The sequence below is a fragment of the Scyliorhinus canicula genome, chromosome 2 (genome assembly GCF_902713615.1).
Source record: "Scyliorhinus canicula chromosome 2, sScyCan1.1, whole genome shotgun sequence".
Taxonomy (NCBI): Eukaryota; Metazoa; Chordata; class Chondrichthyes; order Carcharhiniformes; family Scyliorhinidae; genus Scyliorhinus; species Scyliorhinus canicula.
In genome coordinates this window covers 288,689,433-288,760,958 of record NC_052147.1, presented here as the reverse complement: position 1 = coordinate 288,760,958, position 71,526 = coordinate 288,689,433, and the positions used below count along the sequence as shown (strand labels likewise).

At 52.0% G+C, this 71,526-nt stretch overlaps 1 protein-coding gene across 1 annotated transcript; it reads right to left on the bottom strand.

The window, feature by feature from the left end:
* Positions 1-11,328: 11,328 nt before the first annotated feature.
* On the bottom strand, positions 11,329-61,828 carry retreg2 (reticulophagy regulator family member 2). The gene is made up of 9 exons (XM_038790225.1): positions 61,683-61,828; positions 56,892-56,998; positions 56,573-56,600; positions 44,401-44,530; positions 43,246-43,330; positions 40,553-40,690; positions 27,113-27,204; positions 12,594-12,729; positions 11,329-12,211 (listed from the first exon to the last, which is right to left on the bottom strand). Exons 2-9 carry the CDS (start codon positions 56,893-56,895, stop codon positions 11,616-11,618), a joined length of 1,209 nt encoding a protein of 402 aa, XP_038646153.1. The 5' UTR covers positions 56,896-56,998; positions 61,683-61,828; the 3' UTR covers positions 11,329-11,615.
* Between the last annotated feature and the right edge of the window lie 9,698 nt (positions 61,829-71,526).

Here is a 71,526-nt window from a genome sequence, read left to right as displayed (position 1 = left end):
GGGGGGGGGGGGGGGGTTCCTGTGGCCCTGGCCTCCGTCCTTGCTGCCAGGGGTACAGGTGGCTGGCATATCCCATGCCAGCGGTACGCTCCGCATCCCCTCTCTGGCACCCTCCTGCAGGGGCTGCTGTGGATGTTGCCCTTGGTAGGCTGCATGCTGGTGGGTGGCAGCCAGTTGGGGGATTGGGGAAGAGTTGGTGGGATGGAGGGTGAGGGATGGAGTGGGGATGGGGGGTACTGGAGTGCTGGGATGGTGGGGGCACTCATACAGCCTGTATTACTCTGCACAACCAGGGGCCATAGTGGGTAGTCAGTGTGGGGCGCAGTAATAATTTTTTTTTTAAATTTAGAGTACCCAATTCATTTTCTCCAATTAAGGGGTAATTTAGCGTGTCCAATCCACCTACCCTGCACATCTTTGGGTTGTGGGGGCGAAACCCACGCAAACACGGGGAGAATGTGCAAACTCCACACTGACAGTGACCCAGAGCCGGGATCGAACCTGGGACCTCGGCGCCGTGAGGCAGCAGTGCTAACCACTGTGCCACCGTGCTGCCTGGGCGCAGTAATAATAATAATAATCTTTATTATTGCCACAATAATTCAGAATGTCCAATTCACCTAACAGCACGTCTTTCGGGACTTGTGGGAGGAAACCGGAGCACCCGGAGGAAACCCACGCAGACACGGGGAGAATGTGCAGACTCCACACAGACAGTGACCCAAACCGGGAATCGATCGTGGCAGGCTGCGGCGGCGGTGATCCAGCCAGGGTGCTCCGGTCCCATGGGAGGGGCCACCCTAACCCCACAGCCCATTCCCTGGTCACCTCCCCATTGCCCCCCCCCCCGCCTGCCAGTGGCAGGGCTGGCAGCCAACATCCCTGCCTCCTTCCTCTCCCTATGAGCCAGGGCATCGGTTTCCCAATTTCTAAGTGAAACACGACGTTTGCAATTTCCTTCGGTGGAGGTGGAGCATCGCACGGGCCCCGGAGAATCCCGGCAGAGGCCCGGGAGAATACCCGCGCGGGCCCCGGAGAATATCGGCACGGGCCCCGGAGAATACCGGCAGGGGCCCCGGAGAATCCCGGCAGGGGCCCCGGAGAATACGGCACGGGCCCCGGAGAATCCCAGCACGGGCCCCGGAGAATCCCGGGAGTGGCCCCGGAGAATCCCGGCAGGGGCCCCGGAGAATCCCGGCAGGGGCCCCGGAGAATCCCGGCAGGGGCCCCGGAGAATCCCGGCAGGGGCCCCGGAGAATCCCGGCAGGGGCCCCGGAGAATACCGGCAGGGGCCCGGGAGAATACGGCACAGGCCCCGGAGAATACCGGCACGGGCCCGGAGAATACCGGCACGGGCCCCGGAGAATACCGGCACGGGCCCCGGAGAATATCGGCACGGGCCCCGGAGAATCCCGGGAGTGGCCCCGGAGAATCCCGGCAGAGGCCCCAGAGAATACCCACGTAGGCCCCGCAGCAGTGACAGAGAGAGAGAGAGCAGCAGTGACAGAGAGAGAGAGCAGCAGTGACAGAGAGAGAGAGCAGCAGTGACAGAGAGAGAGAGCAGCAGTGACAGAGAGAGAGAGAGCAGCAGTGACAGAGAGAGAGAGCAGCAGTGACAGAGAGAGAGAGCAGCAGTGACAGAGAGAGAGAGCAGCAGTGACAGAGAGAGAGAGCAGCAGTGACAGAGAGAGAGAGCAGCAGTGACAGAGAGAGCAGCAGTGACAGAGAGAGAGAGCAGCAGCGACAGAGAGAGAGAGCAGCAGTGACAGAGAGAGAGAGAGAGAGCAGCAGCGACAGAGAGAGAGAGCAGCAGTGACAAAGAGAGAGAGAGAGAGAGCAGCAGTGACAGAGAGAGAGAGCAGCAGCGACAGAGAGAGAGAGCAGCAGCGACAGAGAGAGAGAGCAGCAGCGACAGAGAGAGAGAGCAGCAGCGACAGAGAGAGAGAGCAGCAGTGACAGACAGAGAGAGCAGCAGTGACAGACAGAGAGAGAGAGCAGCAGTGACAGAGAGAGAGAGCAGCAGTGACAGAGAGAGAGAGCAGCAGTGACAGAGAGAGAGAGCAGCAGTGACAGAGAGAGAGAGCAGCAGTGACAGACAGAGAGAGCAGCAGTGACAGACAGAGAGAGCAGCAGTGACAGACAGAGAGAGAGAGCAGCAGTGACAGAGAGAGAGAGCAGCAGTGACAGAGAGAGAGAGAGCAGCAGTGACAGAGAGAGAGAGAGCAGCAGTGACAGAGAGAGAGAGAGCAGCAGTGAGAGAGAGAGAGCAGCAGCAGTGACGGACAGAGAGAGAGCAGAGGCCCCAGAGAATACCCACGTAGGCCCCGGAGAATACCGACACGGGCCCCGGAGAATACCCATAGCAGTGACAGAGAGAGAGAGCAGCAGTGACAGAGAGAGAGAGCAGCAGTGACAGAGAGAGAGCAGCAGTGACAGTGAGAGAGAGAGCAGTGACAGAGAGAGAGAGCAGCAGTGACAGTGAGAGAGAGAGATCAGCAGTGACAGAGAGGGAGAGAGCAGCAGTGACAGAGAGAGAGAGCAGCAGTGACAGATAGAGAGAGCAGCAGTGACAGAGAGGGAGAGAGCACAGTAGCAGCAAAGAAAGAGAAAATGAAGTGTCCTGACAGGATAGTGGATAGGTGATTGGCTGGTGAGAACAGATTTTCATCCGTCAAGGGCAGTGGATTAAATTGAAAGCTTGCTGGGCGAGGGAATTTATTGTTCACGTCACTGGGCTGGGAACCCAAGGAGTCTGGGAAATTCTCTACGTCTCTGGGCTGGGAATCCAAGGAGTCTGGGAAATTCTCTACGTCTCTGGGCTGGGAATCCAAGGAGTCTGGGAAATTCTCTACGTCTCTGGGCTGGGAACCCAAGGAGTCTGGGAAATTCTCTACGTCACTGGGCTGGGAACCCAAGGAGTCTGGGAAATTCTCTACGTCTCTGGGCTGGGAACCCAAGGAGTCTGGGAAATTCTCTACGTCTCTGGGCTGGGAACCCAAGGAGTCTGGGAAATTCTCTACGTCTCTGGGCTGGGAATCCAAGGAGTCTGGGAAATTCTCTACGTCTCTGGGCTGGGAACCCAAGGAGTCTGGGAAATTCTCTACGTCACTGGGCTGGGAACCCAAGGAGTCTGGGAAATTCTCTACGTCTCTGGGCTGGGAACCCAAGGAGTCTGGGAAATTCTCTACGTCACTGGGCTGGGAACCCAAGGAGTCTGGGAAATTCTCTGGCAATATGGCAGCTGGGGGAATTTAAATTTCATTAATAAATCTGGACTATGGACTTCCGGTGGCGTTGGAAAGCGGGACGGCCGCATCGGGAAGAGCTCCCGTCGGTGGCCACAATTTGCAGCACTTTCGGGGGTTTCCCCGACCTTTCGATCGCCCCCCCCCCCCCCCCCCCCCCCCAAACTATTGACGGCCTTTGAGACTGTCACGGGCAGCTAGCGGGGCCGGTTTGAAAACCGGCGAAGAACCCCACGCGGGTATCTGGCGGCGGGTGCCGAGGTATCGGGCCCAGCAGGTGTTCGAAGGGCAGTGCAGCGGGGGCGGAGCCAAGCTGGGGCAGGGTCAAGCAGGGCGGAGCCAAGCGGGGGCGGGGCCAAGCGGGGCGGAGCCAAGCGGGGGCCGAGGTGGAAGACCCGAAGCTAGGGGGGGGATGTAAAAGAGATGTCCCATGTCAGAAGGCTCCCACCTAGAGCATGCTAACAAAGTTGAAGTCCAGTCCCAAGGAAAGTCTGCAGGGATATAAAAAAGATGAGAAAGAAGTTTTAAATAAGTTTGGCTAAAGTTTTGTTTTTCTCCCCCCCCCCCTTTGAAAAATTGACTGTTTTTCAAAGGAACAAACGGATTGAATAAGGACAGGAGGGTGAAGGTGGGAAAAGGGGAAAGAAAAAAAAAGGAAAAACAATAGGCCGTTCAAGGATGCGAAAAGCAGCATCGAAGAAGGGAGGAAACGCGGGCTCGCTGCTGAATGTGAAGACGAGCAAAGACAGGATGGCGGAGGCCGAACCGCATGGGTGGGGCAGCACTAACGGTGGAGAGTATGACCGAGGTGATGTCGGTGGAGCTGGAATAACAGTTTGAGAGGCATTTGGAGGCCTTGAGGAAGGAGACGGCGGCCGCATTGAAACCAATGGTGGAGGCGGCAATCGCCCCGGTGAGGGTGGCTGTGGCAAAGACATCGGCCGAGGTGAGAGAGCCGGGCGAGAAGATAAAGGAAGTGGAGGAGGCCGTGACACAGCACAGCGACCAGTTCACCTCGATGAGGGACGAGCTGCCGGGGGGGGTGGGGGGGGTGGGGGGGTTGGGGTGGAGGTCAACAGAGGACTCTGAGCAAAACCTGAGGACTAGAACCGCTCGAGGTGGCACAATCTGAGAATTGTGGGTTTGCCCGAAGGGTCAGAGGGCCCCAAGGCCAACACAATACTTTGCTAAGAAGTTGGCGGACCTGATGGGGGGGGGGGGGGGTGAGAACCCCTCCCGGTACGAGCTGGACCGAGCTCATTGGTCATTAAGGCCAAAGCCCAAAGTGAACTAGCCGCCAGGAGCAGTAATTATCTGCTTCCATAAGTACTGCATGAAGGAGAAGGTGTTAAGCTGGGAGAAGCAGAAGCGCAAGGTGCTGTGGGATGGTGCAGTAGTTCGGATCTACCAGGACTTGACGGTGGAGTTGGCATAAAGACGAGCGGCATTCGGGTGAGTGAAGGTGGCATTGTGGTGTACCCGGCGAAGCTGAGGGTAATGTATGACGCCAAAGACTTTTATTTCGAGACAGCAGAGGCGGCTGAGGCGTTCGCGAGGGCAGAAGGCACTGCCAGTGATGCCCACATCCCGGGAACGATGCTGGCACTGCCAGTGATGCCCACATCCCGGGAACGATGCTGGCACTGCCAGTGATGCCCACATCCCGGGAACGATGCTGGCACTGCCAGTGACGCCCACATCCCGGGAACGATGCTGGCACTGCCAGCGACGCCCACATCCCGGGAACGATGCTGGCACTGCCAGTGATGCCCACATCCCGGGAACGATGCTGGCACTGCCAGTGATGCCCACATCCCGGGAACGATGCTGGCACTGCCAGTGACGCCCACATCCCGGGAACGATGCTGGCACTGCCAGCGACGCCCACATCCCGGGAACGATGCTGGCACTGCCAGTGACGCCCACATCCCGGGAACGATGCTGGCACTGCGACGCCCACATCCCGGGAACGATGCTGGCACTGCCAGCGACGCCCACATCCCGGGAACGATGCTGGCACTGCCAGTGACGCCCACATCCCGGGAACGATGCTGGCACTGCGACGCCCACATCCTGGGAAAGATGCTGGCACTGCCAGTGATGCCCACATCCCGGGAACGATGCTGGCACTGCCAGCGACGCCCACATCCCGGGAACGATGCTGGCACTGCCAGCGACGCCCACATCCCGGGAACGATGCTGGCACTGCCAGCGACGCCCACATCCCGGGAACGATGCTGGCACTGCCAGCGACGCCCACATCCCGGGAACGATGCTGGCACTGCCAGTGACGCCCACATCCCGGGAACGATGCTGGCACTGCGACGCCCACATCCTGGGAAAGATGCTGGCACTGCCAGCGACGCCCACATCCCGGGAACGATGCTGGCACTGCCAGCGACGCCCACATCCCGGGAACGATGCTGGCACTGCCAGCGACGCCCACATCCCGGGAACGATGCTGGCACTGCAACGCCCACATCCTGGGAAAGATGCTGGCACTGCCAGTGATGCCCACATCCCGGGAAATAGTAAAAAATCTAGTGAAGCTAATGGATAAAACTACAAATGAGTAAAACATTAAAATAAAGTGACATCAGCAAAAGTGAAGCAGCTGATTGGTAACTGGGGCCTCCATTTATTTAAGTCTTAATGTTCAGTCCAACCTGAAACATTAAAACTCAGATTCACTCCAAAGATGCTGCCAGACCGGCGGGAGCACACATTACACAAAGGAGCAAGTTGTGCTAAATCTGTACAGATCATTGATTTGGCCACAGCTGGAATGACTAAGTGTGCACAGTCCTGGGCCTCGGAGCGGGGGGGTGGGGGGGTCACGGCCTCGGTGACACCGATACTCTGCCTCGCAGTGACCTGCGAGGGGCGTGCTGCACCGGCCTGGGGCTCGGAGCGGGGGTGGGGGGGGGGGGGGGGGTCACGGCCTCGGTGACACCGATACTCTGTCTCGCAGTGACCTGCGAGGGGCGTGCTGCACAGTCCTGGGCCTCGGAGCGGGGGGGGTGGGGTACGGCCTCGGTGACACTGATACTCTGTCTCGCAGTGGGGCGTGCTGCACAGCCGGAGGTGCGAGTTCAGATATGAACGCGAGGAGTGGAGCTGGAAGAGGGACTGTGGACTGTGATTGGGGAGCTGGAAAATGTATAAATGCTCCAGCTTTCTGTTTACTGATTTGTATTGTAATTTACTTCTCTTTACATTGTTACAGAGTTCAAGTTAATGGTTGGGTTGATTAGCATTCTGTGTTGCGACGGTTATATCTTATTTTAGTGAATTGTATGGGTTGGATTGTTGTTGTATTTTCTTGCTCTGGGACTGGGTGGGAGGGGAAGATATATCTTGGCGGGGGGAGCCACCCGCGCTCGCTAACTAAAGTTGGCTAGTGAATGGAGGTGAGGTGAGAGGAGGGCTGCGGACGTTGAAGCCTGGTTGGCAGGTTTCAATGGGCCTACGAGCCGAGCGAGGGGAGGGGAAGGGATTGATGCTGGGAGATGTTTTTTCAAGAGGAAATGTAGAGGGGTTCGATGTTAATAATGGATAGGGGCGGGTCAGGCTCATGGGGCAGGGCCTGGTGGTAGGGAGGGGGGTGTTGCCACAAACCCTGGGGCAGGCATTGATTTCACTGTTGCTAAAAAAAGATAAGGACCCGACGGAGTGTGGGTCGTATCGGCCCATATCACTTCTGAATGTGGATGAAGTTACTGGGGAAAGCCCCTAGTCGCCACATTCCAGCGCCTGTTCGGGGAGGCTGGTACGGGAATTGAACCGTACTGCTGGCCTGCCTTAGTCTGCTTTAAAAGCCAGCAATTTAGCCCAGTGTGCTAAAGCAGCCCCATCTGAAGGTGATAGGTGAGGATCAGACGGGGCTTGTGAGAGGAAGGCAGCTTTTTTCAAACATTAGGATGGCACCGGCGGAAGGGAGGGAAACAAAGGTGGTTGTGGCATTGGACACCGAGAAGGCATTTGACCGGGTAGAATGGAGGTACCTGATGGCAGTTCTGGAGCGGTTTGGGATTGGACCAAGATTTGAGAACTGGGTAAAGCTACTATATGAAAATGAAATGAAATGAAAATCGCTTATTGTCACGAGTAGGCTTCAATGAAGTTACTGTGAAAAGCCCCTAGTCGCCACATTCCGGCGCCTGTTCGGGGAGGCTGGTACGGGAAGGAGCCGAGGGCGAGTGTCCGCACAAACAGCACCAACTCGAGATACTTCTCTCTCCACCGTGGGACAAGGCAGGGATGTCCTATGTCCCCCCTGCTGTTTGCACTTGCGATTGAGCCGTTGGCCATTGCATTAAGAAGTTCATGGAAAGGAATAGTGCGGGGGGGGGGGATAGAGCATAGGGTGTCCTTATATGCTGACGACTTGCTGCTGTTCTACGTGTCGGAACAGAGTGTGGGGGGAATATTGGAGCTACTGCGAGTATTTGGGTCTTTCTCGGGGTACAAGCTGAACCTGGACAAGAGTGAGTATTTTGTGGTGTCTCGGCAGGGGGTGGGGGAGCTGCCATTCCGTAGGGCAGGGACTCACTTTAGGTATCTGGGGGTGCAGGTTGCCCGGGAGCGGAGGAGGCTTCGCAGGTACATCACTAGTTTGGTGGGGAGAGTGAAAGCTGACCTGGCGAGGTGGGATGGTCTCCCTCTGTCACTGATGGGTCGGGTACAGGCGGTTAAAATAAATGTGTTGCCGCGATTTCTGTTTATTTTTCAATGCCTGCCGGTTTTCCTGCCAAAGCCTTTTTTCAGGGAGACTGAGGGAAGGATTACCTCGTTCATATGGGGAGGGAAGGTGGCCAGAGTGAGGAAGGTGCTGCTACAGAGGGGAAGGCAGGCAGGGGGTTTGGGTCTCCCGAACCTGATGTACTACTACTGGGCGGCGAATGTGGAGAAGGTGCGGAGCTGGGTCAAAGGGGTTGATTCCCAGTGGGTCAGAATGGAGGAGTGTTCGTGCAGGGGGTCGGGACTGAAAGCACTAGTAACAGCGCCGCTCCCGATAGCTCCGGGGAAATACTCAGGGAATCCGGTAATAATGGCTTCATTGAAAATCTGGAGGCAGTTTCGCCAACACTTCAGGTTGGGGGCAGGGTCAAGGGAAATGCCGAATCGGGGGAACCACAGATTTGAGCCAGGGAGGTGGGATGGAAATTTTCGGAAATGGGAAGAGAAGGGGATTAAGACGCTAAAAGATTTGTTTCTTAGGGGTCGGTTTGCAGGATTGAGGGAGCTGGAAGCGAAGTATGGGCTGGAGCAGGGAGAAATGTTTAGATTCATGCAGGTTCGAGATTTTGCCAGAAAGGAGATACAGAGCTTCCCAGAGGAACCGGCCTCCACATTGCTGGAGGAGCTGCTGACGGCAAGGGGAATGGAGAAGGGGGTAGTGTCAGCGGTGAATGGAGCTATGTTGGAAGAGGAGAAGGCACCACTGGAAGGGATCAAAGCAAAGTGAGCGGAAGAATTGGGAGAGGTTATAGAGGAGGGAGTCTGGTGTGAGGTGCTCCGCACACCTCACGAGGGCAAGGATGAGCCGGTTCTTTGAAGGAGTGGGGGGGGGGGGGGGGCGCTAATCACATTCATATGTTTTGGTCCTGTCCAAAAGGTAGAGGATTACAGGAAGGAGGTTTTTAGGGTCATTTCCAAGGTGGTGCATGTGAAACTGGACCCGGGAGGCCATATTCGGGGTGTCGGACCGGCCAGGGTTGGAAACGGGTGCGGAGGCAGATATCGTAGCCTTCGCCTCGTTGATCACCCGAAGGTGGATCCTGCTGGGATGGAGAGCGGCCTCTCCACCCTGTGCCCTGGCATGGCGGGGGGACCTGTTGGAATACGTGACCCTTGAGAAGGTTAAGTTTGAACTGAGGGGAAGGAAGGAGGGGTTCTACAAGTCATGGGCATTATTCATTCTGCACTTTCAAGAACTGGATAACATCGAACATTAGTTGGGGGGGGGGATGGGAGGGAAGGTTTCGGGGGGGGGGGGGGGGGGGGGGGGGGGTCTGTGCTTACCAAGGGTGACTATGGGTAATCACCGATTCCTTTTTGTCATTTGTTTATGTGAACATGTGGCCTGATGTTTGGGGATTTGGTGGGAGGATGGGATCGATGTTATTGTTATGGGGTTTGACATATTTGTTACTGATTTTTTTTTTATTGTTGGTGGGTGTAAATTCGGGAGAAAATGTGAAAAAGGAGAATAAAAATATTTTAAAAAATAAATCTGGACAATAAAGGTCCAGTAATTGTGACCGTGAAACTATCATCGATTGATGCAAAACCCCATCTGGTTCACTCATCTCCTTTTGGGGCAGGAAATCTGTGTCCTTACCCAGCCTGGCCTACACGTGATTGCAGAGCCACAGTGCTCCACTGCCCTCGCTCATGGCCCCATTGCCACTTCAAGGGACAATTATAGTTGGGCAACCGATGCTGGCACTGCCAGTGACGCCCACATCCCGGGAACGATGCTGGCACTGCCAGTGACGCCCACATCCCAGGAACGATGCGGGCACTGCGACGCCCACATCCCAGGAACGATGCTGGCACTGCGACGCCCACATCCCGGGAACGATGCTGGCACTGCCAGTGACGCCCACATCCCGGGAACGATGCTGGCACTGCCAGCGATGCCCACATCCCGGGAACGATGCTGGCACTGCCAGCGACGCCCACATCCCGGGAACGATGCTGGCACTGCCAGCGACGCCCACATCCCGGGAACGATGCTGGCACTGCCAGCGACGCCCACATCCCGGGAACGATGCTGGCACTGCGACGCCCACATCCCGGGAACGATGCTGGCACTGCCAGTGACGCCCACATCCCGGGAACGATGCTGGCACTGCGTGATGCCCACATCCCGGGAACGATGCTGGCACTGCGACGCCCACATCCCGGGAAATAGTAAAAAATCTAGTGAAGCTAATGAATAAAACTACAAATGAGTAAAACATTAAAATAAAGTGACATCAGCAAAAGCGAAGCAGCTGATTGGTAACTGGGGCCTCCATTTATTTAAGTCTTAATGTTCAGTCCAACCTGAAACATTAAAACTCAGATTCACTCCAAAGATGCTGCCAGACCGGCGGGAGCACACATTACACAAAGGAGCAAGTTGTGCTAAATCTGTACAGATCATTGATTTGGCCACAGCTGGAATGACTAAGTGTGCACAGTCCTGGGCCTCGGAGCGGGGGGGTGGGGGGGTCACGGCCTCGGTGACACCGATACTCTGCCTCGCAGTGACCTGCGAGGGGCGTGCTGCACAGTCCTGGGCCTCGGAGCGGGGGGGTGGGGTACGGCCTCGGTGACACCGATACTCTGCCTCGCAGTGACCTGCGAGGGGCGTGCTGCACCGGCCTGGGGCTCGGAGCGGGGGGTGGGGGGGCACGGCCTCGGTGACACCGATACTCTGCCTCGCAGTGACCTGCGAGGGGCGTGTTGCACAGTCGGAGGTGCTAGTTTTCAGATGGGACTTTAAAATGAGGCGATGTGCTCTCCAGGAGATGTACAGCACTAACCACCCCGGCCCCCGCTGCCGCTGCCCAGCCCCCGTGTCTTGGCTCAATATTTATCCCTTGACCAACATCACTAAAACGCACCATCCTGGTTTGATCTGTTGTTTCTGGGATCTCATTTCCTGCATTATCTCAGTGACGTCACTTCAGAAATACTTCACTGGTTTGAAAAGCATTTGGGACATCCTGAAAAGGTGACAGGCGCTAGAGTAATGCAAGTCTTTCTTTGCATTCACTCTATCTGATAGACACCTTTATCTCCCAGTTTATTCACCACCTTAACCCAGTGGGACTGACGGCACTTTTCACCCTCATTGCCACACCACACATGTACACCTGTCCCAGAACCACCCTGGGTGAGATCAGCATGTTACACACGTGCACGTGTCCAAGAACCATCCAGGGTCAGGTCAGTACATGTTACACACCTGTCCCAGAAGCACGCTGGGTGAGTGCAGTTCAGTCAGTACAGTCGGGCAGGGAGCATGGGTTGTTCCGGCTGTGTGGGACTCAGTCTCACCTCAGACAAAGCATTAATTAACTGAAGAAAATCTAGTCAATAAATTTAATGTGCTTAGTATTAAGTAAACATTTCCCCTCTTGTAATGAGGGTGGGTGTCTGTGGGAATACTGACCAACAGCCTCCCCACCTTGGGCTCGGAGCTGACGGCCAGCAGTACCACACAATAAGGGACTGGGGACACGGGGTCTGCGAATGGTTGTGCCACACACACACACAAAGGGATCAGGAATGGGTTCAGGGGGAGGTTCGATGCCAAACTATGAAGGGCACAGCAGGACTTTCTAACTAACCCAGTATGCAAGCTTGCAGCTGGCACTAGCTCTTCCTCAGCAGCTCGGTTTCTGTAAGCTGCCACGTGCTCTGTCCCCTGTCCGCCTGTCTGAGTTGTTCATTCAGACCAAGCTCTTTGTCCATCTGATCCAGCTCCCCCTGGTCCAGCAGCTCAAAATCATCCACCTCCTGGTGAGATTCTGCCCCTCTCATTTCCAAGTCCATCGATCCTGCCCGGGAGAGTTTCTGCTGTGATTGGGAGTCCTCAGAGTGGCTCCCTGTCAGTGGGTTAGACAGCAGGGCAGACAGCGTGTTCTGAAGCACCGAGTTGATTGTTGAGTTTCCAATCTCCTCACTGAAGGTGTCTAAATTCAAGCTGGGAGCAGACACTTGGCCAGTCTTTGATTGGTTCACTGCTGCCTCGTTCCCATTGAAATGTGTGTTTACAAAGTGCAGAGGGGAGCTCAGGGTCTGAATGAAGAATTGAGGGTCCAGAATGCTGATACAGGGCTCCAGAGACAGCCCAGGCAAGACCAGTGAGGGGCTCCCATCCTCAGCCAGGTCCTCCACCGAGGGAAACTCCGGCAGGTCTTTACTAAAAGCTTCCTCTGGCTCACCGTTCATGCTTTGCTGATCCAAATCTGAAATCACAGGAAGGTGATCACAATCTCACTGCACAGCAAGAGGCCACTGTCGGCACTGGCTCTTTGAAAGAACTTTCCATTTAGTTCCACTCACTCTGCTCTTTCCCCAAACCCTTGCAAATCTTTTCCCTTTTAACAATCTAAGGAAAATGAGAAATATTTTAAAAGGGAGTGGAAAAGATTCAATTATACCATTCCAAAGGGAACTGGATGAATACTTCCATGGGGAATTATCTATAATGCGATAGGGAATGAGGAAGGGAGTGGAATTAATTGGGTAGCTGTGTCAGAAAACTGGTGCATGTATGATGGGCTGAGGGCCTCGTACTGCACTTGGCTTCTCCCAACATACCAGCGCATTGCAGGACACTGGTCTTACCTTCGGACACATCTGAGAGCTGGGGCGTTGTCCCTCGGGACATTGAGAATCCTCCACTTTCCAGAATGGAAGCCTCTTCGTCTGACAGTTCTGAGTCGGTGATTGCAAAAGCCAGAGCGGTGGTCCTGACATCAACCTGCCCAGATTGAGAAAGTTTCAGTCTGAGCAGCATAGTCACACAAACAACGGCATACCTACCTCCCCCTCCCCCCCACCTCCCCCTTCCCCCCTCACCCCACCTCCCCCTTCTAACCTACCCCCCCCAACCCCCCTCCCTCTCCCCACCTACCCCCTTCCAACCTCCACCCCCAACCTCCTACAGTGACCCCTGTAATAGGGAGACACCCGACAGGGCTCCCTGTAATAGGGACTCTCCGCACTGTTTAATGAAGTCTCTCTCTTTCCGCACTGTTTAATGAAGTCTCTCTCTCTCCGCACTGTTTAATGAAGTCTCTCTCTCTCCGCACTGTTTAATGAAGTCTCTCTCTCTCCGCACTGTTTAATGAAGTCTCTCTCTCTCCGCACTGTTTAATGAAGTCTCTCTCTCTCTGCACTGTTTAATGAAGTCTCTCTCTCTCTGCACTGTTTAATGAAGTCTCTCTCTCTCTCCGCACTGTTTAATGGTCTCTCTTTCTCTCTCCGCACTGTTTAATGGTCTCTCTTTCTCTCTCCGCACTGTTTAATGAAGTCTCTCTCTCTCTCTCTCTCCGCACTGTTTAATGAAGTCTCTCTCTCTCTCCGCACTGTTTAATGGTCTCTCTCTCTCCGCACTGTTTAATGAAGTCTCTCTCTCTCCGCACTGTTTAATGAAGTCTCTCTCTCTCCGCACTGTTTAATGAAGTCTCTCTCTCTCCGCACTGTTTAATGAAGTCTCTCTCTCTTTCCGCACTGTTTAATGAAGTCTCTCTCTCTCCGCACTGTTTAATGAAGTCTCTCTCTCTGCACTGTTTAATGGTCTCTTTCTCTCCGCATTGTTTAATGAAGTCTCTCTCTCTGGACTGTTTAGATATAGAGAAATACAGCACAGAACAGGCCCTTCGGCCCACTATGTTATGCCGAATTTTTGTCCTAGGTTAATCATAGAATTTTGGACACTAAGGTCAATTTATCATGGCCAATCCACCCAACCTGCACATCTTTGGACTGTGGGAGGAAACTGGAGCACCCGGAGGAAACCCACGCACACATTACATTGATGATTTGGAGTTGGGGACCAAGGGCAATGTGTCCAAGTTTGCAGATGACACTAAGATGAGTGGTAAAGCGAAAAGTGCAGAGGATACTGGAAGTCTGCAGAGGGATTTGGATAGGTTAAGTGAATGGGCTCGGGTCTGGCAGATGGAATACAATGTTGACAAATGTGAGGTTATCCATTTTGGTAGGAATAACAGCAAACGGGATTATTATTTAAACCATAAAATATTAAAGCATGCCGCTGTTCAGAGAGACTTGGGTGTGCTAGTGCATGAGTCACAGAAGGTTGGTTTACAAGTGCAACAGGTGATTAAGAAGGCAAATGGAATTTTGTCCTTCATTGCTAGAGGGATGGAGTTTAAGACTAGGGAGGTTATGTTGCAATTGTATAAGGTGTTAGTGCGGCCACACCTGGAGTATTGTGTTCAGTTTTGGTCTCCTTACTTGAGAAAGGACGTACTGGCGCTGGAGGGTGTGCAGAGGAGATTCACTAGGTTAATCCCAGAGCTGAAGGGGTTGGATTATGAGGAGAGGTTGAGTAGACTGGGACTGTACTCGTTGGAATTTAGAAGGATGAGGGGGGATCTTATAGAAACATTTAAAATTATGAAGGGAATAGATAGGATAGATGCGGGCAGGTTGTTTCCACTGGCGGGTGACAGCAGAACTAGGGGACATAGCCTCAAAATAAGGGGAAGTAGATTTAGGACTGAGTTTAGGAGGAACTTCTTCACCCAAAGGGTTGTGAATCTATGGAATTCCTTGCCCAGTGAAGCAGTTGAGGCTCCTTCATTACATGTTTTTAAGGTAAAGATAGATAGTTTTTTGAAGAATAAAGGGATTAAGGGTTATGGTGTTCGGGCCGGAAAGTGGAGCTGAGTCCACAAAAGATCAGCCATGATCTAATTGAATGGCGGAGCAGGCTCGAGGGGCTAGATGGCCTACTCCTGCTCCTAGTTCTTATGTTCTTATGAAACCCACGCACACATGCGGAGGATGTGCAGACTCCACACAGACAGTGACCCAAGTCAAAATCGAACTTGGGACCCTGGAGCTGTGAAGCAATTGTGCTATCCACAATGCTACCGTGCTGCCCTTAAGAAGAAATTAATCTACACACCATTATTCTACCATAATCCATGTACCAATCCAATAGCCGCTTGAAGGTCCCTAACGTTTCCGACTCAACTACTTCCACAGGCAGTGCATTCTATGCCCCCACTACTCGCTGGGTAAAGAACCTACCTCTGACATCCCCCCTATATCTTCCACCATTTACCTTAAATTTATGTCCCCTTGTAATGGTTTGTTCCACCTGGGGAAAAAGTCTCTGACTGTCTATTCTATCTATTCCCCTGATCATCTTATAAACCTCTATCAAGTCACCCCTCATCTTTCTCCGTTCTAATGAGAAAAGGCCCTCAACCTTTCCTCGTAAGGCCTACTCTCCATTCCAGGCAACATCCTAGGTTAATGAAGTCTCTCTCTCTCCGCACTGTTTAATGAAGTCTCTCTCTCCGCACTGTTTAATGAAGTCTCTCTCTCCGCACTGTTTAATGAAGTCTCACTCTCTCCGCACTGTTTAATGAAGTCTCTCTCCCTCCGCACTGTTTAATGAAGTCTCTCTCTCCGCACTGTTTAATGAAGTCTCTCTCTCCGCACTGTTTAATGAAGTCTCTCTCTCCGCACTGTTTAATGAAGTCTCTCTCTCTCTCTCCGCACTGTTTAATGAAGTCTCTCTCTCTCTCTCCGCACTGTTTAATGAAGTCTCTCTCTTTCTCCGCACTGTTTGATGAAGTCTATCTCTCTCTCCGCACTGTTTAATGAAGTCTCTCTCTCTCCGCACTGTTTAATTAAGTCTCTCTTTCTCTGCACTGTTTAATGAAGTCTCTCTCCGCACTGTTTAATGAAGTCTCTCTCTCTCCGCAGTGTTTAATGACGTCTCTCTCTCTGCACTGTTTAATGACGTCTCTCTCTCTCTCCACACTGTTTAATGACGTCTCTCTCTCTCCGCACTGTTTAATGACGTCTCTCCCTCTCCGCACTGTTTAATGACGTCTCTCCCTCTCCGCACTGTTTAATGACGTCTCTTTCTCTCCGCACTGTTTAATAAAGTCTCTCTCTCTCGCCGCACTGGTTAATGAAGTCACTCTCTCCGCACTGTTTAATGAAGTCTCTCTCTCTCGCCGCACTGTTTAATGAAGTCTCTCTCTCTTTCCGCACTGTTTAATGAAGTCTCTCTCTCTTTCCGCACTGTTTAATGAAGTCTCTCTCTCTCCGCACTGTTTAATGAAGTCTCTCTCTATGGAGATGGGGGAGGCACGGGACCAGTGGAGATGGGGGAGGCACGGGACCAGCGCCCGCTCTGGCACCTGGATGTGGGGATGCTGGCGGAGGAGGAGGTGTGTAAGAGGGTTCGGAGAAGCATTGAGGGGTATCTGGATACCAATGATACGGGGGAAGGTCCAGGTGGGGATGGTCTGGGAGGCTCTGAAAGCAGTGATCCGGGGGGAGCTGATCTCCATCCGGGCCCACAGGGAAAGGAGGGAGAGGAAGGAGAGGGAGAGACTGGTGGGAGAGCTTCTGGAGGTGGACAGGAGATATGCGGAGGCACCGGAGGAAGGGTTGCTGGGAGAACGGCGCAGGTTGCAGGCCAATTTTGACTTGTTGACCACCAGAAAGGCGGAGACACAGTGGAGGAGGGCGCAGGGTGCGGTATATGAGTATGGAGAGAAGGCGAGCAGGATGTTGGCGCATCAGCTCCGTAGGCGAGATGCGGCTAGGGAAATTGGGAGAGTGAAGGATGGGGGTGGGAATGTAGTGCAGAAGGGGACAGAAGTAAACGGGGTCTTTAGGGACTTTTACGAGGGATTGTACCGGTCGGAACCTCCGAGGGGGAGAGGGGGGGATGGAGAGCTTCATGAACAGGCTATGTTTCCCAAGGGTTCAAGAGAGGCTGGTAGAGGGGCTGGGGGCGCCGATAGAGTTGGAGGAGCTAGTCAGGGGGATCGGGCAAATGCAGTCAGGTAAGGTCCCGGGGCCGGACGGGTTCCCGGCAGAATTTTACAAAAAATATGCGGACCTGGTGGGTCCCCTGCTGGTGCGAACTTTCAATGAGGCGTGGGAGGGGGGGGCTTTGCCCCCGACGATGTCGCGGCCACTGATCTCTTTGATCCTAAAACGGGATAAGGACCCCTTGCAGTGCGGATTATATAGGCCTATCTCGCTCCTTAACGTAGACGCTAAGTTGCTGGCGAAGATCCTGGCTACCAGGATAGAGGATTGTGTGCCAGAGGTAATTCATGAAGATCAGACAGGATTTGTCAAGGGGCGGCAGCTCAACACGAATGTGCGGAGACTGCTCAATGTTATCATGATGCCGGCAGTGGAGTGGGAGGCGGAGATAGTGGTGGCGCTGGATGCAGAGAAAGCGTTTGATAGAGTTGAGTGGGGGTACCTATGGGAGGTGCTGGAGAAGTTTGGATTTGAGGAGGGATTCATCAAATGGGTGAGGCTGCTTTACGTGGCGCCGATGGCGAGTGTAGTCACAAATGGAAGGAGATCGGAGTATTTTAGGCTCTACCGTGGGACCAGGCAGGGGTGTCCCCTGTCCCCCCTGCTCTTTGCACTGGCGATTGAACCGCTGGCCATGGCGTTGAGGGAGTCAGGGAAATGGAGGGGTCTGGTGCGGGGTGGGGAGGAGCACCGGGTATCGCTGTATGCGGACGACCTGCTATTATATGTGGCGGACCCAGAGGGGGGAATGCCGGGGGTGATGGAGCTGTTAGCGGAATTTGGGGGCTTCTCGGGCTATAAGCTGAACTTAGGAAAGAGCGAGGTATTTGTAGTGCACCCGGGAGATCAGGAGGAGGGAATTGGGAGGCTCCCCTTCAGGAGGGCAGTGAAGAGTTTCAGGTACCTGGGGGTGCAGGTGGCCAGGAGTTGGGGGGCTCTTCATAAGCTTAACTTCACCAGACTAGTGGAACAGATGGAGGAGGAATTTAAAAGGTGGGACATGGTGCCGCTATCGCTGGCGGGCAGAGTGCAATCCGTCAAAATGACGGTTCTCCCGAGGTTCTTGTTCCTCTTCCAGTGCTTGCCCATCTTTATCCCTAGGGCCTTTTTTAAAAGGGTGACCAGCAGCATCATGGGATTTGTTTGGGCGCATGGCACCCCGAGGGTGAAGAGGGTCTTCTTGGAGCGGGGTAGAGATGGGGGGGGGGGGGGGCTGGCGTTGCCCAACCTCTCGGGGTACTACTGGGCGGCCAACGTGTCGATGGTGCGTAAGTGGGTGATGGAAGGGGAGGGGGCAGCATGGAAATGGATGGAGAGAGCGTCCTGTGGAGATACACGCCTGGGGGCCCTGGTAACGGCGCCGTGGCCGCTCCCTCCCACGAGGTATACCACGAGTCCGGTGGTGGCGGCTACCCTCAAGATTTGGGGGCAGTGGAGGCGACATTGGGGAGAAGTGGGGGGCTCGATGGAGGCTCCGTTAAGGGGGAACCATAGGTTCGTCCCGGGGAACATGGATGGGGGATTTCGGGGATGGTATAGAGCGGGCATTAGACAGCTGAGGGACCTGTTTATCGACGGAAGGTTTGCGAGCCTTGGGGGAGTTGGAGTAGAAATTTGGGCTCCCGCCGGGAAACATGTTTAGATATCTGCAGGTAAAGGCATTTGCTAGGCGGCAGGTGGAGGGATTCCCTGCGCTCCCCGCGAGGGGGGTGAGTGACAGGGTGCTCTCGGGGGTCTGGGTCGGGGAGGGGAAGATATCCGATATCTACAAGCTTATGCAGGAGGTGGAAGAGGCGTCAGTAGAGGAGCTGAAAACGAAGTGGGAAGGGGCACTGGGGGAACAGATCGAAGACGGGACATGGGCTGATGCCCTGGAGAGGGTTAATTCTTCCTCCTCGTGTGCGCGGCTTAGCCTCATCCAATTCAAGGTGCTGCATAGGGCCCACATGATTGGGACGAGGATGAGTAGGTCCTTTGGGGGTGAAGACAGATGTGTCAGGTGCTCGGGGAGTCCAGCGAACCATGCCCATATGTTCTGGGCATTCCCGGCACTGGAGGAGCTCTGGAAGGGGGTGGCGAGGACGGTGTCGAGGGTGGTGGGATCCAGGGTCAAGCCAGGATGGGGACTCGCGATGCTTGGGGTTGGGGTAGAGCCGGGAGTGCAGGAGGCGAAAGAGGCCGGTGTGCTGGCCTTTGCGTCCCTAGTAGCCCTGCGAAGGATTTTGCTACAGTGGAAGGGTGCGAGGCCCCCAAGCGTGGAGACCTGGATCAATGACATGGCGGGTTTCATTAAGCTAGAGAAGGTCAAATCCGCCCTGAGAGGATCATAGAACAGTACAGCACAAAACAGGCCCTTCGGCCCTCGATGTTGTGCCGAGCCACGATCACCCTACTCAAACCCACATATCCACACTATACCCGTAACCCAAACCCCCCCCCCCCCCCTTAACCTTACTTTTTTGGACACTACGGGCAATTTAGCATGGCCAATCCACCTAACCCGCACATCTTTGGACTGTGGGAGGAAACCGGAGCACCCGGAGGAAACCCACGCACACACGGGGAGGACGTGCAGACTCCACACAGACAGTGACCCAGCCGGGAATCGAACCTGGGACCCTGGAGCTGTGAAGCATTATGCTAACCACCATGCTACCCCAAGGGTCAGCACGGTAGCATGGCGGTTAGCATAATCTGTGCAAGGGTTCTTTAAACGGTGGCAACCTTTCCTCGACTTTCTGGCTCAACGATAGGGTACTGTGACAGTAGCAGCAGCAACCCGGGGGGGGGGGGGGAGGAGACACGTTGATTATGTTTGCTTATTTTATTTAAATTTGATTTATTTAATTTTAATTTATGGTTAAGTTCTCTTGTGGGGGGGGGGGGGAGGAGTGTGATACATGTGATGTTACGGTATGGGGGGAATTGTGAGTGTTATGGGGCTGTTAGTTGCATATTACTGCTTGGTGCTATACTTGTTATATTTTCTGTAAAAAATTCCAATAAAAATTATTTTTAAAAAACTCTTTCTCTCGCCGCACTGTTTAATGAAGTCTCTCTCTCTCTCTCCGCACTGTTTAATGAAGTCTCTCTCTCTCTCCGCACTGTTTAATGAAGTCTCTCTCTCTCTGCACTGTTTAATGAAGTCTCTCTCTCTCTCTCCGCACTGTTTAATGAAGTCTCTCCCTCTCCGCACTGTTTAATGAAGTCTCTCTCTCCGCACTGTTTAATGAAGTCTCACTCTTCGCACTGTTTAATGAAGTCTCTCTCTCTCTGCACTGGTTAATGAAGTCTCTCTCTCCGCACTGTTTAATGAAGTCTCTCTCTCTCCGCACTGTTTAATGAAGTCTCTCTCTCTCTCTCCGCACTGTTTAATGAAGTCTCCCTTCTCTGTTTAATGTATGATTTAATAGAGCTGACTGTATCCCGTACCAGCCTCCCCGGACAGGCGCCGGAATGTGGCGACTAGGGGCTTTTCACAGTAACTTCATTGAAGCCTACTCGTGACAATAAGCGATTTTCATTTCATTTCATCGGAACTGTTTCCAATGCATCTTGAATTATACCGTTTTTGAATTAAGACCAAACTGTAAACAGCTCTCCACGTGTGTTCTGACCAACATCCTGCACAGCTGCAGTAAAACGTCCTTACCCTTGTATTCCCTTCCCATTTCAATAAATGTTAACGCTCCATTTGCCTTCCCAATGACTTCCTGCACCTATGTATTAAGCTGAGTTTGCTCAGTCCTTCTGCCCCGCCCAGATCCCCCCTGCCCCGCCCAGATTCCCCCTGCCCCGCCCAGATTGCCCCCTGCCCCGCCCAGATTGCCCCCTGCCCCGCCCAGATTGCCCCCTGCCCCGCCCATATTCCCCCTGCCCCGCCCATATTCCCCCTGCCCCGCCCCATTCTGCAATCACACAGACGAACATATGAACTAGGAGGAGGCCACTCGGCCCCTCGAGCCTGCTCCGTCAGTCAATATAATCATGGCTCATCTGATTATAACATGAACACCACATTTTCATTCTTCCCCCATAACATTGCATCTCTTGCTGATCAAGAATATTTCCACCTCTGCCTTAAAAATGTTCAAAGATCTGCTGCCACTGCCTTTTGAGGAACAGAGTACCAGAGATACTCGCCCCGCAGAGAAAACAATTATCAGCAGCTCAGTCTTCAATGGGAAACCTATTTTTGTTTTTTAAACACTGACCTTCCACTTGGCGATTCACCCACAAGAGGAAACATTCTCTTCACAATCACCGACTTTCTCCACTTAAATTATAGACTGTTTTTCTATTAATCCTGTCAATGTGGACAAATACCCATTTAGTGCCAATCTTTTGCGCACTCACAGCCTATCTATTTATCTCTTTGCAGTCTCTTTCCTCACTTTACATCTTGGGGTCATCAGCAGATTTAGCTTCCATTTCCTTGTTCTCTTCATCCAACTCATTGATATTGATTGTAGCCTCAGCACCAACCCCTGTGGCACTCCACTAGTTTCAGCTTGCCAACTTGAAAAAGACCCATTTATCACCCCTCTCTGCTTCCCGTTCCCTAACCAGTCCTTTATCTATGCTAATATATTAACCTATACACCCAAGCTCTTTTATGAATTATTTAGCATTCTGTGGGTGTCGCTGGTTAAGTTAGCACTCATTGCCCATCCCCAATTGGTCTCGAGAAGTTGGTGGTGAACTGCCTTCTTGCACCGCTGTAGTCCTCGAGGTGTAGGTACACCAACTGTGCGGTTATATCATAGAATTTACAGTGCAGGAGGTCATTTGGTCCATCTAGTCTGCAACAGCCCATGGAAAGATCACCTTACCTAAGCCTCCACCCTATCCCTGCAACGCAGTAACCCCAGCGAACCTTTTTGGACACTAAATGGCAATTTATCATGGCCAATCCACCCAACCTGCACATCTTTGGACTGTGGGAGGAAACCGGAGCACCCGGAGGAAACCCACGCACACACGGAGAACTTGCAGACTCCGCACTGACAGTGACCCAAGTCGGGAATTGAACCCGGGAACCTGGAGCTGTGAAGCAACAGTGCTAACCACTGTGCTACCGCACCGCAAGGCGGTACCTGCTTCCCTCATCCTTCTAGATGGCAGCGATCTTGGGTTTGGAAGGTGCTGCCTAAGGAGCCGTGGCGAGTTTCTGCAGTGCACCTTGCAGATTGTGCACACGGCTGCTACTGTGCCTCGGTGGAGGGAGTGAAAACTTGCCAATAAAGCGGGTTTTGTTCTGCTCGAGTGATGTTGGAGCTGCACCTATCCAGGCAAATGACGAGTATTCTGTGTAATAACATTGATAATGCCTTATCGAATCAACCACATCCAAAGGTTCCCCTCTATCCAGTGTGTCGGGGGATGGGAACCAGAACAGCAGGCCAGTAAGTCTAGAGACTGGGGAAAAATGAGTTTGAGATAAACATAGCGCAGAGTAAGATCAGGCAGAGGGAAGCCACAGGGCTCAGCAGGACTGTGGGTCTGGAGTGGGTTTGCTTCAATACAAGAAGTATAGACAGACGGACTGAGAGCCTGGATTACTGCATGGTACTGTGATGCAATTACGGAGACATGGTTAAAGGAGGGACAGGACTGGCAGCTTAACATCCGGGATATCGGTGTTTTAGACGGGACAGAAGGGAAAACAAAAGAGGTGGGGGGGTTGTATTGCTGACCAGGGAGCAGATCACAGCTGTGTTGAGGGAGTACACATTGGAGGGTTCTTGTAGTGAGGCATTATGGGTGGAGCTCAGGAATAAGAAGGGTAAAATCACAATGTTGGGAGTGTACTATAGGCCTCCCAACAGCCCGCAGGAGACAGAGGAGCAGTTGTGTCGTCAGATACCGAAAAGGTGTGAAAAAAGCAAGGTAGCTGTGATGGGCGACTTTAACTCCCCCCATATTGACTGGGAATCCCTTACAGCCAGGGGCTCGGATGGAGAGCAATTTGTTAGGTGTGTCCAGGAGGCCTTTTTGATTAATTATGTTGACGATCCAACCAGGGAGGGGGCCATACTAGACTTGGTGTTGGGGAATGAGCCAGGCCAGGCGATTAATGTTTCAGTGGGGGAGCATTTTGGATTTAGCGACCCCAATTCCGTAAGATTGAGTGTAATGGATCATGGATAAGGACAAGAGTGGCCCACGGGTGAGGGTGCTTAATTGGGCCCAATTACATCCAAATTAGACAGGAACTGGGGAAATAGGATTGGGAGCGGTTATTTGAGGGCAAATCCACATCTGACATGTGAGAGGCTTTTAAAGGCCAGTTGAGTGAAGGGCAGCACAGGCATGTCCCCACAAAAATGAAGGATAGGAATGGCAGGATTCAGGAACCATGGATGACAAGGGAAATTGTAAACTTTGTGAAAAGGGAAAAGGAAACATACAATAGGTCTCGGTATCTAAAAACTCTCTGGTTGGCAGAGAGGAAACAAAGGGATTAATGGGTCCTTTTCAATCAGGGGCTGGTTTAGCATAGTGGGCTAAATAGCTGGCTCGTAATCCAGAACAAGGTCAGCAGCACGTTCAATTCCCGTACCGGCCTCCCCAAACAGGTGCCGGAATGTGGCGACTAGGGGCTTTACAAAGTAACTTCATTGAAGCCTACAAGTGACAATAAGTAATTATTATTATTCAAACTGGCAGGCAGTAACCAGTGGGGTACCACAGGGATCGGTGCTGGGACCCCAGCTATTCACAATATATATTAATGATTTGGATGAGGGAACAAAATGTAACATCTCAAAGTTTGCAGATGATACCAAATTAGTTGGGAGAGTCTGGACAGGTTGGGCAAGTGGGCAAATCAATGGCAGATGCAGTATAATTTGGATAAGTGTGAGGTTATTCACTTTGGAAGAAAAACAGGAAGGCAGATTACTACCTGGATGGTTGTAAATTAGGAGAGGGGAGTGTGCAGCGGGACCTGGGTGTCCTTGTGTACCAGTCGCTGAAGGTAAGCATGCAGGTGCAGCAGGCGGTAAAGAAGGCTAATGGTATGTTGGCCTTCATTGCGAGAGGTTTCGAGTATAGGAGCAGGGATGTGTTGCTGCAATTATACAGGGCCTTGGTGAGGCCACACCTGGAGTATTGTGGGCAGTTTTGGTCTCCTTCTCCGAGGAAGAATGTTCTTGTTCTCGAGGGAGTGCAGCGAAGGTTTACCAGACTGATTCCAGGGATGGTGGGACTGTCATATGAGGAGAGATTGACTAGGTTGGGATTGTTCTCGCTGGAGTTCAGAAGAATGAGGGGGGATCTCATAGAGACGTATAAAATTCTAACAGGACTAGACAGGGTAGATGTAGGGAAGATGTTCCCAATGATGGGTGTGTCCAGAACCAGGGGTCACAGTCTGAGGATTCAGGGTAAACCATTTCGGACAGAGATAAGGAGACATTTCTTCAAACAAAGAGTGGTGAGCCTGTGGAATTCATTACCACAGGAAGTAGTTGATGCTTAAACTTTGGTGACACTCCCCGAGCTGCCGTCGCTGCCACTTCCTCCCAGGCACTGGCTGTCCTGAGGCTGACCCTCCGAGACCCTCGGGGGAAGAGGGCATCCTGTCTGGCCTCTACCCCATTCAACAATCTGCTTAGGTCGGCATCCATGAATCGAGAGGCTGGTCTCCTCGGTGTCATAGCTGTGGGTGGAGGGGGTTGGCAGTACAGGAGCAGTTAAAGTGCTGCTCAACATTGTTAACAGGGGGCTAGCGATCGCGGGCCGGCCAATCAGCCAGCGGGATCACCATTTGTGGCATGAAGCTGCGGGGCCTCGTTAAGTTGACCAATTGATATTTGATAGCGGTGACGGCCTCGCCAGTCTGTGTGTCGGGAATCCCGCGGCAGTTCCCGCTCACTATCCCATTCAGAAACCTTTAGGTTAAATCAGCCCCTAGAATTGCGTCTCCTCTCGTTGGCATTGTCACTAATTGGTTTAAATATATTTCTGGACACACTGCACAATTTTCTCCCTCAGTTCCCTATTCTTCTTTGAATTCCAGTTGATTTGGAATAGTTAACTGCTCTTACTATTATTGCTATCTTGCTCTTACAGGCAGAAATGTGCGTGCTCTTCTATCTCCCTTTCACTATTTAGGGGTCTGTAGTGCACTCCCAGTAGCATGAGTGACCCTTTGTTTATTTCTAACTTCAACCCATGAAGCCTTGTTTGTTGACCCGTTTAGTGTATCTTCCGTTCTCACAACTGGAATAGATTTTTTCTTTAATTTAAAGTACTCAATTCATTCCCCCCCCCCCCCCCCCCCCCCCCCCCCCCCCCCAATTAAGGGGCAATTTAGCGTGGCCAATCCACCTACCCTGCACATTTCTTTGGGTTGTGGACAGTGATCCGGGGCTGGAACCGAACCCTGATCCTTGGCGCCGTGAGGCAGCAGTGCTAACCACTGTGCCACATGGGTCCTTGGCGGCATGGGGCAGCAGTGCTAACCACTGTGCCGCCTGGGTCATCGGAGGTGTGATGCAGCAGTGCTAACCACCGTGCTACCCGGGTCCTCGGCGGTGCGAGGCAGCAGTGCTAACCACTGTGTCGCCCGGGTCCTCGATGGCTTGAGGCAGCAGTGCTAACCACTGTGCCACCCGGGTCCTCGATGGAGGGAGGCAGCAGTGCTAACCACTGTGTTGCCTGGGTCCTCGGCACCGTGAGGCAGCAGTGCTAACCACTGCGCCGCCCGGGCCCTCGGCGCTGTGCGGCAGCAGTGCTAACCACTGCGCCACCCGGGCCCTCGGATCTGTGAGGCAGCAGTGCTAACCACTGCGCCGCCTGGGACCTCGGCACCGTGAGGCAGCAGTGCTAACCACTGCGCCGCCTGGGACCTCGGCACTGTGAGGCAGCAGTGCTAACCACTGCGCCGCCCGGGCCCTCGGCGCTGTGAGGCAGCAGTGCTAACCACTGTGCCACCCGGGCCCTCGGCACCGTGAGGCAGCAGTGCTAACCACTGCGCCGCCCGGGCCCTCGGCGCTGTGAGGCAGCAGTGCTAACCACTGTGCCACCCGGGCCCTCGGCACCGTGAGGCAGCAGTGCTAACCACTGTCACCCGGGTCCTTGATGGAGGGAGGCAGCAGTGCTAACCACTGTGCCGCCTGGGCCCTCGGCGCTGTGAGGCATCAGTGCTAACCACTGTGCCACCCGGGCCCTCGGCGCTGTGAGGCAGCAGTGCTAACCACTGTGCCACCGTGCCGCTCTTGGAATTAATTATTTAACCATTTACGGGCAGCACGGTAGCACAGTGGTTAGCACAGTTGCTTCACAGCTTCAAGGTCCCAGGTTTGATTCCCGGCTTGGGTCACTGTCTGTGCGGAGTCTGCACGTTCTCCCCGTGCCTGCGTGGGTTTCCTCCGGATGCTCCAGTTTCATCCCACAGTCCAAAGACATGCAGGTTAGGTGGACTGATTAAGCTGAATTGCCCCCAGTGTGGGGTTATGCAGATAGGGCGGAGGTGTGGCCTGAGGTAGGGTGCCCTTTCCAAGGTCCCGTGCAGATTCGATGGCCTCCCTCTGCACTGTAAATTCTATGATTAATGCTGCTACTCCTTTTTTATCTCTCACTCTGTCCTGCCTGAAAACGCTGTACCAGGAATAATGAGTTGCCATTTTTGCCCCTCCTTTAGCCAGGTTTCCGTTATAGCAATGACATCAGACCTAGCTCTGCCTGGGTGTAACCCGTCCGGTTTGTACAGATCCCACCTGCCCCAGGACTGGTCCCAGTGCCTCCAAAATCTGAATCCCTCCCGGCTGCACCATCTCTCCAGCCACATGCTCATCTGATCTATCCTCCAATCCTGCTCTCTCTCACACGCGCATGCAGCTGGGAGTAATCCTGAGATTACTACATTTGAGGCCCTGAATTGTAGTTTATCTCCTAACTTCCTGGACTCAACTTGCAGGTCTTCATCCTTTAGTTTACCGATGTCATTGGTACCAATGAGTACTATAACTGCCGTTGACAATCCTCAGGGAGACTTCCCTCAGCCTTTTACAGTTTTAAATCCCTCTATCAGGTCACATGTTCGTCTTCCTTCTCCTGGACAAAACAGCCCAAGCCTGTTCAACCTTTCATGATGGGTATAACTCATCAGTTCTGATATCATTCCAGTAAAGCCTCCTCCAGTGACTCCAAATCTTTTCTATAATCTAGAGACTGGAATTTTTGCAAATTTAGTGCGGCACAAACATTGACCTGGCAGAGAGCAGGACTCGGAGAACTTGGGCACATTAATCAGACCCAGTAAGTTAAGACAATTGCCAGGTCGGGTGTGGCGACTCCAATACCTTTGAATTAAAGGACAAAAGCTCGGCCTCGCTCTCGCTTTCTGTCTCTGCTGTTGGCTCATCACAGCTTTCCAATTTCACCATCGCTTTCTCTGAAAAACAAAGAAGCAATCTCCCAGAAACAGAATCCATGCAGACTGAAATAAGACGGGATGGATTATTCTAACAGGGACAGACACAGACCAAACTGGAGAGAAGGTGATGAAAGAAATGAATGAAGGATGTAGAATAATCAGGGGATGGAATTGCCTCTAAATAAAAGGGCAGCTGGAGGTAATGGAGAGTGGAGAGGGACTGGAACCGTTAGTGTCGGCAGGATTTTTTTCTCTCACAGCTTCTTTGCAAGAGAGGGAACAGAAAGCTATAGGCCAGTCGGTTGAGCATCTGTCATTGAGTAAAAGCTGGAATGCATTCTTAAAGGAGGTAGTACCATTTTTAGGTTGTCATTTTCAGAGTGACAGACTGTAACGAGTGGAGTACCACAGGGATCAGTGCTAGAGCCTCAACTATTTACAATCTACATTAAAGATCTGGGTGAGGGGGACAGCACAGTGGTGCAGTGGGTTAGCACTGCGGACGGCACCGAGATCCCAGGTTCGATCCCGGCCCTGGGTCACTGTCCGTGTGCACTTGGCACATTCTCCCCGTGTTAGCGTGGGTTTCGCCCCAACAACCCAAAAGACAAATATATAAGACAAAAAAGAGTGGCTAAGGTAAATATTGGTCCTTTAGAGGATGAGAAGGGAGTTTTAATAATGGGAAATGAGGAAATGGCTGAGGAACTGAACAGGTTTTTTGGGTCGGTCTTCACAGTGGAAGACACAAATAACATGCCAGTGACTGATAGAAATGAGGCTATGACAGGTGAGGACCTTGAGAGGATTGTTATCACTAAGGAGGGAGTGATGGGCAAGCTAATGGGGCTAAAGGTAGACAAGTCTCCTGGCCCTGATGGAATGCATCCCAGAGTGCTAAAAGAGATGGCTAGGGAAATTGCAGATGCACTAGTGATAATTTACCGAAATTCACCAGACTCTGGGGTGGTCCCGGTGGATTGGAAATTAGCAAACGTGATGCCACTGTTTAAAAAAGGAGGTAGGCAGAAAGCAGAAAATTATAGGCCAGTTAGCTTAACTTCGGTAGTAGGGATGAAGATGCTGGAATCTATCATCAAGGAAGAAATTGCGAGGCATCTGGATAGAAATTGTCCCATTGGGCAGACGCAGCATGGGTTCGTAAAGGGCAGGTCATGCCTAACTAATTTAGTGGAATTTTTTGAGGACATTACCAGTGCAGTAGATAACGGGGAGCCGATGGATGTGGTATATCTGGATTTCCAGAAAGCCTTTGACAAGGTGCCACACAAAAGGTTGCTGCATAAGATAAAGATGCATGGCATTAAGGGTAAAGTAGCAGCATGGATAGAGGATTGGTTAATTAATAGAAAGCAAAGAGTTGGGATAAATGGGTGTTTCTCTGGTTGGCAATCAGTAGCTAGTGGTGTCCCTCAGGGATCCGTGTTGGGCCCACAATTGTTCACAATTTACATAGATGATTTGGAGTTGGGGACCAAGGGCAATGTGTCCAAGTTTGCAGATGACACTAAGATGAGTGGTAAAGCGAAAAGTGCAGAGGATACTGGAAGTCTGCAGAGGTATTTGGATAGGTTAAGTGAATGGGCTAGGGTCTGGCAGATGGAATACAATGTTGACAAATGTGAGGTTATCCATTTTGGTAGGAATAACAGCAAACGGGATTATTATTTAAACGATAAAATATTAAAGCATGCCGCTGTTCAGGGAGACTTGGGTGTGCTAGTGCATGAGTCACAGAAGGTTGGTTTACAAGTGCAACAGGTGATTAAGGCGGCAAATGGAATTTTGTCCTTCACTGCTAGAGGGATGGAGTTTAAGACTAGGGACGTTATGTTGCAATTGTATAAGGTGTTAGTGAGGCCACACCTGGAGTATTGTATTCAGTTTTGGTCTCCTTACTTGAGAAAGGACGTACTGGCGCTGGAGGGTGTGCAGAGGAGATTCACTAGGTTAATCCCAGAGCTGAAGGGGTTGGATTATGAGGAGAGGTTGAGTAGACTGGGACTGTACTCGTTGGAATTTAGAAGGACGAGGGGGGATCTTATAGAAACATTTAAAATTATGAAAGGAATAGATAGGATAGATGCGGGCAGGTTGTTTCCACTGGCGGGTGAAAGCAGAACTAGGGGGCATAGCGTCAAAATAAGGGGAAGTAGATTTAGGACTGAGTTTAGGAGGAACTTCTTCACCCAAAGGGTTGTGAATCTATGGAATTCCTTGCCCAGTGAAGCAGTTGAGGCTCCTTCATTACATGTTTTTAAGGTAAAGATAGATAGTTTTTTGAAGAATAAAGGGATTAAGGGTTATGGTGTTCGGGCCGGAAAGTGGAGCTGAGTCCACAAAAGATCAGCCATGATCTAATTGAATGGCGGAGCAGGCTCGAGGGGCCAGATGGCCGACTCCTGCTCCTAGTTCTTATGTTCTTATATGTGCAGGTTAGGTGGATTGGCCACGCTAAATTGCCCCTTAATTGGAAAAAAAATGAAAGTAAATTGGGTACTCTAAATTTAAAAACACCTGGATGAAGAGACAGACTGTATTATTGCCAGATGTGTAGCTGATACAGGTAGACAGGTAAGCAAGTTATGAGGAGGATAAAAAGAGTCTTCAAAGGGATATAGGTGGGCGAGGTGTATGGGAAAAAATTGGGCAGATGGCAAATAATGTGGGTAAATCCCATGTTGTTTACTTTGGTAGAAATAATGAAAAATAAAAATATTAAAATCGAGAAAGACTGCTGCAGTACAGAGGGATTTGGGCATCCTTGAACACGAATCATAGAAAGTTAGCATGCAGGCACAGCCGCTTGTTGGAGCCCAAGAGTTAGTTGCCATAGGATCCCTAGCGTCTGACCTGCTCTGGTAGCCACAGTATTAATGTGGCTGGGTCCAGTTCAGTTTCTGATCAATGGTAACCCCCCCAGGAAGTTGATTGTGGGGGATTCCGCGATGGCAATGCCATTGAATGTCATGGGGCAGTGGTTAGATCCTCTCTTGGGAGGAGATGGTCATTGCCCGGCACTTCTGTGGCGCGAATGTAACTTGCCACTTGTCAGCCCCAAGCCTGGATATTGTCCAGGCCTTGCTGCATTTGGACACGGACTGCTTCATTATCTGAGGAGTCGCGAATGGTGCTGAACATTGTGCAGTCATCTGCAAACATCCCCACTTCTGACCTTATGATGGGGAGTCATTGATGAAGCAGCTGAAGGTGGTTGAGCCTGGGACCCTACCCGGAGGAACCCCTGCAGTGATATCCTGGAGCTGAGATGATTGACCTCCAACCACCACAACCATCTTCCTTTGTGCCGGGTATGTCTCCAACCAGCAGAGAGTTTTCCCTGATTCCCATTGACTCCAGTTTAGCTCGGGCTCCTTGATGCCGCACTCGGTCAAATGCTCCCTTGATATAAAAGGGCAGTCACTCTCACATCACCTCTGGCATTCAGCTCTTTGTCCATGTTTGAACCAAGGCTGTAATGAGGTCAGGAGCTGAGTGACCCTGGGCGGAACCCAAACTGAGTGCCCGTGACCAGGTTATTGTTGAGTAAGTGTCGCTTGATAGTAGTGATAATGACTCCTGCCATCACTTTGCTGATGATGGGGCTGTTTAGCACAGGGCTAAATCGCTGGCTTTTAAAGCAGACCAAGCAGGCCAGCAGCACGGTTCGATTCCCGTAACAGCCTCCCCGAACAGGCGCCGGAATGTGGCAACTAGGGGCTTTTCACAGTAACTTCATTGAAGCCTACTCGTGACAATAAGTGATTTTCATTTCATTTTCGTGGAGAGTAGACTGATAGGGCGGTAATTGGCTAGGTTGGATTTGAAATGAAAATCCCTAATTGTCACAAGTATGCTTCAAATGAAGTAACTGTGAAAAGCCCCTAGGCGCCACATTCCTGCGCCTGTTCGGGGAGGCTGGTACGGGAATTGAACCGTGCTGCTGGCCTGCCTTAGTCTGCTTTAAAAGCCAGCGTGCTAAACCAGCCTCTTGTCCTGATTTGTCCTGTTCCTTGTGTACAGGACACACCTGGGCAAGTTCCCACATTGCTGGGTAGATGCCAGTGTTGTAGCTGTACTGGAACAGCTTGGCTATGGGTGCAGCAAGTTCTGGAGCACAAGTCTTCAGTACTATTGCTGGGATATTGTCAGGGCCCAGAGCCTTTGCAGCATCCAGTGCCTTCAGCTGTTTCTTGATATCACGTGGAATGAACTGAGACACCCTGGTGGAACCCCAACTGAGTGCCAGTGAGTTTATTGTTAAGTAGGTGCTGCCAGATAGCACTGTTGATGACCCATCTATCACTTTACCTGATGATGGAGTGGACTGATGGGTTGATAATTGGCCAGGTCAGATTGTATACAGGACATACCAGGGCCATTTCTTGATCTCATGTAGAGTGAATCGAATTGAGTGAAGAACGGCACCTGCGACGTGGGAATCTCTGGAGGAGACGGATTATCCATTTGGCTGAAGATTGTTTCGAATGCTTCAGCCTTATTTTTTGCATGATGTACTGGGCATCATGAGGATGGGGATATTTGTGGAGTCTCCTCCTCCAGTGAGTTGTTTAATTGAGCAACATTCATGGCTGAATGTGGCAGGACTGCAGAGCTTAGATCTGGTCCATTGGTGGTGGAATCACTCAGCTCTGTCTATCACTTGCTGTTTATGTTGTTGGGCACACAAGTAGTCCTGTGTGACACCTCATTTTTCAACATGCTGTTGCTCCTGGCATGCTCTCCTGCACTCTTCATTGAACCAGGGTTGGGCCCCTGGCTTGGTGGTAATGGTAGAGTGGGGGATATGCCGGGCCATTGAGACACAGATTGTGGTCCAGTGCAATTATGCTATTGATGGCCCAAAGTGCCAGATCTGTCAGATCTGTTTAGCACGGTGATAGTGCCACACAACACAACAGAGGGTATCCTCAATGTGAAAATGTCTCCACAAGGGTTATTCTGTGGCCACTCTTACATACAACAGTCATGTACAGATGCATCTGCGACAGGCAGGTTGGTTTCCTTTCCCATGGTTAACCTGATGCAATGAGACATCACGTGACCCAGAGTAGATATGTAGAACTCCCAGGACAACTCCCTGCTGACTGTATGCCATTCTGCCACCACCCCTGCTGGGTCTGTCCTGCTGCTGGGTCAGGACATACCCAGAGATGGTGATGTGGTGTATGGGACATGATCGGTTAGGTATGATTCCATAAGTATGACTGTCAGTAAGGAGGACTTTGCAGGGTTGAAAGGCTGGTGCTGTCCTTTCCAGTGTCTCGGTCGATAGTTGAACAGGTCGGGTCCATGCACTGCAGTTTAGAAAATTGATAGGTGATCATATTGAAGGATACAAGCTCCCGAGGGGTTTGACGGGATCGATGGCGAGAATGTTCCCTCATGTTGTGGAAGTCAGAAACATGGATACAGCTTCAGTATAAGAGGATTCCTATTTAGGGCGGTGATGGAGAGAAGTCTCTTCTCTCAGATGGAATTCTTTGGCATTCTCTTCCACATGGAGCAGTGGGAATAGGTCATTGAATATATTCAAGAATGAGGAAGACAGATTTTTGATCTAAGGGAGTCAAAGGCTCTGGGAGACAGACAGGAAATGGAGATCAGGCCACTAACCAGCCATGATCTTAATGAATGGTAGAGCAGGCACAAGGCAGCAGGTTCTGCTCCGATCTCTGTTCCGTAAATTAATCCCTTAAGTACCCAAAAATCTGTCTGGAATATACCCAAATTGAGGGTATATTCATGAATCTCTGGGGTAGAGAATTCTAAAGATTCATAACCCTCGGAGTCAAAAACTTTCTCATCTCCATCTTAAACACCTGATTTTCAGACTGAGACTACAGCTTCTAGATTAGTTATGCAGAAGATGCATTTTTTCAACATCTGTGGTCTGCCCCTGAATTTCATTTTAAAATCAATTTCTTCTCGTTCTGCCGTAAAAAAAAAATTTTTTAAGAGTATCCAATTCATTTTTTCCAATTAAGGGGCAATTTAGCGTGGCCAATCCACCTACCCTGCACGTATTTTGGGCTGTGGGGGTGAAACCTACGCAAACACGGGGAGAATGTGCAAACCCCACATGGACAGTGACCCAGAGCCGGGGTCGAACCTGGGACCTCAGCGCCATGAGGCAACCATGCTGACCACTTGCGTCACCGTGCTGCCCGCTTGTTCGTCTCAACTCCAAGGAATATGGGCCTCGTCTATTCAACCTGTCCTCATGGGACAACCCCAGGAATCAATCTGGGTAAGGAGACCAAAACTTTACAGTACTAGGGCAGAACGGTAGCACACGTGGTTAGCACTGTGGCTTCACAGCGTCAGGGTCCCAGGTTCGATTCCCTGCTGGGTCACTGTCTGTGCAGAGTCTGCACGTTCTCCCCGTGTCAGCGTGGGTGTCCTCCGGGTGCTCCGGTTTCCTCCCTCAGTCCAAAGACTTGCAGGTTAGATGGATTGGCCATGGTAAATTGCCCTTAGTGCCCAAAAAGGTTAGGAGGGGTTATTGGGTTATGGGGATAGGGTGGAAGTGAGGGCTTAAGTGGGTTGGTGCCGACTCGATGGGCCGAATGGCCTCCTTCTGCACTGTATGTTCTATGTTCTAAGTACTCCAGATGTGGCATCATATGCCTTCCTTATACAGATGGGAGCTTCAAAGTACAAAGACACAGAGTGTCAGAGGGCAAATCTGTGGAAGATGTATTTCAATGCAGGGAAGTAGGAGTTCATCCATTTTAAACCAATAACAGAAAATGAGTATGATTTGTGCAAAACTGAGAACATCCGAGGTCGAAAGAGTATTGGGTCTATGTACACAAATCACTGAAGTGTAATTGTCAGGTACGAAAAGAATCAAAATTACCAATGGAATATTAACCTGTTCAACTAGAGGGCTAGAATATAAAAGAGGCTTTGCTACAACTATTCAAAGGATATATTCATCTGGGAAGAAGTACATCCCAGACTCGCCAGAATATTACCAGAACTCCAAGGGTTAGATTAAGAAGAGAGATTGCAAAAACTAGATTGACCTTGCTGATCACATCATACCAAACACAGGTAAGCTATCCCTGATCACTTCCTCACCTCATCCACCTTCCACATTCCCCCATCTCCTTCTGTATCCATCCCTGGAAAACAGTCACTTACATCAGGGTTAGGATTACCCTCACCCTAACGACACTTTCAAATCCCCAACTCCCTCCTTTGACCCTCCGTTTACTACAAAATTTCTGCAGCTACTGATTTATTCAACTACACACATCTCCACCTTTGATACCCTCAATCTCAATAAAACCACTCCCAACAAAACCACTAAACTCTCACCTTGGATATTCCCCAGGTACAGCCCCCATCGCCAATACAGCCCCCATTGCCAATACAGCCCCCATCGCCAATACAGCCCCCATCGCCAATACAGCCCCCATCGCCAATACAGCCCCCATCAATGCTACCTTAAGTCCAAGAGATGCAGACTTGAAAGGTGGACCATCACCACCATGTGCCAATCGACCATTTAATTCACGGCCATGTCCTACTCTGGTCTTCCAAACCTGCTCACTATACAGGGAGCATCCTGGAATGCTCACTATACTGGGATCATCCTCGAATGTTCACTATTCTGGGATCATCCTGGAATGTTCACTATACCGGGATCATTATGGAATGTTCACTATACTGGGAGCATCCTGGAATGTTCACTATACTGGATCATTATGGAATGTTCACTATACTGGATCATTATGGAATGTTCACTATACTGGGATCATTATGGAATGTTCACTATACTGGGATCATTATGGAATGCTCACTATCATCCTGGAATGTTCACTATTCTGGGATCATTATGGAATGTTCACTATACTGGGATCATTATGGAATGTTCACTATACTGGATCATTATGGAATGTTCACTATCATCCTGGAATGTTCACTATACTGGGATCATTATGGAATGTTCACTATCATCCTGGAATGTTCACTATACTGGGATCATTATGGAATGCTCACTATCATCCTGGAATGTTCACTATACTGGGATCATTATGGAATGTTCACTATACTGGGATCATTATGGAATGCTCACTATACTGGGATCATTATGGAATGCTCACTATCATCCTGGAATGTTCACTATACTGGGATCATTATGGAATGTTCACTATCATCCTGGAATGTTCACTATACTGGGATCATTATGGAATGCTCACTATACTGGGATCATTATGGAATGCTCACTATCATCCTGGAATGCAAAGATAACCCTGGCTTCTTCTCTACTGCAAACCACCTTTTTAAACTTTGCATTCATGACCCCACCATCCTCCCCTCCAATAATAATTGCAGGGAGCTGATGGAATTCCGTGTCACCAAGATCGGGACTATCCAATCAGCTGCTCTGCCATGTCCCTGCTTTCCACCAGCCACCTGGTCAAACCTCCTCTATTGATCACCCTTTCCCCTACCGGAGCCCCTGCCCACCAGGCCCCTGCCCACGCGGCCCCTGCCCACACGGCTCCCTGCACACGGCTCCCTGCACACGGCTCCCTGCACACGGCTCCCTGCACACGGCTCCCTGCACACGGCTCCCTGCACACGGCTCCCTGCACACGGCTCCCTGCACACGGCTCCCTGCACACGGCTCCCTGCACACGGCTCCCTGCACACGGCTCCCTGCACACGGCTCCCTGCACACGGCTCCCTGCACACGGCTCCCTGCACACGGCTCCCTGCACACGGCTCCCTGCACACGGCTCCCTGCACACGGCTCCCTGCACACGGCTCCCTGCACACGGCTCCCTGCACACGGCTCCCTGCACACGGCTCCCTGCACACGGCTCCCTGCACACGGCTCCCTGCACACGGCTCCCTGCACACGGCTCCCTGCACACGGCTCCCTGCACACGCCCCTTCCCAGGCCCCTGCTCATAACCCTTCCCGGACCCCTGCCCGGGCCCCTGCTCGCAACCCTTCCCGGACCCCTGCCCGGGCCCCTGCCCAGGCCCCAAATTCTCTCCAGCTTCCCTCTCATTTCCCCATAATCTCCCTCTGAGCTAACCTTGTCCACGAGACGTCCCCGTTTCCTTGATCCTACTCCAACTAAACTGCTGAGCACCAAACCCCCCCCCGACCCCCATGCTAGCAGAATGCTTCTCTCTCTTTGTGAGTTTCCTTCTCTCCTTCAAATCCACAGCATTCAGCCTCTCCTCAAAAAACCCTTGACCCCACCATCTTTACAAACTCCCTCCCCATCGCCAACCTCTCTTTCATCTTCAAGCACCGCATGTTCCCTTCCAGCCCAAATGTGCTCCTCTACTCCGGGCCCCTTTCCATCCTCAATCCGAATTTTGCTCCACCTTCAGCTGCCAAGGCCGCAAGCTCTGGAATCCCCTCCATAAACCTCCTGGCCTCCCAACCTCACTTTCCACTCCAAGACATTCTTTTGGTCACCTAACCTAATACCTATTATGTGGCTGGATGTCAGTTTGTTTTATACTGTATTGCTCTCGTGAAGTGCCTTAGGTCATATTATGTTAAAGGCACAATATAAATATAAATTTTGTTGTTGCATTTCCCAAGAGTATGGAACATTAAGGGCGATTTGATTGAGCTTTTTAGGAGTTGAAAGGAATCGATTGGGTAGACAAAAAAAAGGTTTATGATTAATTTTCCTAACACCAATGTAAAATGCTATGCATTAATACAGCACCTTCAGCATAGTGACATGTCTCAACATGTGGAATGTCAGCAGGATTCTGGCTCCTGCTCTGTACCCATGGGCAAAGACAGTTCAATATTGTGGGACAGGACAGAATGTTTACGGGCAGCAGGAGTAAGGGATGCAGACCCAGGACATTACACTCAATTGTTCCAAACATTTACATCGAGGAAGTCATGTGCAGTCTGTGTGCAGTGGGGTGGATGCTCCAGGAGAGGGTTCAGTCAACTGAGTTACAAGTGATTCTAGCTGTGCGACCAGTGGAGTGAGAGCAGTTGCCTCAGGCAGATCTCAGGACATCATCACCAGCATCCAGACACAAGCACCTTCAGAATAAGAGTATTTGGAATAGGTGATGATGATGCAGTCCCTCCAGCCTGCTTCAGCACTCAAAAGATCCTTCTGATTAATTCCATCTCCCTGACATTGTTCCATAACCCTCAATAGCCTTACCCAAAAATTATTCATCAATTTCAGCACCTGCAGCCTCAAAAACCGTTTAGGGGAGAGAGTTCCCACTTCCTGACATTAATTCTAAATGCCGAAGTCTGCCCCTTTGTTCTGAGCTCGTGAGAACACGACTTAAAATAGACCCATTCGGCCCCTTGAGCCTGCACCTCACCCCCATAACCCTTCACTATCTCATAGATCAAAACTCTGACGCAGTCCTGAATGTATTGAATAGCTTCGCCTCCCTTGCTCTCTGGGGTAGGGAACCTTCTCTGAACTGCGCGTCTCCAATACATCCTCCACCAAACAAGACAAAGCGCTGGCTGTGGTCTCGCCTGCACTCACAACCCACTTTTATAATCTATCCCCCTTGCAATAAAAGCCAACATTCCATTTGCTTTCCTAACACTTACTGTACCTGCACACTAACTTGTTGTGATTCATTTACAAGGACACCCAGATTCCTTTGTACTGCAACCTCTCTCCTGTGAAGTAATATTCTGCTCAACTATTTTTCCTGCCACAATGAAGATCCTCATTTTCTCACGCGCCAAATTTTTGCCACCTCACATAACTAATCTTTGCAGACTCCTTACTCTTTGCTTTCATACCTATCTTGGCATCATCATCAAATCTATAATACAGTCAGCCTCTTCATCCCAGCCATTGACAGACTGGAAACAGTGTAGACCCCGGCACTGATCCCTGTGACACTCCCACTGTTACAGAGTGTAGACCCCGGCACTGATCCCTGTGACACTCCCACTGTTACAGAGTGTAGGCCCCGGCACTGATCCCTGTGACACTCCCACTGTTACAGAGTGTAGACCCCGGCACTGATCCCTGTGACACTCCCACTGTTACAGAGTGTAGGCCCCGGCACTGATCCCTGTGACACTCCCACTGTTACAGAGTGTAGACCCCGGCACTGATCCCTGTGACACTCCCACTGTTACAGAGTGTAGGCCCCGGCACTGATCCCTGTGACACTCCCACTGTTACAGAGTGTAGACCCCGGCACTGATCCCTGTGACACTCCCACTGTTACAGAGTGTAGGCCCCGGCACTGATCCCTGTGACACTCCCACTGTTACAGAGTGTAGGCCCCGGCACTGATCCCTGTGACACTCCCACTGTTACAGAGTGTAGACCCCGGCACTGATCCCTGTGACACTCCCACTGTTACAGAGTGTAGACCCCGGCACTGATCCCTGTGACACTCCCACTGTTACAGAGTGTAGACCCCGACACTGATCCCTGTGACACTCCCACTGTTACAGAGTGTAGACCCCGACACTGATCCCTGTGACACTCCCACTGTTACAGAGTGTAGGCCCCGGCACTGATCCCTGTGACACTCCCACTGTTACAGAGTGTAGGCCCCGGCACTGATCCCTGTGACACTCCCACTGTTACAGAGTGTAGACCCCGGCACTGATCCCTGTGACACTCCCACTGTTACAGAGTGTAGGCCCCGGCACTGATCCCTGTGACACTCCCACTGTTACAGAGTATAGGCCCCGGCACTGATCCCTGTGACACTCCCACTGTTACAGAGTGTAGACCCCGGCACTGATCCCTGTGACACTCCCACTGTTACAGAGTGTAGGCCCCGGCACTGATCCCTGTGACACTCCCACTGTTACAGAGTGTAGGCCCCGGCACTGATCCCTGTGACACTCCCACTGTTACAGAGTGTAGGCCCCGGCACTGATCCCTGTGACACTCCCACTGTTACAGAGTGTAGGCCCCGGCACTGATCCCTGTGACACTCCCACTGTTACAGAGTATAGGCCCCAGCACTGATCCCTGTGACACTCCCACTGTTACAGAGTGTAGGCCCCGGCACTGATCCCCGTGACACTCCCACTGTTACAGAGTGTAGGCCCCAGCACTGATCCCTGTGACACTCCCACTGTTACAGAGTGTAGACCCCGGCACTGATCCCTGTGACACTCCCACTGTTACAGAGTGTAGACCCCGGCACTGATCCCCGTGACACTCCCACTGTTAGAGTTTGCAATAAGACCATAAATACCATAAGACATAGGAGCAGGAGGCCATTCAGCCCATCAAGTCTGCTCTTCAATTGGATTTGATTATTACTGCTCTGATGAATGTAAAGAATGCCACAGATTCACTACCCTCTGAGTGGAAATTCCCCCTCATCTCCAGCAGAGGTGGGCAAACCTAAAAATGGCGGATTTATTCAAATGCTCACAGAATGCTGGCAGTGCAGAAAGAGGCCTTTTGGCCCAGCGAGTCTGCACTGACCCTCAGAAAGAGAATCCACCCCCCACCCCCATATTCCACCTAACCTGCACGTCTTTGGACTGTGGGAGGAAACCTGAGCACCCAGAGGAAATCCACGCAAACACGGGGAGAACGTGCAAATTCCACACAGTCACCCAAAGCCGGAATTGAACTCGGGTCCCTGGCACTGAGGCGGCCGTGCGAACCACTGCGCCGCCCATGCAGGGATGCTGCTCCCTGATAGTTAGCCAACCCTCTATACACAAAATACACACTAAATATCATCCCCAACACCACGAGCTTATGTACATGACACCGAATGAAATGCCTTTTGGAAATCCAAATATACTACATCCACTTGCTCCCCATTATCCATCCTGCTTGTTACATCCTCGAAGAACGCTAATAGATTTGTGAAACAATTTCCCTTTCATAAAACAATGAGATACTGTGATGATTTTGTAAGTATCCAGCTACTACCTCCTTAATAATGAATAACAAACTCCCCCCACGAGGAGATAATTTAATTTACCCTAGACTCCTTGAATAATCTTAAACACCTCTTAATCTTCTATACTTGAGGAATGCAAACATTGTTAACGCAGTCTACTTCCAATCTGACCCTTTTAACACGAGGATCATTCTGGTGAATTTGCACTACACCACCACCAAGAATATATCCTTCCTGAGGTTTGGTGCCCAAACTGAACCCAGCTCTTCCAGATGGGGCCTAAACAGAGCTTTATACAACTGCAACCTCACTTTCCTCCCATCGTATTCCAACCCCTGGGATAAAGGGCAATATTCCATGAGCTTTTTGATTATTTTGTGTACCTGTGCACTAGCTTTTATGGATTCCGTTTCTCGCCTGGGGAGCAGTCAGTTCCGTTGAGCGTGACTTACTCTTCCTGTCCCTCTGTCGGTGCTGGGTTCCACCCTTCATGCTGTAATCCAGCTTCATCAGCACAGGCTCCAGCCCTGTGTACATCTTCTGAATGAGCTCATGGTAAACCACCAAAGGCCACAGCAGCAGGCTCAGTACTAGAACACACAACACACGGTAAATGAATGGCATTCCAACTCTCCCCTACCCCCTCATTTCAAGCTGTATCTAACCCCGTGCTGTACCTGTCCTGGGAGTGTTTGATGGGGACAGTGTAGATGGAGCTTTACTCTGTATCTAACCCCGTGCTGTACCTGTCCTGGGAGTGTTTGATGGGGACAGTGTAGAGGGAGCTTTACTCTGTATCTAACCCCATGCTGTACCTGTCCTGGGAGTGTTTGATGGGGACAGTGTAGAGGCAGCTTTACTCTGTATCTAGCCCCGTGCTGTACCTGTCCAGGGAGTGTTTGATGGGGACAGTGTAGAGGGAGCATTACTTTGTATCTAACCCCGTGCTGTACCTGTCCTGGGAGTGTTTGATGGGGACAGTGTAGAGGGAGCATTACTCTGTATCTAACCCCGTGCTGTACCTGTCCTGGGAGTGTTTGATGGGGACAGTGTAGAGGGAGCTTTACTCTGTATCTAACCCCATGCTGTACCTGTCCTGGGAGTGTTTGATGGGGTCAGTGTCGAGGGAGCTTTACTCTGTATCTAACCCCGTGCTGTATCTGTCCTGGGAGTGTTTGATGGGGACAGTGTAGAGGGAGCTTTACTCTGTATCTAACCCAGTGCTGTATCTGTCCTGGGAGTGTTTGATGGGGACAGTGTAGAGGGAGCTTTACTCTGTATCTAACCCCGTGCTGTACCTGTCCTGGGAGTGTTTGATGGGGACAGTGTAGAGGGAGCTTTACTCTGTATCTAACCCCGTGCTGTACCTGTCCTAGGAGTGTTTGATGGGGACAGTGTAGAGGGAGCTTTACTCTGTATCTAACCCCGTGCTGTACCTGTCCTAGGAGTGTTTGATGGGGACAGTGTAGAGGGAGCTTTACTCTGTATCGAACCCTGTGCTGTACCTGTCCTGGGAGTGTTTTATTAATTGAATTTCCGAACACTAACATCATTCACTAAAATATGGGTAGCACGGTAGCACAGTGGTTAGCACTGTTGCTTCACAGCTCTAGGATCTCAGGTCCGATCCCCGGCTTGGGTCACTGTTTGTGCGGAGTCTGCACGTTCTCCCCGTGTCTGCGTGGGTTTCCTCCGGGTGCTCCAGTTTCCTCCCACAAGTCCCGAAAGACGTGCTGATCGGTGAATTGGACATTCTAAATTCTCCCCCTTTGTACCCGAACAGGCGCCGGAATGTGGCGACTCGGGGATTTTCACAGTAACTTCATTGCAGTGTTAATGTGAGCCTACTTGTGACAATGTGCTGGGGTGCGGGGAAAAGGCAGGGGAATAGTACAAAGTCATGGTGCTCATTTGGAGAGCCGGTGCAGACAGGATGGGCCAAATGGCCTCCTTCTGCACTGTAACAATTCTCTAATTCTGTCATAAAGACAGCAGCTCCGAAGCTCCAGATGCAGTGAAAGCAAAAATGAAGCAGTCGCTCTACATTCTGAAAGTAACTAAGTTTTCCGCAAGGTCCACCTGAAAAGTAGTGCAAAAGTCAGTGATTGTTTGGCAGTCCAGTGCTGAGACACCAAACTGAACACCATTTTGTGGACTCCATCATCCATCCTTAAACCATCGTCTTCTCAGAACCTATTTGGATGTAGTGTCTACTGCTTTAAAAAAGATCCCTGGGGGAGCAGTCATTTCCAGCAGCCACGACAGCTCGATCCTCCTATTTCTCGCCTCACCGGCACGTGGCACAGGGAGTAATCCTGAGATTACAACCCTCGAGGTCCTGCTTTTTAGCTGACTGCCTAACTGCCTGAACTCCTTCTGCAGGACCTCATCACTCTTCCTGCCGATGTCGTCAGTACCTCTGTGAACTACAACCTTTGGCTGTTCACCCTCCCCCTTCAGGATGTCCTGTGTTCGTTCAGAGACATCTTTCACCCTGGCACCAGGAATGCAACACACCATCCTGGAGTCTCTTTCATGTCCACAGATGCGCCTATCTGTGCCCCTTATTATAGAGTCCCCTATAACTATCGCTCTCCTGCACGTTGCCCTCCCCTGCTGAGCAACAGAGCTAGTTGTGGTGCCACTGTTCTGGCTGCTGTTGTTTTCCCTGATAGGCTATCACCCCAATAGCATCCAAAACGGTATATCTGTTAGAGAGAGGGACAGCCACAGAGGATTCCTGTGCTGACTGCCTGCCCTTTCTAGCAGTCACCCATTTGTCTGCCTGCACCTTGGGTTAAGGCTAAGTTAGATTGACTCCTGCTGCCAGAGGGATGATTTTATATGATGCTGTGGTGTACATAATTTGAAAAACCGTATCTTCATTCCCTTGTCTTTGATCAGCTTTGAAACATTGTTTGCGGGTCATGTTTTGATTAAAGAAAAGAGGAATCAGCTAATGGTCTGTTAACTGGATTAAGGTTAAGGATGTTGAGGTGAAAGACATTGATCAAGTTGGTTGAGCAGAGGGACAGTGTTGGTTACGCAGGAGACAGACTTTGGAATGTTGCATTCTGGTTTCCTACTTCACAGTCTGACTTCAGAATGAAATAACATTCCTATACTCCAGGAGGAATATACTCACTGAAGATGTAGGATATCATGATTCCCGGGATATAATGTCCAACCGCAGCAAACGCTGAGCAGCCAACACACATCTTCAAGCAAAACTGAGAAAGGAGGAGCACGCAAGATTCAGTCTCTGTTAAAGGAACCGTGCCCCACCCCACAGACACTCACCTCAAATAAACCCACCCCATAACGCCCCTCGCTGAAGCCCCCCACCCATAACGCCCCTCGCTGAAGCCCCCCACCCATAACGCCCCTCGCTGAAGACCCCCCACCCCATGGCGCCCCTCGCTGAAGCCTCCCCACCCCATAACGCCCCTCGCTGAAGACCCCCCACCCCATAACGCCCTCGCTGAAGCCCCCCCCACCCCATAACGCCCCTCGCTGAAGCCCCCCCATCCCATGGCGCCCCTCGCTGAAGCCCCCCCCACCCCATGGCGCCCCTCGCTGAAGCCCCCCACCCATAACGCCCCTCGCTGAAGCCCCCCACCCATAACGCCCCTCGCTGAAGACCCCCCACCCCATGGCGTCCCTCGCTGAAGACCCCCCACCCCATGGCGTCCCTCGCTGAAGACCCCCCACCCCATGGCGTCCCTCGCTGAAGACCCCCCACCCCATGGCGTCCCTCGCTGAAGACCCCCCACCCCATGGCGTCCCTCGCTGAAGCCCCCCACTCCGTGGCGTCCCCACCTCATAACGCCCCTCGCTGAAGCCCCCCACCCCATAACTCCCCTCGCTGAAGACCCCCCACCCCATAACGCCCCTCGCTGAAGCCCCCCCACCCATGGCGCCTCTCGCTGAAGCACCCCCACCCCATGGCGCCCCTCGCTGAAGCCCCCCACTCCGTGGCGCCCCCACCCCATAACGCCCCTCGCTGTAGCCCCCCAACCCCATGGCGCCCCTCACCAAACTCCCCCCACCCCATAATGCCCCTCGCTGAAGCTCCCCAACCCCATGGTGTCCCTCGCTAAACTCCCCCCACCCATAACGCCCCTCACTGAAGCTCCCCCGCCCCATAATGCCCCTCGCTGAAGCCCCCCCACCACATGGCACCCACGCTGCCCCCTCCCCCTCCGCACAGCGCCCCCCTCTGTGCCCCACCCCAAGGCGTCCCTCGTTACCGCTCCACCCCAGGGCGACCCTTGCTGCCTCCCCCATAACCATGACCTACCTGTCCTGGGTTCTGTCTCTTGTAGTCCCGCACTTCCTTTAGGTAAAGGTTAAAGGCCACGCAGCTCTCAGCAAGATGGTGGCAAAGGTCGGGCAGTGTGAGGAGGCGAGGTCTTGTGGAGTTCCTATCACTACATCGAGAAAGAATGAGTTACACACAAACATACAAACTAGGAGGTCGTTGTGTCCCTGGAGCCTGCTCGGCCTCAGGATGGTGGCTGCTTCGAAGTGGCCCTCGCTTCAACTCCATATCCTTTCACTCCCTTGCGAATCAAGAATCTGCTTTAAAATATTTCAACATTGAAATCAAATGAAAATGAAAATCGCTTATTGTCACATGCAGGCTTCAAATGAAGTTACTATGAAAAGCCCCTAGTCGCCACATTCCGGCACCTGTTCGGAGAGGCCGCTACGGGAATTGAACCGTGCTGTTGGCCTGCCATGGTCTCTTTAAAAGCCAGCTATTTAGCCCTGTGCTAAACCAGCCCCTGACAACATTTCTTTTTTGTAATTTAGAGTACCCAATTCATTTTTTCCACCTAAGGGGCAATTTAGCGCGGCCAATCCACCTACCCTGCACATCTTTTGGGTCATGGGGGCGAAACACACGCAAACACGGGGAGAATGTGCAAACTCCACACAGACAGTGACCCAGAGCCGAGATCGAACTTGGGACCTCGGCGCCGTGAGGCAGCAGGGCTAACCCACTGTGCCACCATGCTGCCCTCTGACAACATTTAAAAGGCATTTGAACAGACACATGGATCGGAATGGTTCAGAGGGATATGGGCCAAATGCAGGCAAATGGGGGCGACCTTAGATGGGCTTTTTGGTTGGAATGGATCAGTTTGGGCCAAAGGGCCCGTCTCCGTGCCGTAGAGTCTATGACTAGACAAAGGGCAAATCATCTGCAAACTTGGACACATTGCCCTTGGTCCCCAACTCCAAATCATCAATGTAAATTGTGAACAATTGTGGGCCCAACACAGATCCCTGAGGGACACCACTAGCTACTGATTGCCAACCAGAGAAACACCCATTAATCCCCACTCTTTGCTTTCTATTAATTAACCAATCCTCTATCCATGCTACTACTTTACCCTTAATGCCATGCATCTTTATCTTATGCAGCAACCTTTTGTGTGGCACCTTGTCAAAGGCTTTCTGGAGCCCTGCAGCCTCACGGCGCCGAGGTCCCGGGTTCGATCCCGGCTCTGGGTCACTGTCCGTGTGGAGTTTGCACATTTTCCCCGTGGTGCGTTGGTTTCACTCCCACAACCCAAAGATGTGCAGGTTAGGTGGATCGGCCATGCTAAATTGCCCCTTAATTGGAAAAAAATAATTGGGTACTCTAAATTTAGAAAAAAAGATGTTAACTGGGGTTCAGGGTGAGCACATTCCTTAGAGAGTGACGGTCAAGGCTGGTAGGAGGAGGGAACCCTGGTCAAAAAGGAGGAGGCATGTTGGATTGGATGTTTATTGTCATGTGTACCGAGGTACAGTGAAAAGTAATTTTCTGCGAGTAGCTCAATGGATCATTCAGTGCATGGGAAGAAAAGGGAATAAAAGAAAATACATAATAGGGCAACACAAGGCATACAATGTAACTACATAGACACCGGCATCGGATGAAGCAGACAGGATGTAGTGTTAATGAGGTCAGTCCATAAGAGGGTGATTTAGGAGTCTGGTAACAGCGGGGAAGAGGCTGTTTTTGAGTCTGTGCGTGCGTGTTCTCAGCCTTCTGTATCTCCTGCCCGATGGAAGAAGTTGGAAAAGTGAGTAAGCCGGGTGGGAGGGATCCTTGATTATGCTGCCCGCTTTCCCCCGGCAGCGGGAGGTGTAGATGGAGCCAATGGATGGGAGGCAGGTTCGTGAGATGGACTGGGCGGTATTCACGACTCTGAAGTTCCTTGCGGTCCTGGGCCGAGCAGTTGCCATACCAGGCTGTGATGCAGCCCGATAGGATGCTTTCTATGGTGCATTTTTCAGTTGCACCATAACGCGAGGGGCGTTATGAAATGAAAATCGCTTATTGTCACATGGAGGCTTCAAATGAAGTTACTGTGAAAAGCCCCTAGTCGCCACATTCCGGCGCCTGTTCGGGGAGGCTGGTACAGGAAATGAACCATGCTGCTGGCCTGCCCTGGTCTGCTTTCAAAGCCAGCGATTTAGCCCTGTGCTAAACCAGCCCCTGTATTTGGGGGGGGGGGGGGGGGGGGGGAAGTGTTCAGCAGGGGGCACCATGGGGTGGGGGTGGCATCTGCACGGGCGCCATGGGGTGGGTTTATTTGAGGCGAGTGTCCGAGAGTGTCTGTGTGCATGCGGGGTGGGGCACGGTTCCTTTAACAGAGACTGAATCTTGCGTGCTCCTCCTTTCTCAGTTTTGTTCGAAAATGTGTCTTGGCTGCTTAGCATTTGCTGCGGTTGATAAGAGTTAATGTGGACATGCCGAATTTCCTTAGTTTCCTGAGGAAGTATAGGCGCTGTTGTGCTTTCTTGGTGGTAGCGTCGACGTGGGTGAACCAGGACAGATTTTTGGAGATGTGTTCCCCTAGGAATTTGAAGCTGTTAACCATCTCCACCTCGGCCCCGTTGATGCTGACAGGGGTGTGTACAGTACTTTGCTTCCTGAAGTCAATGACCAGCTCTTTAGTTTTGCTGGAATTGAGGGAGTGATTATTGTCGCTACACCACGCACCACTCCACTAGGTTCTCAATCTACCTCCTGTATTCTGACTCGTCGTTATTCGAGATCCGGCCCACTATGGTCGTGTCATCAGCAAACTTGTAGATGGAGTTGGAACCAAATTTTGCCACGCAGTTGTGTGTGTACAGGGAGTAGAGTAGGGGGCTAAGTACGCAGCCTTGCGGGGCCCAGTTATCTGTTAGGGAGAGGTTGCAAAGTTGCCACGCTCTGATGCCATCTTGTGGGGTAGTATGCCCCACTATGACATGCACAGGGAGCTGGGATCAAGTGGATCCCTTGAACAGTATAGGGCTTTCCGGAGTAGAGTTAAGAGAGAAATGAGGAGGGCCAAAAGGGGACATGAGATTGCTTTGACAGAAGGCAAAGGAAAATCCAAAGAGTATCTACATATACATAAAGGGCAAAAGAGTAACGAGGGAGAGGGTAGGTGTTGTCCAGGATCAACAAGGCAGAAGTAGTATGCAGCCAGTCTGTGAGGAAGGATAGACAGATGATAGGGCAAAGTTACAATCAGTGGAATAAGTTAAAGTGTGTTGTTTCAATGCAAGGAGTGTCAGGAATAAGGGAGATGAGCTGAGAGCATGGATCAGTACTTGGAACTACGATGTTGTGGCCATTACGGAGACATGGATTTCACAGGGGCAGGAATGGCTGTTAGATGTTCCGGGGTTTGGATGTTTTCAGAAGAATAGGGAGGGAGGTAAACGAGGAGGCGAGTGGCACTGTTAATTAGGGAGTGCACCATAGCTGCAGGAAAGGAGGTAGTTGAGGAGGGTTTGTCGACTGAGTCAGTATGGGTGGAAGTCAGAAACAAGAAAGGAGCAGTCACTTTATTGGGAGTTTTCTATAGACCCCCCCCCCCCCCAATAGCAGCAGAGAGATGGAGGAACAGACTGGGCGGCAGATCTTGGATAGGTGCAGAAGTAACAGAGTTATTGTCATGGGTGACTTCAACTTGCCTAATATTGACTGGAACCTCCTTAGTGCAAATGGTTTGGATGGAGCAGATTTTATCAGGTGTCTACAGGAAGGATCCCTGACTCAATATGTAGAAAGGCCGACTAAGGGGGGAGGCCATTTTGGATTTGGTGCTCGGCAACGAACCAGGTCAGGTGTGAGATGTCTCGGTGGGAGAGCATTTTGGTGACAGTGACCACAACTCCTTGACCTTTACCATAGTCATGGAGAGGGATTGGAACACACAGTATGGGAAGGTATTTAATTGGGGAGGGGATATTATACTGCTATTAGACAGGAGCTGAGGAGCATAAAGTGGGAACAATTGTTCTTGGGGAAATGCACAACAGTAATGTGGGGATTGTTTAAGGAGAGCTAGAAGGAGGCATGAAAAAGCCCTGGCGGGAAGGATTAGGGAAAACCCCCAAGGTATTCCACACTTATGTGAGAAATAAGAGGATGATCAGAGTGAGAGTAGGGCCGGTCAGGGATAGTGGAGGGAACTTGTGTCTGGAGTCTGAGGAGTTGGGGGAGGCCCTAAATGAATATTTTGCTTCAGTATTCACTAGAGAGAGGGACCTTGTTGCTCATGAGAACAGTGTGAACCAGGTTAATAGACTCAAACAGGTTGATATTAAGGAGGATGTGCTGGAAATTTTGAAATGCATCAGGATCGATAAGTCCCTTGGGCCTGACGGGATATACCCAAGGTTACCATGGGAAGCAAGCGAGGAGATTGTTGCGCCGTCGGTGATGATCTTTGCATCCTCACTGAACTCCATTCTGAACATTTCCCATCAACTACCACTCTCTGTCTTCTTTCAACTAGCCAATTTCTGATCCACATCTCTAAATCACCCTCAATCCCCAGCCTCCGTATTTTCTGCAATAGCCGACCGTGGGGAACCTTATCAAACGCTTTACTGAAATCCATATACACCACATCAACTGCTCTACCCTCGTCTACCTGTTCAGTCACCTTCTCAAAGAACTCGATAAGGTTTGTGAGGCATGACCTACCCTTCGCAAAACCATGCTGACTATCCCTAATCATATTATTCCTATCTAGATGATTATAAATCGTATCTTTTATAATCCTCTCCAAGACTTTACCCACCACAGCCGTTAAGCTCACCGGCCTATAGTTACCGGGGTTATCTCTACTCCCATTCTTGAACAAAGGGACCACATTTGCTATCCTCCAGTCCTCTGGCACTATTCCTGTAGCCAATGATGACCTAAAAATCAAAGCCAAAGGCTCAGCAATCTCTTCCCTGGCTTCCCAGAGAATCCTAGGATAAATCCCATCAGGCCCCGGGACTTATCTATTTTCACTTTGTCCAGAATTGCCAACACTTCTTCCCTACGCACCTCAATGCCATCTATTCTAATAGCCTGGGTCTCAGCATTCTCCTCCACAATATTATCTTTTTCCTGAGTGAATACTGACAAAAAGTATTCATTTAGTATCTCGCTTATCTCCTCAGCCTCCGCACACAACTTCCCACCACTGTCCTTGACTGGCCCTACTCTTACCCTAGTCATTCTTTTATTCCTGACATACCTATAGAAAGCTTTTGGGTTTTCCTTGATCCTACCTGCCAAGGAATTTGATGAGTTTTTTTTGGAGGAGTAACCAAGAAGGTAGATGAGGGCAGTGCAGTCGATGTTGTCGACATGGACTTTAGCAAGGTACCTCATGGTAGGTTGTTGCAAAAGGTTAAAGCTCACGGGATCTAGGGTGGGGCAGCCAGTTGGATACAAAATTGGCTTGGCGACCGTGGTTGGAGACGGTTGTCTTTCAAACTGGAGGCCTGTGACCAGCAGTGTGACCCAGGGATCGGTGCTGGGTCCACTGTTATTTGTGATATATATTAATGATTTGGATGGGAATTTGGGAGGCATGGTTAGTAAGTTTGCAGATGACACCAAGATTGGTGGCATAGTGGATACTGAAGAAGGTTATCCAGGATTGCAATGGGATCTTGACCAATTGGGCCAGTGGGCCGATGAATGGCAGATGGAGTTTAATTTGGATAAATGTGAGGTGATGCATTATGGTAGATCAAACTGGGGCAAGATAATGGTCGGGAGTTGGGGAGAGTTACAGAACAAAGATCTAGGGGTACAGGTTCACAGCTCCTTGAAGGTGGAGTCGCAGGTGGACAGGGTGGTGAAGAAGGCATTCAGCAGGCTCGGTTTCATTGGTGAGAACATTGAATACAGGAGTTGGGATGTCTTGCTGAAGTTGTACAAGTCATTAGTATGGCCACACTTGGCATACTGGTCACCCTATTATAGAAAGGATATTATTGAACTCGAAAGACTGCAGAAATGATGTACAAGTATGCTACCAGAACTTGATGGTTTGAGTTACAAGGAGATGCTGGATAAACTGGGACATTTTTCCCTGGAGCGGAGGAGGTTTATAGAGGTCTATAAAATAATGAGGGGCACAGATAGTCAACACCTTTTCCCAAAGGTAGGGAAGTCTAAAACTAGAGAGCCTAGGTTTAAGGTGAGAGGGGAGAGATATGAAAGTGTCCAGAGGGGCAATGTTTTCACACACAGGGAGGTGTGTGTCAGGAACGAGCTGCCAGAGGCAGTAGTAGAGGAAGGTACAATTTTGTCTTTTAAAAAGCATTTAGACACTTCCGGTGGCGGCCATGGAGCAGGTTGCACGTTTAGTAGCTCCCGCTTGTGACCTTTTCTCCCGATTTTGTCGGAATTTTATTGGAACAATCAATGCAGAGTGAGATAGTGGAGAGCAGTGGACTAAAGGTGGCCTTACAAGGGGACATAGTCGAGTAAAGAAGGCGTGTGCAGAACCGGCAGCACAGGAAAGCATGGCGGGGGGTGGGCAGATGATAAGCGCAGTGGGGGGTGAGCAGGTGATAAGCTTGGTATGGGGGGGTTGGGACTGTGGTCCTGCTGATGGGGGGGGGGGGGGCTGATCTGCTGACAGGGGAGGAACTGTTGCTAGGGGACAAAAGGGAAGTAGAGGACGGCGGATGCCTGAGGGCAAGCCTGAGAAGGCGAGGGATACAAGCTGGAGGCTGGCCTGAGGGTGATGGCCAATCGGTGGAGTGGGGGGGGGGGGGGGGGGGGGGGGGGGGTCTCTGATAATGCTGCCTGCCTTCCTAATTCAATCATGGCTGCTATTTTTCTCATCCCCATTTTCCTGCTTTCTCCCCATAACCCCTGGTCCCCTTATTAATCAAGAACCGATCTATCTCTGTCTTAAAGACACTCAGTGATTTGGCCTCCACAACATTCTGTGCACTTGGCTGTTGGCTTCAAACAGCTCCTGGGACAAGTTGGCGAATGGCCTCCATGCATTGTGGAACCCTTCCTCCCACCCTCGGATGGCCTATTTGACCTTCTTCAGGTGGAGACATTCCGACAGGTTTGTCAGCCAGTCTGCAGCTTAGGGTGGTGCTGCTGGTTACCAGCCGAGCAGGATTCTCCGGCGGGCAATCAGGGAAGCAAAGGCAAGGCTGTCAACCCCCTTCCCCATGAATAGATCCGGCTGGTCCGATACCCCGAAGACTGCCACTCTTCGGCAGGGTTCCACCCTCACAACCTTGGACGTCGCTTCAAGGAAGGGGCTTCAAGCCTGGGGCTTGTCCAGAACATGTGAGTGTGGTTGGCCAGGCCTCCCTGGCAGTGTTCACATTTGTCCTCCACCTCCGGGAAGAACCTGCTCATTCGTGTTCTGGTCAGGTATGCTGTGCACCACTTTCAGCTGCACGAGGTTTAGCCTTGCGCATGAGGAGGTGGAGATGGCCCTGTTCTGAGACTTGGGTGGAGAGATGGCAGATGGAGGTTAATTCGGACAAATGTGAGGTAATGCATTTTAGGTCTAATACAGGTAGGGAATATACAGTGAATGGTAGAACCCTCAAGAGTATTGACAGTCAGAGAGATCTAGGTGTACAGGTCCACAGGTCACTGAAAGGGGCGACAGGTGGAGAAGGTAGTCAAGAACGCATACGTCTAAAGTTTGAAAGAGAGAAGGCAAAATCGGATGTAATGGTGTTACAGTTAAATAAAGGTAATTACGAGGGCATGAGAGAGGAACTGGCGAAAATCGACTGGAAGCAGACCCTAGTGGGGAAGACAGCAGAGCAAAAATGGCAGGAGTTTGTATGCATAATTGAGGACACTGTACAGAGGTTCATCCCCAAGAAAAGAAAGATTATCCGGGGAGGGATTAGACAGCCAGGGCTGACAAAGGAGGTCAGGAAATGTATCAAAGAAAAAGAGAGATCCTATAAAGTGGCCAAAAGCACTGGGAAATCAGAAGATTGGGAAGGCTACAAAAACAAACAGAGGTTAACAAAGAGACAAATAAGGAAGGAGAGGATCAAATATGAAGGCAGGCTAGCCAGTAATATAAGAAATGATAGTAAAAGTTTCTTTCAATACATAAGAAATAAACGACAGGCCAAAGTAGACATTGGGCCAATTCAAACTGATTCCGGAAGGCTAGTGATGGGAGACGAGGAAATGGCTGGAGAACTTAATAAGTACTTTGCGTCTGTCTTCACAGTGGAAGACATGAGTAATATCCCAAAAATTATAGAGGGTCAGGGGGCTGAGTTGAGTATGGTTGCCATTACAAAAGAGATGGTGCTTAAAAAAGCTAAAAGGTCTTAAAATTGACAAATCTCCTGGCCCCGATGGGCTACACCCTAGAGTTCTGAGAGAGGTGGCTGAAGAAATAGCGGAAGCGTTGGTTGAGATCTTTCAAAAATCACTGGAGTCAGGGAAAGTCCCGGACGATTGGAAGATCGCTGTTGTAACCCCCTTGTTCAAGAAAGGATCAAGACAAAAGATGGAAAATTATAGGCCAATTAGCCTAACCTCAGTTGTTGGTAAAATTCTAGAATCGATCGTTAAGGATGAGATTTCTAAATTCTTGGAAGAGCAGGGTCGGATTAGAACAAGTCAACATGGATTTAGTAAGGGGAGATCGTGCCTGACGAACCTGTTAGAATTCTTTGAGGAGGTGACAAGTAGGTTAGACCAGGGAAACCCAGTGGATGTGGTCTATCTGGATTTCCAAAAGGCCTTTGATAAGGTGCCGCACAGGAGGCTGCTGAGTAAGGTGAGGGCCCATGGTGTTCGAGGTGAGCTACTGGCATGGGTTGAGGATTGGCTGTCTGACAGAAGGCAGAGAGTTGGGATAAAAGGTTCTTTTTCGGAATGGCAGCCGGTGACCAGCGGTGTCCCACAGGGTTCAGTGTTGGGGCCACAGCTGTTCACCATATATATTAATGATCTGGATGAAGGGACTGGGGGCATTCTAGCGAAGTTTGCCGATGATACGAAGTTAGGTGGTCAGGCAGGTAGTGCTGAGGAAGTGGGGAGGCTGCAGAAGGATTTAGACAGTTTGGGAGAGTGGTGCAGGAAATGGCTGATGCAATTCAACGAGAGAAAATGTGAGGTCTTGCACTTTGGAAAAAAGAATCCAAGCATAGACTACTTTCTAAACGGTGAGAAAATTCATAATGCCAAAGTACAAAGGGATCTGGGAGTGCTAGTCGAGGATTCCCTAAAGGTAAACTTGCAGGTTGAATCTGTGATTAAGAAAGCGAATGCAATGTTGTCATTTATCTCAAGAGGGTTGGAATATAAAAGCAGCGATGTGCTATTGAGCCTTTATAAGGCTCTGGTTAGGCCCCATTTGGAGTAGTGTCCAGTTTTGGGCCCCACATCTCAGGAAGGACATACTGGCACTGGAGCGTGTCCAGCGGAGATTCGCACGGATGATCCCTGGAATGGCGGGTCTAACATATGATGAACGGCTGAGGATCCTGGGATTGTATTCATTGGAGTTTAGAAGGTTAAGGGGAGATCTAATAGAAACTTACAAGATAATACATGGCTTAGAAAGGGTGGACGCAAAGAAACTGTTTCCGTTAGGCGAGGAGACGAGGACCCGTGGGCACAGCCTTAGAATTAGAGGGGGTAAATTCAGAACAGAAATGCGGAGACATTTCTTCAGCCAGAGAGTGGTGGGCCTGTGGAATTCATTGCCGCGGAGTGCAGTGGAGGCCGGGACGCTAAATGGCTTCAAGGCAGAGATAGATAAATTCTTGATGTCACGAGGAATTAAGGGCTACGGGGAGAATGCTGGTAGGTGGAGTTGAAATGCCCATCAGCCATGATTGAATGGCGGAGTGGACTCGATGGGCCGAATGGCCTTACTTCCACTCCTATGTCTTATGGCACGCTTGCCTTCATTGGCCGGGGCATTGAGCATAAAAATTAGCAAGTCATGTTGCAGCTGTATAGAACTTTAGTTCGGCCACACTTGGAGTATAGTGTTCAATTCTGGTTGCCACACTACCAGAAGGATGTGGAGGCTTTAGAGAGGGTGCAGAAGAGATTTACCAGGATGTTGCCTGGTATGGAGGGCATTAGCAATAAGGAGAGGAGAGGACCTGATAGAGGTCTACAAAATTATGAGGGGCATAGACAGAGTGGATAGTCAGAGGCTTTTCCCCAGGGTAGAGGGGTCAATTACTAGGGGGCATAGATTTACGGTGCGAGGGGAAAATTTAGAGATTTACGAGGCAAGTTTTTTTGCTTTTTTTTTTTTACACAGAGGGTGCCTAGAACTCGCTGCCCGAGGAGGTGGTGGAAGCAGGGACGAGAGTGACATTTAAGGGGCATCTTGACAAATACATGAATAGGATGGGAATATAGGGATACAGACCCCTTAAATGCAGAAGATTTTAGTTTAGACGGGCAGCATGGTCGGCATGGGCTTGGAGGACCGAAGGGCCTGTTCCTGTGCTGTACCTTTCTTTGTTCAGTGTCTCACTCCAGAGTCCCCACTCTATTTCCATCCCTATCTCTTCCTCCGATTTTCCCATGTGCCCCGTTCAGTGGGGAGCGTGTCGTTTCTAAAAACCGTCCTCAGTCTCTCTTCCCAGACTGTCCATGTCCAGTAACTCCTTCTTTGGGGGTCATGGGAAAGCTATCGTCTCCTCGCGGAGAAAGCTTTTGACCTGCAGCTTTTGACCCTCTATTGCTAGAGGGATGGAATTTAAGACTAGGGTGGTTATGCTGCAATTGTATACGATGTTAGTGAGGCCACACCTGGAATATAGTGTTCAGTTTTGGTCTCCTTACCCGAGAAAGGACGTACTTGGGCTGGAGGGTGTGCAGAGGAGATTCACTGGGTTAATCCCAGAGCTGAAGGGGTTGGATTACAAGGAGAGGTTGAGTAGACTGGGACTGTACTCGTTGGAATTTAGAAGGATGAGGGAGGATCTTACAGAAACATAAAATTATAAAGGGAATAGATAGGATAGATGCGGACAGGTTGTTTCCACTGGCGGGTGAAAGCAGAACTAGGGGGCATAGCGTCAAAATAAGGGGAAGTAGATTTAGGACTGAGTTTAGGAGGAACTTCTTCACCCAAAGGGTTGTGAATCTATGGAATTCCTTGCCCAGGGAAGCAGTTGAGGCTCCTTCATTAAATGTTTTTACGATAGATAGTTTTATGAAGAATAAAGGGATTAAGGTTATGGTGTTCGGGCCAGAAAGTGGAGCTGAGTCCACAAAAGATCAGCCATGATCTCATTGAATGGCGGAGCAGGCTCGAGGGGCCATAATGCCTACTCCTGCTCCTAGTTCTTATGTTCTGTTCTTATGTAGAACCTGGTCAAATACCTTACTAAAATCCATGCAAACACCATCCACTGCACTCCCCTCATTGATCCCCACCATCACTTCCTCAAAGAATTCAATCAAATTTGTATATGACCTGCGTTTAACAAAGCCATGCTGACTCTCCCCGATGAGCCCATGCCTTCTAAGTGACGGTTTATCCAATCTCTCAGGACTGGTTCTAACAATTTGCCCACTGCTGAAGACAGACTAGCCGGCCTATAATTGTTTGCCATTTCCCCGACTTACCCACTTTCAAGGATTCCAACTTCTATAACATTTCCTCCCTCAGATAAAATCATAACAAAATTTCACACTGCTCCTGTTGGATTCCTACATCCGCAACATCCCTTTGCTGAATACGGAAATAAAGCATTTGTTTAAAACTCTTCCCATCACCTTTGCATCTTCACACAAGTTCCCTTTTTGGTTCACCTTTTCTTTAACTATCCTTTTCCTCTTTATGTACTGGCAAAACATCTTTGGATTTTCCGTAACCGTGTTTGCTAATGTCTTTTCAAGCCTCTTTGATTTTGTTCCCTTCTTTCTTAAACATGATCCCTGTACTTACTGTATTCCTCAAGTCTATCTGCAATGTTGAGTTGTTTGACATTCCAATCCTTACCAAAGGTCCACAATGTAACACAAACTAATACAACATGGCCTGGAAATGGAGCCTGAACCTTTACTGTTTGGAAGGGGGGGGGGGCTCCGTACCAGATGTCAAGATAGCACCCCAGCCTTTCCTACATTCAGATACTTTCGTTCGCTCACAATGAATGTGAAGAAACGATTGAGCCTGGAGTACTCGATGGAAACATACCTCTCGCCTTCATCCATGGGGCGCTGCACTGCAAGAGAAAAGAGAAAGCATCACTCTCTGCACACTCCAACAATAATTCTGATGTTTCAGTGGGAGCTGTCAATTATCACAGGAACAAATGGATTGGAAACAAGAGGACAGGGGCTTAGCTTCAGATATCAATGCAGGGAGCAGCCCAGGAGGGAGGGGTCTCCAGGTATCTGGGCAGGTAGTTATAGATCAGGGACTCAGAGGTATAGTGATCTGGAGCATGGTGCGGGAGGAGAGAAGAAAGGAACTCAGGAGGTGTGCAGAGTTTGCAGATTAGCATTCAGCTTACCCATGACGTGGGATAACAACTCGCTTTTCCAATGGTCCAGGAACACGATGGCCAGCACCGACAAGCTGATCAGGAAAAATGGACGCAGTGATGTGGATGAGAACAGCCTGGGGAGTGGGTGGAAAGAAGAGACTTAATTCAAGAGAATCAATTCACACATACACATCCTCACAGTACCATGAATTCAGAGTCCAGCTCTCCTAGCAGATCACACACCCACCCACTGGTTCACGATCGCTTCTTTCCCCCAATCAATCACACCCTCACCTACCAGGCCTTCGGCAGGCAGTTAGAAATCAGAAACATAGAACAGTACAGCACAGAACAGGCCCTTCGGCCCTCAATGTTGTGCCGAGCCATGATCACCCCACTCAAACCCACGTATCCACCCTATACCCGTAACCCAACAACCTCCCCCCCTTAACCTTACTTTTATTAGGACACTACGGGCAATTTAGCATGGCCAATCCACCTAACCCGCACATCTTTGGACTGTGGGAGGAAACCGGAGCACCCGGAGGAAACCCACGCACACAGGGGGAGGACGTGCAGACTCCACACAGACAGTGACCCAGCCGGGAATCGAACCTGGGACCCTGGAGCTGTGAAGCATTTATGCTAACCACCATGCTACCCTGCTGCCCCCATACGTAAGAAGATGCCATTCAGTCCGTCGTTCATGTGTGTGCTCTGTGCTAGAACTAACCTATTCAAGGCTCCCTCTACTTGTCTGCATCGCACAGCTGGCTTATTGCACTCCATGGTTCCTTTAAGATTAATACACACCCGCATACCTTATGGGGAACCCTGTTAGTGCGCAGCCTGTGGTCCCTCTGTGGCATATTACTGTTTACTGTGCAGTCATGCCCAATGTAGCTGAGGGGGAAAATTGTTCCCATGTTTTTCCCCACTTCAAGTATTTATTACATTAAGACACCCTGGACAAAATCACACGCACGTCTTGGGGTTGTCAAAAATTGGGAAGATTCAGGGTGGGAGTGTACGCGGTCTTAGCCAGGATAGTGGAGGAGGTGGTGGATCCGGAACCTTTGGTGACGATATTTGGGGTCTCGGAGAAGCCGGAGCTCATGGAGAGGAGGAAGGCCGATGTCGTGGCCTTCGCCTCTCTGATTGCACGGCGGGGAGTTTTGCTGGAGTGGCGGTCGGCATCACCACCAGGGGTAGCGGCTTGGTTGGGTGACCTGTATGACTTCCTGTGATTAGATAAGATAAAGTATGAGTTAAGGGGCTCTTCAGGGGGTTTTTCAGGAAAGGTGGGGGATGTTTGTGACCATGTTTGAGGGGCTGCTTATCGCGGGGGAGGGGGGGCTAAAAGAGGGGAAAAATCTGTACAGACTGTACAGTTGATTATTGGGAAGCATGTTTCCCGGGGTGTTTGTTCGCTAGAAATTGTTTTGAAAGAAACTACGTTTGTAATAAAATACATTTTTAAAAAATGTATAAGTGCGGAGTAAATTCCAGCCACAAAGTGACAACACAGGTTGAAGGAACCAGCAGCACACACACCACGAAAGGGATAGAAACAATCAGCAAAAGGAAAGAGTCTTTGTGTCAGATAATGGCTCTTAGCATCCCTTTCTTTGCAGCAAGCGTGCAGCTTAAAGTCTGTTTGCAGTCTGGAATGGTCTTCTCTGTAGATTCATTCATCCAGGATCGCTGCAGCATAGAAATACAGCACTCACAGCAGATTTCCAGGAGAGTTGGTTCTGCCTCTGCCCTGCCAGAATCAAAACTGAAATACTTTCAGGTCACTGGGATAAAATCCAATCATCTCCCATTACCGGGCAAAATACAGCCTTGTAGGCCAATTCATTGACTCCCCAGCGAATCAATCAAACCAAGTCCTAGACCCCCCCCCCCCCTCTCTCTCTCTCTCTGGTGCTAACAGAACTGGAGCATCTTGTACAAATCAGTAGGAAGTGGGCTTCTCTCCAGTAACTTCTCAATTCTTCAGGTTTAAGGTACATGTCCATTAATCATCCATGGATCAAAATAAGATCGGTAAAGTAAAAGAATGGGAAATAAAGGGAATGAACAGAAAGATCTGTTACAACCCACCCTTCCTAAAAGAAATAAACTTCAGGGCATGGTTTAGCACAGGGCTAAACCACTGGCTTTGAAAGCAGACCAAGGCAGCAGCACAGTTCAATTCCCGTACCAGTCTCCCCGAACAGGCGCCGGAATGTGGAGACTAGGGGCTTTTCATAGTAACTCATTGGAGAATTTTTGTTGCATTGGAAGGAGGTACAACAGGACACAGGCGTATCCAGTCTCTTTACAACTCCACCCTGCTACCATTCTACTAAATCTCAGTCACACCCTCTAAAACCCTTCCGAAAGTGCACTGTCCAGAATTGGACATAATCTGGCCTTGGAAAGGGTCCAGAGAAGGTTCACAAGAATGATCCCTGGAATAAAGAGTTTGTCGTTTGAGGAACGGTTGAGGACTCTGGGTCTGTACTCGTTGAAGTTTAGAAGGATGAGGGGGGATCTTATTGAAACTTACAGGATACTGCGAGGCCTGGATAGAGTGGACGTGGAGAGGATGTGACCACTTGTAGGAAAAACTAGAAGCAGAAGACATCATCTCAGACTAAAGGGGCGATCCTTTAAAACCGAGATGAGGAGGAATTTCCTCAGCCAGAGGGTGGTGAATCTGTGAACACTGTGGGCAATTTAATATGGCCAATTCACCTAACCTGCACATCTTTGGACTGCTGGAGGAAACCAATGCAGACACGGGGAGAACGTCCAAACTCCACACAGACAGTAACCAAAGCCGGGAATAGAACCTGGGACCCTGGAGCTGTGAAGCAACCGTGCTAACCACTGCCCATAAAAAACAAACTCCAGTCCAGGATTTTATACCACTTCTTTTAAGTTTCCTTTGCCTTGACTGATTTACAATAATTCCAAGATCTGGAACAAGAAACACAGGAACAGGCCCTTCAGCCCCTCCAAGCCTGTGTCGATCATGTTGCCTGTCTAAACTAAAACATTCTGCACTTCTGGGCTCCGTGTCCCTCTATTGTAACCTTAGTCTCATGTATTCGTCAAGAAGCCTCAAACTCCGCTGACGTACCTGCTTCCACCACCTCCGTCGGCAGCGCGTTCCAGTGACTCACCAATTTCCATAGTTAATTTAACTGACATTCCACAGGCCGTAAATCACTTAGATATCTTTCTGGCATCTCAACCTGCTTCTCCGCTCAGTCAGTCTTAACTGAACAGTGTTCAGTTCTAGTACCTGTAGACACAAGACTTCATTTCTCTAGCTGCCGTAACTATGTTTGCACTTGTTTTCTTAACCATTGCTTCATGGCATGGCTTTTCTTCTAGCAAAGCTGAGAGAGATGTTCCCCCTCTAGCTTTCAAAACCACCTGATTCTAGCTGTCTTTTCTCTCACTATCTTCACCTGCAATGAAAATAGCCAAACTAAAACTTTAAAACTTCTCTACCGTACAAGATCCCAATTGTTAAGCAACCACTGTTTTATTTATTCATCACACCATAACCCAATAGAAACGGTTGGTACTTAATCAATCTCCAAATATACAAACACCTTTGTCCAGCACAAATCTAACTATAGGTTTTACGGGGCACGGTGGGTTAGCCCTGCTGCCTCACGGCACTGAGGTCCCAGGTTCAATCCTGGCTCTGGGTCACTGTCCGCGTGGAGATTGCACATTCTCCGTCTTTGCGTGGGTTATGCCCCCACAACCCAAAAATGTGCAGGGTAGGTGGATTGGCCACGCTAAATTGCCCCTTAATTGGAAAAATTAATTGGGTACTCTAAATTTTTAAGCAAAAAAAACTATAGGTTTTACCCTTCCAGGCACGGAGCATTAAATTAAACCCTTATTTTTTATGTTTACCGATCCATATGTAAATCCCTTAAAACTATTGTTGTTTTCTTATAACCTTAAGCAGCTCTCTAACTTCAAAGAACACAATTTAGTCAAACTGGATTTGCCTTTAGAACAAAGAACAATACAGCACAGGAACAGACCCTTTGACCCTCCAAGCTTGTACCGGTCATGATAACAAATCTGTTCACGATACAGACTATAAAAGCAAAGTGAACATGCTTTATATGTCATTGGTTAGGCCCCAGCTGAGGAATGTGCATCTTTCTGGGCAACATACGGCGGGAAAGATGGAAAAGCCATCAAAAAGGGAGCACAGGAGATTCACCAGGATATGATCCAAGGTAAGGGAATTCAATATCAGCAAAAGCTTGGAATATTCTCCTTGAAACAGTTAGAAAGTGACACAATATATTATTATAGGGGCTGGTTTAGCTCACCGAGCTAAATCGCTGGCTTTTAAAGCAGACCAAGTAGGCCAGCAGCACGGTTCGATTCCCGTACCAGCCTCCCCGGAATGTGGCGACTAGGGGCTTTTCCCAATAACTTCATTGAAGCCTACTCGTGACAATAAGTGATTTTCATATACGTTTTACAAATGATGAGCTTTAGCGTGGATCAAGAAACATCATCTCCTCTGGCTACTGGGAAATAATCAGAGGGAACAAATTCAAATTTACTGGCTAAGGATCCAGAGGAGGACAGACAAGGAGGATGCTTTGACTGTTGTTGGGATCTGGAACATTTGATTGGAAAAGGTGATGGAAACTGATTCAATTAATTGTAATGGGGAGTGGGATAAGTGATTGAGGAGCTTACCAGAGATGAGAGCCCAAACACAATAAAACAGTGAACCAAATGGCCTCTTTCCATGGTACGTATCTATCATTTAAAGACTTTTACCTATTAACCCAGAATTTTCAAAATGTCATTAATTTTCATCAAGATGGTGGTCTCTAAAAGTTACCACTGACATTAGACAGCCGGGTCTGCAGTTGGTGAGTCTTCCTCTGTCTAGAGGGCTTTAGCATCCTCAGTCCTACACCTAATCCAGACCAAGGGGTTGGGAAAGGTGAAAATAAGAAACAAAACGTTGTTGGGGGTTATTGGAATCTCTCTCCCTCTGTCTCACCCTCCCCGTCTCTGTCCCTCTCTCTCCGCCCCCCTCTTGTTGTTGGGGGTTATTAGAATCTCTCTCTGTCTATCTCCCTCTCGTCTCTGTCCCTCCCGGTGTCCTCTGTCTCCGCCCCTCGTTGTTGCGGGTTATTGGAATCTCTCTCAGTCTGCCTCTCTCCCTCAGTGTCCCTCCCTCTCCGCCCCCCCCCCCTCATTGTTGGGGGTTATTGGAATCTCTGTCACCCTCCCTCCCAGTGTCCCTGTCCGCCCCCCTCTCGTTGGGGGTTACTGGAATCTCTGTCTCTCTCCCTCCGCCCCCCTCCCCCCTCCCCTGCCCCCCTCTCGTTGTTGGGGGTTATGGGAATCTTTCTCTGTCTCTCTCCCTCCCCGTGTCCCTCTCTCCCCTGCCCCCCTCTCGTTGTTGGGGGTTATTGGAATCTCTGTCTCTGTCCCTCCCCATGTCGCTCTCTCCCCTGCCCCCTCTCGTTGTTGGGGGTTATTGGAATCTCTCCGTCTCTCTCTTCTCCTGCCCTCTGCCGCCCCCCACCCCTTCCTCTCTCTCCCCCCCCCCACCTCTGCCGCCACTTCCTCGCCCCCCCCTCTCTCTGCCGCCCCTTCCCCTCTCCCCCCCCCCTCTCTGCCGACCCTTCCCCGCCCCCACCCCCGGTCTGTCCCCCTCCCTGTGTTTACCAGAAGAGGCCGCTCAGTCCCAGCAGCATCAGGCCGCTCTGCACCGGCCGCTCCCACACCAACAGGCTCTGGAGAAAGATGAGGGGCGGCTCACACCGACACAGCAGCCGCCGCAGCCGCTCCTCCGCCCGCTCCAACTCGGCCGTATCCCCGGGGCCCGGGCAGAGGGCAGGAGCCGGAGTCCCGGGCGGTCCGGCAGCGCCCAGCCCCGAGGCTCCGCTCCCGGCTGAGGGAGGCCGGCTGCTGCCCGGGCTCGGCCCCGCTTCCAGTCCCGGTACCGCCGCTCCTGCAGCCGGTTCCACTCCCGGGCCCGCTCCAGGCTGCTGCCCCGGGCTGGGCCCCGGTCCCTCTCCAGGCTGCTGCCTCGGTCTCCCTCTCCAGGCTGCTGCCCCGGGCTGGGCCCCGGTCCCTCTCCAGGCTGCTGCCCCGGGCTGGGCCCCGCTCCCGGTCCCTCTCCAGGCTGCTGCCTCGGTCCCGGTCCCTCTCCAGGCTGCTGCCCCGGGCTGGGCCCCGGTCCCTCTCCAGGCTGCTGCCTCGGTCCCGGTCCCTCTCCAGGCTGCTGCCCCGGGCTGGGCCCCGCTTCCAGTCCCGGTACCGCCGCTTCTGCAGCCTGTTCCACTCCCGGGCCCTCTCGAGGATGCTGCCCCGGGCTGGGCCCCGCTCCCTCTCCAGGCTGCTGCCCCGGGCTAGGGCCCCGCTCCCTCTCGAGGATGCTGCCCCGGGCTGGGCCCCGCTCCCTCTCCAGGCTGCTGTCCCGGCTCCGCTCCCTCAGCTGCCGCCATCTTTTACTGTTGTCGCTAATGCGTCACCCTCCGGAACTGACGTCATCCACGGAGGCACATTTCCGGTTGGGTAGAGCATTCGGTCATCGGGAGTCATGGCAGCAAGCCCCGCCCCCAGCGCTAACCGTTGCCCCAGCGCTAACCCCGCCCCCAGGGATAACCCAGCCCCCGGCGGTGACCGCCTCCAGAGCGAATCCGGCACACGCGCTAACCCCGCCCTCGAACAAACCCCGCCCCCCCGAACTAACCCAGCCACCCGCACTAACTCCGCCCCCGAACAAACCCCGCCCCCAGGACTAAACACCGCCCCCAGCGCAAACCCTTCCCCCCGCGCTAACCCCGCCCCCGAACAAACCCCGCCCCCGAACTAACCCAGCCCCCCGCGCTAACCCCGCCCCCGCGCTAACCCCGCCCCCGAACAAACCTCGTCCCGAACTAACCCAGCCCCCCGCGATAACCCCGCCCCCAGGGCTAACCCCGCCCCCGGCGCTACCTCAGCCCCCCCCGCGCTAACCCCGCCCCCCGCGCTAACCCCGCCCCCGAACTAACCCAGCCCCCCGCGCTAACCCCGCCCCCAGGGCTAACCCCGCCCCCAGGGCTAGCCCCGCCCCGCCCCCCCCGTCCCACCCCCCCGTCTGCCCCCCCCCGCCTGCACCACCCCGCCCCGCCCCCCCCGTCCCCCCTCCCGCCTGTCCCCCCCCGTCCCCCCCCGTCCCGCCCCCCCCGTCCCCCCCCGCCTGTCCCCCCCCCGCCCCCCCGCCTGCACCACCCCGCCCCCCCCGTCCCCCCCCCGCCTGCACCAACCCCGCCCCCCCGTCCCCCCCCCGCCTGCACCACCCCGCCCCCCCCGTCCCCCCCCCCGCCTGCACCACCCCGCCCCCCCCCCGTCCCCCCCCGTCCCGCCCCCCCCCGCCTGCACCACCCCGCCCCCCCCCGTCCCCCCCCCCCGCCTGTCCCCCCCCCCCGCCTGTCCCCCCCCCGCCCCCCCCGTCCCCCCCCGCCTGTCCCCCCCCGCCCCCCCGCCTGCCCCACCCCGCCCCCCCCCCCCCCGTCCCCCCCCCCGCCCCCCCCCCCCCCCCGTCCCCCCCCCCGTCCCCCCCCGCCTGTCCCCCCCCCGCCCCCCCGCCTGCACCACCCCCGCCCCCCCCCGTCCCCCCCCGCCTGTCCCCCCCCCGCCCCCCCCGCCTGCACCACCCCGTCTCCCCCCCCTGCCTGCACCACCCCACCCCCCCCCGCCCGCCCCCCCCCGGCCTGCCCCCCCCCCCCCCGCCTGCCCCCCCCGCCTGCCCCCCCCCCCGCCTGCCCCCCCCCCCCCCGCCTGCCCCCCCCCCCGGCCTGCCCCCCCCCCGCCTGCCCCCCCCCGCCCCCCCTCCCACCCCCCCCGCCCCCCGTCCCCCCCCCGCCCCCCCCGCCTGCACCACCCCGCCCCCCCCGCCTGCACCACCCCCGCCCCCCCCGCCCCCCCGCCTGCACCACCCCGCCCCCCCCGCCTGCACCACCCCCCGCCCCCCCCCGTCCCCCCCGCCTGTCCCCCCGCCCCCCCGCCTGCACCACCCCCGCCCCCCCCGCCTGTCCCCCCGCCCCTCGTCCCCCCCCGCCCCCCCGCCCTGCCCCCCCCCGTCCCACCCCCCGCCTGCCCCCCCCGTCCCCCCCCGCCCCCCCCGCCTGCACCACCCCGCCCCCCCCCGCCTGCACCCCCCCGTCTGCCCCCCCGCCCCCCCCCCGCCTGCCCCCCGCCCCCCCCGCCTGCACCACCCCCCCCCCGCCTGCACCACCCCGCCCCCCGTCCCCCCCCCCGCCCCCCCCCGCCCCCCCGCCCCCCCCCCCCCCCTGCCCCCCCCGCCCCCCCCCGTCCCCCCCGCCCCCCCCACCCCACCCCCCCCGCCTGCACCCCCCGCCTGCCCCCCCGCCCCCCCCGTCCCCCCCCGCCTGCCCCCCTGCCCCCCCCCGCCTGCACCACCCCCCCCCCGCCTGCACCACCCCGCCCCCCCCCCCCGCCTGCCACCCCCGTCCCCCCCCGTCCCCCGCTAAACCCTCACAGACACGCTGTGTAAACCCCACACAGACAGTCACCCAGAGCCGGGATCGAACCTGGGAGCCTGGGGCCTTGGCGTCTGGGACCCTCGGAGCCTGGGACCTCGGCGTCTGGGACCTCGGACCCTGGGCCCTCGGCGTCTGGGACCTCGGAGCCTGGGACCTCGGAGCCTGGGGCCTCGGAGCCTGGGACCTCGGTGTCTGGGGCCTCGGAGCCTGGGGCCTCGGAGCCTGGGGCCTCGGCGTCTGGGACCTCGGAGCCTGGGACCTCGGAGCCTGGGGCCTCGGCGTCTGGGACCTCGGAGCCTGGGGCCTCGGCGTCTGGGACCTCGGAGCCTGGGCCCTCGGAGCCTGGGGCCTCGGAGCCTGGGACCTCGGAGCCTGGGGCCTCGGCGTCTGGGACCTCGGAGCCTGGGGCCTCGGAGCCTGGGGCATCGGCGTCTGGGGCCTCGGCGTCTGGGACCTCGGATCCTGGGACCTCGGAGCCTTGGGCCTCGGCGTCTGGGACCTCGGAGCCTGGGGCCTCGGAGCCTGGGACCTCGGAGCCTGGGCCCTCGGAGCCTGGGGCCTCGGCGTCTGGGACCTCGGAGCCTGGCACCTCGGCGTCTGGGACCTTGGAGCCTGGCACCTCGGCGTCTGGGACCTTGGCGTCTGGGGCCTCGGCGTCTGGGGCCTCAGCTTCTGGGACCTCGGAGCCTGGGGCCTCGGAGCCTGGGACCTCGGAGCCTGGGACCTCGGCATCTGGGGCCTCGGCGTCTGGGCGTCTAAGCTGCATCTTTCCAAAGGCCATTATTCCTATCCCCCAGGACCCTTTCCATTAACTTACTGACCACTGAAGTAAGACTAACCGGCCTATAATTACCAGGGTCATTCCTATTCCTTTTCTTGAACAAAGGAACAGCATTCGCCACTCTCCAGTCCCCTGCCACTATCCCTGTGGACAGTGAGGACCCAAAGATCAAAGCCAAAGGCTCTACAATCTCATCCCTTGCCTCCCAAAGAATCCTTGGATATATCCCATCTGGCCAGGGGATTTGTCGACCCTCAGGTTTTTCAAAATTGCTAATACATCTTCCCTCAGAACATCGACCTCCTCCAGTCTCCCCATCTGTATCACACTCTCATCTTCAGAAACATAGCCCCTCTCCATGGTGAACACTGAAGAGAAGTATTCATTCAACGCCTCTCTTATTTCTTCTGACTCCATGCACAAGTTCCCACTACTGTCCTTGACCGGCCCTAACCTCACCCTGGTCTTTTATTTCTCACATAAGAGTAAAAAGCCTTGGGGTTTTCCTTGATCCGACCCACCAAGCCCTTTTATCCTTGGATATTTAGATCCCAGCCCTGATCCCCTTGCAGCCACATCTCGGTGATGCCCCACAGAGACATTCTAGGGCAGCACAGTGGATAGTACTATGGCTTCACAGCTCCAGGGTTCCAGATTTGGTTCCGCGCTGGGTCACTGTCTTTGCGAAGTCTGCATGTTTGCCCCGTGTCTACGTGGGTTTCCTCCGGGTGCTCCGGTTTCCTCCCACAGTCCAAAGGCGTGCAGGTTAGGTGGATTGGCCATCCTAAATTGCCGTTAGTGTCCCAAAAAAATGTTAGGAGGGGGTCATTGGGTTACGGGGATAGGGCGGAAGTGAGGGTTTAAATGGATCGGTGTGGACTCGATGGGCCGAATGGCCTCCTTCTACACTGTACTATGTACAACATCGTACCGGCCAATTTCAATGTGCGCAACGAGCTCATTGACCTTGTTCCGTATACTGCGCGCATTTAGGTACAACACCCTCAATCCTTCATTGGCCACCTCCCTTCTCACACTTGTCACCTTTATTGCTCTGCCTGAGGGTGATGTTGTTCTTTTATTTTTGTTCTGTATTTCCCATTCAGTTACTACACCTTTTAAGCTAACCCTCTGGGTCCCACCCCCCTGTAGGGCCAGGAGATGCCGTCTGCTTTGGACCGGTTGCGGCGGTATACAAATTGCAGTGGATCAAGGCATTCTGGGAATATGGAGTTGATGTACCTCATGACCAACCTCTTGAAGCACTTCATTGCAATTGATGTCAGGGCCACCGGACGGTAGTCATTGAGGCACGTTGCCTGGTTCTTCTTTGGCACCGGTATGATGGTGGTCTTCTTGAAGCAGGTGGGGATCAAGGAATGGAGTAGGGATAGGTTAAAGATGTCACAAACACATCTGCCAGTCTGTCCACGCAGGCTCTGAGTGCACAAACAAGGACCCCGAGCGGACCTGTTCTCCTTCCGAGGGTTCACTTTCAGGACGGCCGATCTGACTTCAGAAGCTGTGATGGTTGGTGTGGGTGTAGTATGGGCTGCTGGGGTAGCGGTTTGATGGTTACCTGCTCGAACAGAGCATAGAATGCATTGAGTTCATTGGTATGGTGATATGCGTATAGGCATATCTATGTATAATTGTACATCGTTGTACCAATATATATATTTGTATACCATAGCACCACTGTACATAGCCAATACATGTAGGGACAGTTATGACCTCCACCAGCAGGTGGAACCAGACATCAACTCAGACAAAAATATATCGGGGGGATGGACGGGAGGCGAGGAGTAGGACAGAAAGAAGACAGGCGCCATGGTTTCGCAGTAACGGAGACGGAATCGTTTGTACATAGAAATACATGGTTACCATCAACAATAAATACTTGTAGCAATTATATAGAACATAGAACATACAGTGCAGAAGGAGGCCATTCGGCCCATCAAGTCTGCACCAACCCACTTAAACCCTCAGTTCCACCTTATCCCCGTAACCCAATAACCCCTCCTAACCTTTTTGGACACTAAGGGCAATTTATCACAGCCAATCCACCTAACCTGCACTTCTCTGGACTGTGGGAGGAAACCGGAGCACCCGGAGGAAACCCACACACACGGGGAGAACTTGCAGACTCCACACAGACAGTGACCCAAGCCGGGATTCGAACCTGGGACCCTGGCGCTGTGAAGTCACAGTGCTGTCCACTTGTGCTACCGTGCTGCCCTAAATATCTTTGTGTTCTACATGTACCTTCATGATCAAGGAAGCAACCGGAGACAACAATTGGGGAGGGGTGGGCTGCTGCCGGAGATTCTACTCGGCTTTGCTTTGTAGCCTGTTATGTTGTTTAAGCCTTGCCACAACCGACATTCACTGACGTTAGTCTGTGATTCTAGCTCAGTCTGATATAGTCTCTGGTGTGTGTTTGTGCCAGCTGGGTACGTGTAGCGGATTCTGCTGTGGGGTAAGTGCTGAGGCCCAGCGTGTTGTCACAGCTGTGCCCCACACAGATACAGCAGGTTTACCCGGTTGATTCTGGTTTTGACCGGAGGGCTTTCTTCAAATGTCCCCAAAAAGACAGAATCCTGGCGCAGTGGTTAGCACTGCTGTCTCATGGCGCCGAGGTCCCAGGTTCACTGTCCGTGTGGAGTTTGCAAATTCTCCCCGTGTTTACGTGGGTTTCGCCCCCACAACCCAAAGATGTGCCGGGTAGGTGGATTGGACACGCTAAATTGCCCCTAAAGTGAAATAAATTAATTGGGTAATCTAAATGTATTTTAAAGAAGGCAAAGTCCTGTCTGGAGTCACTGTGGCCTTTGCTGGGTTGGGATTATGCATTAGGCTGTGGAGATATGGAATTTGTTTTTGGCAGCGACATTGTGAAGTTGGAATACACTGAATATGATTTCAGACGGATTCAATGTGAAACACCACATTGTGTCGTGATGTCAACTTTGTAACATCTCCGTTAAGGGTCTGGTCCAGAGTTCAGAATGATGAAGTTTCGGGAAACAACAGATGGTATAATTTTTTGAAATTCATTTACAGAATGTGGGCGCCGCTGGTTAGACCAGGATTTATTGACGATCCCTAGTTGCCCTTCAGAAGGTGGTGATGAGCTGCCTTCCTGAACTGCTACGGTCCCTGAGGTGTAGGTACACCCACTGTGCTGTTAGGGGGGATGTTGCCCCAGCGACAGTGAAGGAACGGCGATATATTTCCAAGTCAGGGTGGTGAGTGACTTGGAGGGGAACCTCCAGGTGGTGGGGTTCCCAGGTATCTGCTGCTCTTGTCCTTCTAGATGGTAGTGGTCATGGGTTTGGAAGGTGCTGCCTAAGGAACCTTGGTGAGTTACTGCAGTGCATCTTGTAGATGGTACACACGGCTGCCACTGTGCGTCGGTGGTGGAGGGTTTGAATGTGGAAGGGGGAGCAATCAAGCTTTGTCCTGGATGGTGTTGAGCTTCTTGAGTGTTGGAGCTGCGCTCATCCAGGCAAGTGGAGAGTATTCCATCACACTCCTGACTTGTGCCTTGGAGACGGTGGACAGGCTTTGGCATCAGGAGGTGAGTTACTCTCCGCAGGATTCCCAGCCTGTGACCTGCTCTGGTAGCCACAGTATTAATGTGGCTGGGTCCAGTTCAGTTTCTGATCAATGGTTGGATTGGATTGGATTAGATTTGTTTATTGTCACGTGTACCGAGGTACAGTGAAAAGTATTTTTCTGCGAGCAGCTCAACAGATCATTAAGTACATGAAAAGAAAAGGGAATAAAAGAAAATACATAATAGGGCAACAAAAGATATACAATGTAACTACATAGACACCGGCATCGGATGAAGCATACAGGGTGTAGTGTTAATGAGGTCAGTCTGTAAGAGGGTGATTTAGGAGTCTGGTGACAGTGGGGAAGAAGCTGTTTTTGAGTCTGTTCGTGTGTGTTCTCAGACTTCTGTATCTCCTGCCCGATGGAAGAATTTGGAAGAGTGAGTAAGCCGGGTGGGAGGGGTCTTTGATTATGCTGCCCGCTTTCCCCCGGCAGCGGGAGGTGTAGATGGAGTCTACACGCTTTCCCCCGGCAGATGGGAGGCAGGTTCGTGTGATGGACTGGGCGGTAATCCCCAGGGTGTTGATTGTGGGGGATTCAGCGATGGCAATGCCATTGAATGTCAAGGGCGATGGTTTGATCCTCTCTTGTGGGAGATGGTCATTGCCTGGGGCTTGTGTGGCACGAATGTAACTTGCCACTTGTCAGCCCCAAGCCTGGATATTGTCCAGGTCTTGCTGCATTTGGACACGGACTGCTTCATTAACTGAGGAGTCAGGAATGGTGCTGAACATTGTGCAGACATCCCCAAACATCCCCACTTCTGACAGTATGATGGAAGGGAGGTCATTGATGAAGCAGCTGAAGGTGGTTGAGCCTGGGACCCTACCCGGAGGAACCCCTGCAGTGATGTCCTGGAGTTGAGATGATTGACCTCCAACCACCACAACCATCTCCCTTTGTGCCGGGTATGTCTCCAGCCAGCAGAGAGTTTTCCCCGATTCCCATCGACTCCAGTTTAACTGGGGCTCCTTGATGCCGCACTCGGTCAAATGCTCCCTTGATATAAAAGGGCAGTCACTCTCACCTCACCTTTGGCACTCAGCTCTTTTGTCCAAGTTTGAACCAAGGCTGTAATGAGGTCAGGAGCTGAGTGACGCTGGCAGAACCTGTGACGATATGTGAACTATTATCTGTGTATATAATATAACAACCAAACTGTATATAAACATTAGTGCCTGTATGGATAACAATTCTAGCAATGAACCACAGGTGGCGTGGTGACAGGAGAACGTTACTGGAACACTGACACATGTGAGGCAGAGCATGGATAGGAGACGTAGAATCCAGTCAGACCAAGGCAGGCCAGCAGCACGGTTCAATTGCCGTACCAGCCTCCCTGAACAGGCGCCGGAATGTGGCGACTAGGGGCTTTTCACAGTAACTTCATTGAAGCCTACTCGTGACAATAAGCCATTTTCATTCTCATTCATTTCATATCGAGTAACTCCTTAGCCAATAGTAATTAATACTAGTTAATCATAGTTATTTGAATTTAATCATGGTATCCAACTGTAATCATAGTAGACATCATAGAAACCCTTCAGTGTTTTAGTTAGTTAATAAACAGTTTTGTTCATTTACAAAGCCGGATGTTCCCTGATCACTAGGAGTAGGCCCTCTGTGCATACAGAGAACATTATATGGTACCAGGAGTTAGTGTCAAACGAGTGCAATTGGGAGAAACTAGATACAAAAAAAATTGAAAACGAGA

What these genes read in the sequence shown, in the direction of transcription:
- retreg2 (XM_038790225.1), bottom strand. An exon ending in CATGATATCCTACATCTTCA is followed by an intron (nt 40,691 to 43,245) that starts GTGAGTATATTC and finishes TGTGTGTTCTAG; the next exon opens with TACTGAGCCTGCTGCTGTGG. An exon ending in CCGACAGAGGGACAGGAAGA is followed by an intron (nt 27,205 to 40,552) that starts GTAAGTCACGCT and finishes TTTGTTTTTCAG; the next exon opens with AGAAAGCGATGGTGAAATTG.